Source organism: Oncorhynchus nerka, linkage group LG13, assembly GCF_034236695.1.
Source record: "Oncorhynchus nerka isolate Pitt River linkage group LG13, Oner_Uvic_2.0, whole genome shotgun sequence".
In the NCBI taxonomy this organism is placed as follows: Eukaryota; Metazoa; Chordata; class Actinopteri; order Salmoniformes; family Salmonidae; genus Oncorhynchus; species Oncorhynchus nerka.
The window spans coordinates 21,523,951-21,595,493 of record NC_088408.1 but is presented as its reverse complement, the minus strand read 5'-3'; the positions used below and the strand labels follow the sequence as shown (position 1 = coordinate 21,595,493).

Sequence of the window (71,543 nt, the reverse complement as noted above, 5' to 3'; positions counted from 1 at the left end):
AGTAACCAAAAAAGTGTTAAACAAATCAAAATATATTTTAGATTCTTCAAAGTAGCCAACCTTTGCCTTGATGACAGCTTTGCACTCTTGGCATTCTCTCAACCAGCTTCACGAGGAATGCTTTTCCAACAGTCTTGAAGGAGTTCCCACATATGCTGAGCACTTGTTTGCTGCTTTTCCTTCACTGCGGTTCAACTCATCCCAAACCATCTCAATTGGGTTGAGGTTGGGTGATTGTGGAGGCCAGGTCATCTGATGCAGCACTCCATAACTCACCTTCTTGGTCAAATAGCCCTTACACAGCCTGGAGGTGTGTTGAGTCATTGTCCTGTTGAAAATCAAATCCCACTAAGCTCAAACCAGATGGGATGGCGTATCGCTGCAACATTCTGTGGTAGCCATGCTGGTTGAGTGTGCCTTGAATTCTAAATAAATCAAGTGTCACCAGCAAAGCACCCCCACACCTCCTCCTCCATGCTTCACGGTGGAAACCACACATGCAGAAATAATCTGGTCACCTATCTGGGTCTCACAAAGGCACGGCGGTAGGAAACAAAAAGCTCAAATTTGGACTCATCCAACCAAAGGACAGATTTCTACCGGTCTAATGACCATTGCTCGTGTTTCTTGGCCCAAGCAAGTCTCTTATTATTATTGGTGTCCTTTAGTAGTGGTTTCTTTGCAGCAATTCGACCATGAAGGCCCGAGTCACGCAGTCTCCTCTGAACAGTTGATGTTGAGATGTGTCTGTTACTTGAACTCTGTGAAGCATTTATTTAGGCTGCAATTTCTGAGATTGGTAACTCTAATGAGCTCTCTTTGCTTACCATAATATGGACTTGGTCTTTTACCAAATATCTTCTGTATACCACCCATACCATGTCACAAAACGAACTGATTGGCTCGAACACATTAAGAAGGAAAGAAATTCCACAAATTAACTTTTAACAAGGCACACCTGTTCATATAAATTCATTCCAGGTGACTACCTCATGAAGCTGCTTGAGAGAATGCCAAGACTGTGCAAAGCTGTTATCAAGGCAATGTGTGGCTACTTTAACAAATCTCAAATATAAAATATTTTTGTTGTTTAACACTTTTTTGGTTACTACATGATTGAATGTGTTATTTCATAGTTGTAATATCTTCACTATTATTCCACAATGTAGAAAATAGTCAAATAAAGAAAAACCCTTGAATGAGTAGGTGTGTCCAAACTTTTGACTGGTATTGTATAATTTATAGTTATTGTATAATTTATGGTATTGTATAATTTATAGTAATAGAAAAACATTGGTACATGATTATCTGTTAGGGCTATGGACCATTTGTCATCAATCACAAGCTATTACCAATGTGCTACTGAAACATTGAGAAATACAATCACAATTAATTGATGTCTTTGCGATAAGAAGGCAGAGTAAAATGATACAAAAAAAGCTGCCAACATTTAAATTCAAGACTCCCAATTTGAGTCAAGTTTCAAAATATGTATCCAATCAACATTAGCAAACATTTACACTTTTCACCTATTCAAAACTGTGGTAACAAGCAAATACATGTCTTATTCAGTTCTTAAAGATGACAAATTCAGGAAGCTCACATTTTAAAATGGCTGACCCGAGGCCTATTACTAGTATTTACACAATATAACATCTAGCAAATGAGCAAATGATATCACATTCGTTGTATTTGTAACAACTCTGAGGCACACAAACCATTAAAGATGCTTTGCAGGACAAAATGTCAAGATGCGGCACTAAGGTATGTCTGAGAGTCTGTCATCGTATAGAGAACTAATTTGTTTTTGTCCTTGACACCACATAATCAATTGTCTAAATAAGGCCATGAATGACCAAACATTGGAGAGAGATACTGTATGTTGGTGTATCTATTACAAAACACAAAAGAATAACAGATGTAAAAAAATAACTTCATCTTATGATAAGTAGTGCCAACTTAGTCTTAATTGGGAGTAAATTCCCACACCATTTTTTATTTATTTCAAGGCATTCATTTTATGAAGAGAAGTATATGTTATAAGCACTTGGTTCAGCACAGTAAACACGCTTTTATTTATACTTAAATGAACATCGACTAAAAGGACAGCGATTGAAACTATCAATAAAAAACATCCCTTTTGCAAAAAAAACAAGCTATGCAGGTTCGATGTTCTCAAATTAATCTTAATTTCTGCCTTGGAGAAAAGAAGCAACGCTCCATAGCAATTCCTTTGGAACTACCTGCTAATTATTTGAATGCAAATACAATAAAATGTTTTAAATAAAATTCTGCTTTTGGATAAAGCCTTGACAATTCTCTTACAAAAAATGTTATGACAAAAAGATTTCAGCCCATCTTCCATTTGAGGGACTTTCATTAGTCTTTGATGTATAAAAAAAATGCTTTGATGAACAGTATCCTCACTAGAGTCCTAAAGGAGTCTATGTAAATCACTGTCTTTAGTCCATGAATTCACGAGGGGAAAAAATAATTCTGTGCTGCTTTGCTTTCCATTCCCCTCACACGTGCTCCAGTGGAAACCTACTGTATAAGTGGCTACACACTGGGCACAGACGTCAATTCAACGTCTACTCCACATTGGTTCCACGTAATTTAAACAACCTCGATTCAACCAGTGTGTGCCCAGTGGGTATTGTAAAACATATCACTAAACATATTTGTTTGAGCCTAAATTAACACCATATATTTTCATGAAAAATGTGTGGTTTTGTTGGGTTTAATTCAGGTACCCAGCACTCTTACTAACTATACCATGCAAGCCTTCTTCAATATAGGCCTATTTTACTCATCACGATGACGGCTATAAGTGTCAAGTGGTGGGCACTTTCAGCTTCCAGTAAAAAAGTCCCTTAGGGCTTATCTCAGAGATACTCAGAGCACAACAAGACTTCTTCTAAGAAGCAGGAAGGTGGTTTGACAGGAAGAAGGCAAGCCAGGCTGGGTACAACAGAAAAGAGAGAATGCAATGTCCACCACCCTATTCCCCATACGCTATACATAGAATCAAAGTAGTGCACTATAGAGTCATGGTAGTGCACTATATAGGGAATAGAGCGATTTCATATCATACAGAAGCCTCCCATCCATCCTGGCCTGATTTGGGGGGTAAGGCAGGCAGGCTACAGTGTTTACCAGGAATATGCCTGGCCTGGTTTAGGGTAAAGCAGGCAGGCTAGTGTGTAGAGGGAGTTTGCCTGGCCTTGTTTAGGGTAGCTGAACCAGGCAGCAGTGCAGGGAGACAGGGTCAGAGTAACTGTCTGTTTGTGTGATCATTGTGGGCACATTACTGTCAGTCCAGCTTCCTCAGTCAGCCCAAGTCCCAGCCTCCCCCACCTCAACTCAGTCCCAATCTAACAGATGAACCCCTGCTTTTACTTAGTCCAGGTCTAATCTGTATCTGCCTTTAAGATGCTCTGCTGCCCACTGCCCTTCCCTTTCTCTTCGGTCTCTTTCTCTTCTTCCTGGAGGCTGGTTTGCAGCTTGCGCCAGATGCTGGTGTCTCCGGTCTGCAGGGCCTGCAGGAAGAGGTTGGTGTGCTCCTTGAGCCGGTCCAGGTCTCCCTGGGTCCTGCGGTTCTGACGGAGCAGGTCCTTGGTTCTTAGGGTGATGTCCAGCAGGCCAGACTTGGACAGGATGTTGTACGTGTTGCAGAAGCGCTTACGCTTGATGTCGTGGTCATCTCCATCGCCGTTGTCGGTTGTGGTGGCGTGATTTGGGAGGGAAAGAGGCTGGGACTTGAGTTTCTCAGGGTGGCCAAAGTTGAGGGTGTGAGAAGGAGTTACGGTCAAGGACGGGGCGGGGGTGTACTCTGATCTACTGACGGCGGGGGAGGGTCTAGCAGGGCTGCTACAGGCACTGGAGTCTGTGAGGGAGAGGGTGAGGGCGAGCCTGCGCTGGGGAGAGGGGGACAGAGAGATAGTTGGAGGAGGGAAACTGAGGGTGCTGGAACCAGAAGAACCAGAGCTAGAACTACCAGACTGCTGCTTCTGCTGTTTGTCTCTGTGGCTGTGATGGCGCTCCCGGTGGCTGGAGGACAAACCGCTTCTCTCTGACCCCGACGAGGAAGAACAAGAGCTTCCTCTCCCAGAGGAACTCGAGCTGTCCCCAGGGTGAGGGGCAATCTTGGGGTAGGACCTGAGGATGGGAAGAAACTTTTTTGGGCGCCGGTGTTTAGAGGAGGCCTCCTTGGGGTTGGAGGTGGTGCTATGGGAGACCACAGGTTGTAGGAAGACCACCTGAGGCTGCTGGATGATCATGGGGGGCATGTTGGAGTAGGACCCCCCCACCACAGCTAGCTGTGAGGACTGTGCCCCCAACACTGATCCAGGGCGCTGAACCTCTCTCTTGGACACCGAGTGCGATGAGCCTTCAGAATCTGTCGGGTCTATGGTGCTGGCATCTGTAGGGGGAAGAAGGAGAAGATTGATTTGGTGTTTTCGGGACCAGAAAATAAAGACAACTTCAATGATATGGTGGGGGAAGACATTTGGGAATCAATAAATGGAAGTGTAATAGAAAGAAGATGATAAGGGTGGGAGTTAAGACATCAGAGTGAAAGAACCATGTGAAGGACAAACCTGAGAAGCCAGAGTCTCTCTCTGAGTCTGTTCTGGAGCTTCCAGACTTCATGGCTCGTAGTTTGCCCATGTTCCTAGAGTGCCCTTCTGCTTTCCTTTTGGTACTACTCATATTGTCTGTTTCTTTTCAATGGTCTTGTCACTCACCCAGACTACTACACCCACATCAGTGTAGTTAGTAGATGGATAGGAAACCTGGGATGCACCAAAATACATTTTAGCATTATGACATGGTTACTTCATGCCTATTACTACTCCTTCGTTCTGTTCTAGGGGGTGCAATACTTTTGGACATCTAGCCGGTTGTAGCCAACTTGCTAGCAAACATTTACCAGTCTTGCAGCCAATCATAGCATTTCCTTCCCACCCATATAGGACACTGAACACGTCGGACATGGGCTGGGTAGACTACTCTTTCTACTCTTATTCTGCTAGAACCTAGCTGTTTCTGTGTCCTTGCTGCTAGGATCATATTTCATATATTGTTATTGTCCTTGCTGCTAGGATCATATTTCAGTAGCTAGCTGCAGTTTTAGCATAACAGCTAGCTAGCTAGTTAACGTTACTCCAATGTCTAGCTATTGAAATTAGCTAGCTGGCTTACGTTACTTGGTTATTACGGAATACTATACCACCTAGTAAGTCTGAAAATAACGTAGCAAGCTACAGTTTTCTCAAACGTATTAGTTAGCAACGATTACATTACAGAACAATGCCTAGACATGATTGAAACAGTACAAATGTACTTCGTGCCCTTGCCCAACCGACCCTACCTTGTGATCGAACGTTCCCAGTCGCCGCGGCCACAGCCTGTCTGTCTGGTGTGACCGTGTAGTGTCCGCAAGTAGAAATATAAACGGTGCTGTACACGGGACTAGATTTATGGTACACCCCTGTCAGCTAGCGCACATGCAGGGGATGAATGCCACAAGAACCCGCTGTTACAATGTCTTGCTCGAGACCGTGCAATATTCAGAATGACCAACAATGTTCTCCCCGCGGTGAAAAGCAGGAGCGGACACAAGATAGTCTTATAATACCAATGTTTTATACCTCACATGTCCATATTTGGAAGTCTGTGGGCGTCTCGTCGTGTTCCAAGCGCGGAGAGTTGTGGATACGTCACATTCCTTTGTCTATGTTGTCCGCCCACTACTTAGATTTTGCGGCCTCTCATTGGTCGATGAGTTGGCACTAAACTAAGAAACGTGACCGTATGCCAAGAGTGTGGCACGTTGATCACATTGTGTCGAACAGTAAACCATGTGAGTTGTACAGTACAAGCATTTCAAATGTATGGGGAATCCGTGACGTGAGACCTAGTCTTCTGTTACATTACATAATAAATAGTTCTCAGCCACTGTGTCCCAAACCTAACCTTTGGCTGTCAAGGCTCCTCTTGCAAAGTAAACACATAACTGTACAAATTATTCTGTAATCACCTGCCACACCTGCAGTTATTTTACTTGATGAACACTATTTATAGGCTACACGTTTTCCCTGGTCATGCCATTATGTTATTAGCATAACATAATTATAACATAATCATAACATATAATGCAAAAGTCATAAAATCCCTATACTGCCCTACCAAGCAAAAAGGCAGTAAGTGCTCAGTTGGTAATAAATGAGTTAATGTCATTTTTGCTACATTAAATACATGCTTAATCATGTGGACAAGTATCCTGCCTTTGTTGTATTGTGTTTTGGAGAAAATGGGTGTTAGCAGTAACTGCATAAAGTTACCATGAAACAATAATGTTTGTACCATGTTTTGTGCTGCTACCATGTTGTTGTCATGTTGTGTTGCTTCCATGCTGTGTAGTCATGTGTTGCTGCCTTGCTATGTTGTTGTCTTAGGTCTCTCTTTATATAGTGCTGTGTTGTCTCTCTTGTCGTGATGTGTGTTTGTCCTATATATATATATATATATATATATATTTATTTATTTTAATTCCCAGCCCCCGTCCCCGCAAGAGGCCTTTTGGTAGGCTGTCATTGTTAATAATAATTTGTTCTTAACTGACTTGCCTAGTTAAATAAAGATTAAATAAATACATAAATAAACCAAGGTAAATAAAAGCCATTTTTCCCAATTCCACGCTATGAGCAGTTACTGCCTTTTTGCTTGGTAGGGCCGAATAGTAGGCCTACATTATATTAACTATAAAACAAACTGATGGGATGGAGGGGAAGTTCTCAGGACACACACACAAACACACACACAAACACACACAAAATCGAAACAACCCACATGAGGATAATCAGATCATTTTTCCTCTCCAAGAGTCAGTCAGACAACACATCATGACCCCAATACAATGAACCCAGCACATTCCCAAGACAAGGACACTTTTGTGTTAACAACTCAAAATGTCATTCACACATGCCATGTCTGATACAGATAAATAATGTGATACACAAGCCCATTGTTATAAACACATTTACATTTGAATACATTTCATTTTCAAATTTCATACAGAGGAATCCATATGATTAGTTATTCTTTACTGTCTGATGAAAGTTACAACTTAGAACCCAAAGGAGTTACTTCATGTTTCTAACCCTGTCAAGAGCATAATCCTACATATGAAGACCCTTGCAGAGTGTAAATGTGTGTGTGTGTACAGCAGATGATATCCTCTTATAGGGACTCTCAGGTTCCCTTGTTAACCCCGACATCATTATAAGTCTTTATATAACCTACAGGTAACTGCAAAAATAAAGGAAACACTTGAGTAAATGAGGGATACAAAGTATATTGAAAGCAGGTGTCTCCACACAGGTGTAGCCTCCTGAGTTAATTAAGCAATTAACATCCCATCATGTATAAAAATGCCCAGTTGACCATTATTTTGGCTACCATGGCTAGAAGAGATCTTTGAAAGAGGGGTCTCCAATGAGCATGGGGGGGTTTAAAGTGTGTGTGTGTGTGTGTGTGTGTGTGTGTGTGTGTGTGTGTGTGTGTGTGTGTGTGTGTGTGTGTGTGTGTGTGTGTGTGTGTGTGTGTGTGTGTGTGTGTGTGTGTGTCACCAGATCTCAAACCCAATTGATCACTTATGAGAAATTTTGGAGCGGCGCCTGAGACAGTGTTTTCCACCACCGTCAACATTTCTCATGGAAGAATGATGTTGCATCCCTCCAATAGAGTTCCAGACACTTGTAGAATCTATGCCAAGGCGCTTTGAAGCTGTTCTGGCGGCTCGTGGTGGCCCAACGCCCTATTAAGAAAGGTAATGCTGGTGTTTCCTTTATTTAAGCAGTTGGTAAAAAAAAAAAGTTACAATATTTTTATTTAAAAAATACACTGAATGTACAAAACATTAACACCTTCCTAATGAGTTGCACCTACCCCCTCAGAGACTGCCAGCAGGTTCATGGGCACATAGGCCATGTGAAAATAGCTTGGATTGTTTTGCCAGCTACAGTTGAAGTTGGAAGTTTACATACACCTTAGCCAAATACATTTAAACTCCGTTTTTCACAATGCCTGACATTTAATCCTAGTAAAAAATTCCCTGTCTTAGGTCAGTTAGGATCACCACTTTATTTTTTGAATGTGAAATGTCAGAATAATAGTAGAGAGAATGATTTATTTCAGCTTTTATTTCTTTCATCACATTCCCAGTGGGTCAGAAGTTTACATACACTCAATTAGTTTTTGGTAGCATTTCCTTTAAATTGTTTAACTTGGGTCAAACGTTTCAGGTAGCCTTCCAAAAGCTTCCCACAATAAGTTGGGTGAATTTTGGCCCATTCCTCCTGACAGAGCTGGTGTAAATGAGTCAGGTTTGTAGGCCTCCTACTTGCACACGCTTTTTCAGTTCTGCCCACAAATGATGATGTGATGGCCACTCCAATACCTTCACTTTGTTGTCCTTAAGCCGTTTTGCCACAACTTTGGAAGTATGTTTGGGGTCATTGTCCATTTGGAAGACCCATTTGCGACCAAGCTTTAACTTCCTGACTGATGTCTTAAGATGTTGCTTCAATATATCAACATCATTTTCCACCCTCATGATGCCATCTATTTTGTGAAGTGCACCAGTCCCTCCTGCAGCAAAGCACCCCCACAAAATGATACTGCCACCCCTGTGCTTCACGGTTGGGATGGTGTTCTTCGGCTTGCAAGCCTCCCCCTTTTACCTCCAAACATAATGATGGTCATTATGGCCAAACAGTTCTATTTTTGTTTCATCAGACCAGAGGACATTTCTCCAAAAAGTACGATCTTTGTCACCATGTGCAGTTGCAAACCTTAGTCTGGCTTTTTCTATGGCGGTTTTGGAGCAGTGGCTTCTTCCTTGCTGAGTGGCCTTTCAGGTTATGTTGATATAGGACTCGTTTTACCGTGGATAGATATACTTTTGGTGTTTATACTTGCGTACTATTGTTTGTACAGATGAACGTGGTACCGGCAGGGAGTTGGAAATTGCTCCCAAGGATGAACCAGACTTTTGGAGGTCTTGGCTGATTTCTTTTGATTTTCCCAGTGCAAAGAGGCACTGAGTTTGAAGGTAGGCCTTGAAATGCATCCACAGGTACACCTCCAATTGACTCAGATGATGTCAATTAGCCCATCAGAAGCTTCTAAATCATTTTCTGGAATTTTCTGACCCACTGGAATTGTGATACAGTGAATTATAAGTGAAATAATCTGTCTTTAAACAATTGTTGGAAAAATTACTAGTGTCATGCACAAAGTAGATGTCCTAACCAACTTGCCCCCCCAAATATTTGTGGAGTGGTTGAAAAACTAGTTTTAATAACTCCAACCTAAGTGTATGTAAACTTCCGACTTCAACTGTATTTGCTATGAGGGGGGAACTGCCCCAATAAAATCACTGGATTTTATAGCATACATTTTAACAGCACAAAGTAAATGTACTGTCACGGGTCACTCAAATGTGCGCTCAGTCAGAACTTCTAGGTCTGTTATCTCTCACAATGAGTCTCTTGTGCCAGGTGGCTTACACGGAACCCAAACCGGCTGCGCACATGCGCCATTGTGCATACATTTATTTTGTCCCCCTACACCAAACGCGATCACTACACGCAGTTTAATGACATTAATTTGGGGACAGGTCAAAAAGCATGAAACATTTATGGCAATTTAGCTCATTAGCTTGCACTTGCTAGCTAATTTGTCCTATTTAGCTAGCTTGCTGTTGCTAGCTAATTTGTCCTGGGATATAAACATTAGGTTGTTATTTCACCTCAAACGTACAAGGTCCTCTACTCCGACAATTAATCCACACATAAAAACAGTCAACCGAATCGTTTCTAGTCATCTCTCCTCCTTCCAGGCTTTTTCATCGTTTAACTTATATGGTGATTGACATCTAAACTTTAATAGCATTACCACGACAACCGGTAACAGTTTGTCTTTCAATCACCTACGTGGGTATAACCAATGAGGAGATGGCACGAGGGTACCTGCTTCTATAGACCAATGAGGAGATGGGAGAGGCAGGACTTGCAGTGCGATCTGCGTCAGAAATAGAAATGACTTCTATTTTAGCCCTTGGCAACGCAGGCGCTCGTTGGCGCCCGCGAGCGTTGTGTTCAGCCTATTATTACATCCCTTTACTTAGATTTGTGTGTATTAGGTAGTTGATGTGGAATTGTTCGATTACTTGTTAGATATTGCTGCACTGTCAGAACTAGAAGCACAAGCAATTCGCTACACTCGCAATAACATCTATTAACCATGTGTATGTGACCAAAAACATTTGATGTGATTTTGATTTGAAGTCATTTAGGGTCTCAACTTACTATTCAGAGTAAGAATAGTAGAAGACACCAGGTGCAACTTCAACATCCCTGTATAAAATATTAAACCTGTAAATGTAAACTACATTTCCCAGAAAACCTAAAGAACTCCATGCAGGTGGTGACACCTCAGTTCCTGTTCAATTTGTAGTTATACTGGAATAAGCTTTTATTTAAAAAGCTCAGGGATTTGATCTAGCAACCTTTTTGTTACTAGTCCAATGCTCTAACTACTACTATGCTAGCTTGCGTTACGAACCTGAAAAGTTGGTTTATCCCTGATTTCTCTGAAGTCAGTTAAGGACAAATTCTTATTTTCAATGACTTGGAACAGTGGGTTTAACTGCCTTGTTCAGGGGCAGAATGACAGATTTTTACCTTGTCAGCTCAGGGATTTGATCTTGCAACCTTTTGGTTACTAGTCCAACGCTCTAACTACTATGCTAGCTTGCGTTACGAACCTGAAAAATTGGTTTATCCCTGATTTCTCTTGGAGCTCTTCAGTGTGCGCTATAGGAGAGGATTAACTCTATTTCCCTAATGGTGAATTTACTGTGACGACAAAAAGTGAGTTACAATATAAGAGAAAATAAATAAATGTGACTCTCAGTGGTAATGGGAGGCATATCTTGGAGCCAGAGAATAAATTGGAGATACAGAAATATGACACTTTTATGCAGAGCTTCACCCTTTACAGATAGCACAGTATTTGGAACAAATTACATACAATAAAGACCCAATTATTTGATGTGCTAGTTTTGCTGTATTAAAAGTTATGGAATGATTGATAGCATATCATTCTTTCTGGGTAGCTGTTTTCAAGGAGTAGGCTATTAAACGATGATTTATGAAAACCAGAATCATTTTTGTAGTCAAATTGTTTAAAAGAAAAATAGCCTGGCTAAATTTCACAAAACTGAGCGGCAGTGACAGTCGTGTGTCACGGTGAAGAGATGTGACCATTATCACGCGTTGTAGAAACGAGGACAGATTGAGCGCTCCTCCGATGACCATCGCTGACTGTGAAGCTCTGTCAGAGGAGAACTGACTTTTTGTTGGTTCGGCTACCTACTATATTGCGGCGCTTGGACATAATCCAAAAATGATAAGTGAAATTCAATTAGGTTACTTTAACTAAAGTGTTAATCAAAGCATTCAAATGTCCCATAATGTAATTCGCGTTCTCTTGCTCTCTCTCTCTCTTCTCAGTTATGTGCAGCTAAATGGTTGTCAGTCCACCGTGATGTTAACCAAAACGAATTGAGATTTTGTATTTACATTTTAACATGTGTTTTAGACCTACTTTTAAATGAGTATTTTGTCTCCTGTTTATTTTTTTAAAATTATTACTACCATGCACTCTGAATCATTTTATGTGCAGTTTAATACAACTAATGTGGTGTAATTGTAGGTGATAGAGGATGATATTTGATGAGGGAAGGAACATGACCGTTCATTATTGTGACCTGTGCAGGAGGAGATACATTATTTCTCCATATACCAGTCCCTCCCTCACACTAAAGCCAGATTGATGACCTTCAGCATCTAAAGATTATCATAATTATTTATCTTAACAGATAATGAATTCATTATGATAATGAACTGGATTTGGTTATTTTCCAAGTGCTCAAAGCACTTCATAAGGGAGGAAAGCACCCCTTACATCCACTACCAATACAGTATTCTCCCACCGGGCAAAAACTGTCTGAATCCATGTTTTTCTGTCATTTTAACCCCCAAAATCTATGTGATGACATTTAATCAACATGGAAACTGATTGAATTTGAAAAAAGTCATCAACGTAAAGGCTTTTTTTTTACCCAACTTTTAACCTAAATCCAATGACATGGGGACTTTTAACCTAAATCCAATGACATGGGGACTTTTAACCTAAATCAATGACATGGAGACTTTTAACCTAAATCAGTGACATGGGGACTTTTAACCTAAATCCAATGACATGGGGACTTTTAACCTAAATCAATGACATGGGGACTTTTAACCTAAATCAATGACATGGGGACTTTTAACCTAAATCCAATGACATGGGGACTTATAACCTAAATTCAATGACATGGGGACTTTTAACCTAAATCAATGACATGGGGACTTTTAACCTAAATCAATGACATGGGGACTTTTAACCTAAATCAATGACATGGGGACTTTTAACCTAAATCCAATGACATGGGGACTTTTAACCTAAATCAATGACATGGAGACTTTTAACCTAAATCAATGACATGGGGACTTTTAACCTAAATCCAATGACATGGGGACTTTTAACCTAAATCAATGACATGGGGACTTTTAACCTAAATCAGTGACATGGGGACTTTTAACCTAAATCCAATGACATGGAGACTTTTAACCTAAATCCAATGACATGGTGACTTTTTTGTGCATGAATACACATTAGTTGACAACTCAACCAAATTTAATTCACAACTAGATGTTAAACTCACGTCTGCGCTCAGTGGGCTCAGAACAAATGTTTTTACCACCCAAGTTAAAGTGAGCTGATGCTCCTGACCCTGCGGCAGCAGCTAGTCTTTAAAGTGGATGAAGATGAGTAGAACCCTGCAATAGACACAAGCACTATCTGTCTGGACAACACTCTGCGGGCCAGTGTGCATAAAACATCGACTTGGGGTGTGCAACTCATAGGCCATGCTACTCACACCTTAGGAGAGATGACCTTCCATCTCCATTCAGGATAATGGTACAGCCCTGTTATTAGTTGAAAAAACAACTCTCACACTGATGATGGTGAATACAGTTACTGGTAGTAATTCTGTGGAATCATCATTTCTGTTATTAAAACCAGAGTGATTGACAACGAGTTAATTTGGGAGGTTTGTTTTGAATGTGAGTGTCTGGAAGAGAGACGAGCAGCGTATAAGATTCCCTCCCTCCCTCTCTCTATCCCTCCCTCCTTCCCGCATCTCTATCCCTCCCTCCTTCCCGCATCTCTATCCCTCTCTCCTTATCTCTATCCCTCCCTCTATCCTTATCTCTATCCCTCCCTTTATCCCTCTCCTTCCCTCCCTCCTTATCTCTCGCTCTCTCTTGCTCTCTATCTCCATTATTTTCTCCCTTCCTCCCCCTCGCATCTCACTCTTCTCACATAACACTTACTCTGGGGAGTTGAATCACTTACACTGGGGGTTAGTACCGTTTGGTTAGTATGCAGGATTGGTAGACTAGACACTGTTATCCTTCAGTCTATACCCATCTCCATATGTAGGTGATCCTGTGGGGCTGCAGGGGAGACCCCAACAGAGATAGCTCCGAGGAAGCCTAAAGAGAGTGAGGGAGACAGTGACGGTGGGTGTTTTTCGTGTGTCTGCAATTGGTGTGTGCGTGTACAGGAAGAGATTAAGTCAAACTGGGGATTGGACTCTGAGCTATATCAGATTTCCCAGTCTCTGGGCCCAGCTGCATTTTGGGTAATGACGCCACACCAGTTCCCAGACAGACACACAGTAACAACCGCCTAAACAGTATATGATTTGTGACCTGAGGCACACTTTGGTTTCACTATGGCGCCTCCTTGTGGGCGATACATGTTGTACTCAAAACCTACCTGCCCGGCCAGCCAGAATTACCTACCAATGTCCATATTGGATCCATAATCCACTAGACTGGGACCAGGCCAGATCATACAGGTTCAGTCAGGGTTGATTTAAGGATACAGTCAATCACAGGTATATGGTGATCTCAGCTGTATGATTACAGGTCATTGTGGGATTGGGGAATGTGTGTGTGAAAGTTGATATGGACCCAGGAATATAGAAGACCTTGAATCAAATACAGCCACATTTAATTTATTCCAGTTCTGACTGCAGTCTTTTATTCATGCCAGAAATGGATGATAATTCATGTTTTAAACATAGTGTACACACATTAAATGATTTGCAGGTACTGGTTTAAAAAAATGAAATAGAGGATACCCGCACACTTCTCAAAGCTCATGTTACAACCCAAAATGACACAGACCTTTGTCAATGTTGCACAATAAAACAACTTGAGCATTCATTAGTGTGCAGGCATATTTTCTTTATTTCATGTGTTAGACTCATGGCACTCCATACCAGAGCAGCCAGTGACTGTTGGAAAAGAGATTACTTCAGAGATCTGTGTGTGCTGCTCAGCCTGTTATTGATGATACAACTGGTGATTCTTTGGCCTGGTGTTCATTACTTTGAAAGTGACAGTGCTGGGAAATACCCATAAACCATATTCAAACAATCCTCCTGACTGCTGTCTCTTGGAGTGAACATTATTCAGCCAGTGTACTCTATAGTATGCTTTCTAGTAGTGGGCATATCTGTGTGAAACATCACTTAAAGGCTCTGGAGAGTGAGAAATAAGCCTCATGAGAGACGGGGCAGAACAACAAACAGACAAGACAGGAACGACAACATGCAACAGCAGGAATGTTTATTTAGCGCTGTTTGAGTTGATGCATTACAGGATAAGAGCTCTGGGGAGATTGAAACTGATATTAATGTTTTACATGGCAAATAAAAAATAAATAAAACACTACATATTAGCTGAAAAGGAATGCCTGGGGGTAGCATTCACAAGGACTACATAAAGAGAAACTTCACAGCCAAATATCAAAACTGAACTGCAATTTAAATTGGTTGAACTACAATTTATCTGGTTGAAATGCAGTACACTTTCTTACTGACAGTTTCTATATACAGCTCAAGAGTGTTAACATGACAAGCCTCAGTTCAGCTGGAAAACAGAGTCAAAAATCAACACTTCTGCCTCAAGGGGATAGTCAACACATGGCCACAACTCTGTTCAAGACCACCTTGTGTACAAAGATCTGGACCCAGAACTTGCTCTCCCTGACCCCAGCACAGTACTCTCAATGCAAATGCTGACTACTGTACCAGTGCAATCCTTAGACAAAACATCTAGTTAGCAATAGAGTGAGCAGAATCTGGAACACAGTGTGGCAGGAGTCTTACACAACAGGCACATAAAGACTGATAGAACTAAAAACCCCACAATCCACAGCCATCTGGGGGTTGAGATGCTGGGTGCATCTCTAGTCTAAAGTGGCTCCCTCGCCTTACAGATGAGGGGAAGGGCATGAGTAGAGGAAACCGTAAGAGACTATTGAGACACACCCATAATGTCTGATATGTTCAAGTTACGCCTGGGGTGAGTTTGGGGTGAGTTTTAGTGGTGCCACTAAAATGGCACCACTTTCCATATATAGTGCACTATTTTTGGTTTAGGGTGGCACTGCAGACGCAGCCCAGGGGTAGACAATAGTGTCTGGTGGTTTATTTCTCTGTGGAGAAGGCTCTCTTCATGAGTGGTGGGGGGGTTTTCCCTGCATCATAGACTGATTCTGGCAGCGGGGAGCTGAGACAGCACCAGTCGGGGATACGGCCTGTCTGGTTGTAATAGTCGCGCGACACAGAACGACTACCCAGGATGTCTTGCAGTGCTCCAAAGATCGCTCCTACACAGGGAGAGGAAAGCAGGAGACACAGGGTTATTCAAAGCTGGTTTATACCTACCTGCATTACCACCCCCAACTGTTCCATACAGAGTCCAAGGACAAGGTTGGTTATCAGACTACTCTGTCTCTCACCTCCGAGCCATGCGGTGCAGTTGGGTTTGGCTGGAGGACTGTGCAGCCTGAAGCTCTTGGTGGCCAGGGCGTCGCGATACTTGGGTTTGTCCACCAGGAGGCGTATCTCAGCCAGGAGCCGGTGCAGGAAGCCAGGCAGCATGGCCGTGCCCCCGATAATGACCAGGTTTTCAGATAGCGCCTTACGAGTGTCAATGGGACACTGAGGGGGATCATCAGATAGAAACACATCAGTGTGTAACAATCTTTCGTATTTTCTCAAATGTACTTTTCACAAGATTAACAGTAAACTGGGTTTAAACTCCCAAGCTGCTTAAGACTGGTCTATGGGACAGAAATAAGGATTTAATAAGACCAAAAACAAAACAAAAATGTTATCAGAAGAAATCTATCAGTCATTCAGATTTGTTTCATTTACTAAATCAGTTGTACTTGTTAAGTGGTTCACAGCAACCGGTGCCAAGCAGAGGCGACAGAGGCAAGAAAAAACTCCTTAAGGACTGGGTGGGACAACCTGCTCATCCACAGAAACCTATTCATCCACAGTGCTGGTCTCTCAGGAGAGAAATCTCATTGACTGACCCTACACGGTAGAGAAGTGGACTGTTTACAAGCTTACTACACTGCCTGTCACACTTGTCCACAAAATACCAATGAGTGCTTATGGTACTGTGCTTACAGAGTGTAGCACAAGCACAAAGCATGCAAGAAGAGTCATGGAAGCTGCTCTGCCTATTAAGATGAATGGTCTGTCATTGGTCTGATCCGACTCGTTGAGAAGTTGCCAAAACATCAAGACTGTTCCCATGGATATCAGTCTGAAAAGAAATCTGGCAAAAATATGCAATAGCGTCTACAAGGCAGAATGTTGAATAAAATGATATTTACACTTACTTTACCAGCTGTACATGCTGTTGGTCATTTTGGCGGTAGGAGGTGGAGATGGGGTATCCACAGGGAATTGTTTACCCGACTTTCTACGGAACCAGTAGGTTCTTTCACTTGTATATCCATTATGCTGACGCATTGCACATGATGCACAACAGCCGAATGTAGTCAACCGAAGCACTTTTTTGTTGTTGCAATCAGCTGGAAGTGTTTGCCATTCAGTTAGGCTCAATCATATTGTGCACATGTTTGTCACGTGCGAATTGCATCAGTATTGAAAATAAAAACAGAAATACAAACGATATACAGACCAGCATACTGAAGGTCGGGTTGATAATACTACTCTGTGGACATTTTGTCTCACATTCCTACCTGCAAAAGGACCAACTACACAGATAACCAGTAAAGTATAATTTTATTCAGCATTCTGGCTTGTAGAGGTCGTGAGAGGAAACTTTCCTGATACAAATGCTAGTTTCTGCCCAAAGTAGAATTCTATGCAATTCAACATCGGGTCTTCAGGCAAATTGAGAAGGAACCGAGACGATTTCACCTCAGTGAACTGGAGAGTCCCGGGAGGCTGGGACTGTTGCTATGGTAACAGGGTTAAAGTCTCTCCCCGTACGTGTTGGTGAAATGCGTTCGTCATTACAAAATGGAAAAAGGAATTATGAAATAGCTGACGATTTTAATTAGAAGATGCAGATGTCTGATGAAAGGTCGTTGCGAACAAAACATCGTCCAGTAATTACTGACGAAGTAACATGAATTCCGTGCCCATTTTGGCAGCATCTCATCTCTTGCGGTTTGAGCAGAAAGAAACCCCAGATTAATACATGGTATTTTTCAATTATGAAAACGAATGTTACCTTGACCAGAGTGTCAAGCACTAGAGTGGCCACACTCTTCTCCTCATTGTCCTGCTCAAACAGCATCTCCATCACAGAGTCCCTTCAAAACACAACAACCCACACGTCACTCAGAGTCCCTACAATACAGAACCAACACATCAATCAAGAGTCCCTGCAATAAGTTGGCAAAAAGACAGTCTTGATTTCAATTCAATTTGATAAACGTTTTTGTGGCCCCAAGGAGCAATTGTAGGTTCATTAGCCGCCCCTGAGAAGAGCATACAGACAGGCATGATGAAAACCTTGCAGAGACAACCCAGATTCAATAATAGAAGAAGGTGACCCAGATATTAAAGAGGAGACACAGAACCAAATATCTAGGTTTGAAATGTTCTGGACATGAATGAAATGGACACAGATTACATCAGTAAACACAGCCCTTTGGCTGTGTTTTGTAATTGTATCACATTTCAGCTGAGAAGATATATATAAAAAACAGCTACCTGATTGTTCCCTTGATATGCAGAATCTTCTCCCCATCCAATGGGTAATCAACATCAGGGGGTGGTGTTGGTCGCTATAAGGTGGAAGAACATGGATGCAAGGGTCTCAAATGCACTGGACTATAATACTCAACAAACTACCTTTAACAAATGGCATTTACTGGAAGAACACAGCAATAGCTACTGCTTGAATATACCAGACAATGCAAATATAGAAATGACTGACTGCCCAGTTGGGGGTTAAAGGTCACTGACCTCAGCCGTGCCCTCTAGGTTAAACTTGGCCTCCTGGATCTTCAGGCCTCTCTTTAGGTCACTGACAAAACAGGTCCTGACTGGACAAGAAACACAAACAAGAGGGTCTATGAGAGTATGCTACCGCCAACATATATGAATGGGGCGAAGATATCTTTTTAAAAATGAATTAGCTTTAGCTGCCTTTTGTAGCAAAATCTATTTACTTTAGCTGCTAAACTGGAATCCCAGCATTGTCTGTAATAAAGGCAATAAAAACAAGTGGTTTCAGTTTCTTTTGAACATACCCTTGATATCTTCCACAACTTCCTCTGGGATGGAGCCTAGGAACAAAATACAGGATGAAAAGTGAGATCTATTTACCAATGACCCACTTATCCTCCCTCACATAGAGCCCTTCCTTTCACGTCAATGGTTCTATTACTGTAATAAATGATTGTGTCTCATTGTAGTCAAATGGTGTGTGTCCGAGACAAGGAGAGGACACCAGAGGTGCACTCATTGGTTGAGGAAGTATGGAGAAAGTGAAGAAAGTAGATTATATCAAGTCTTGATAAGTTTAGAGCAGTTTACTTGTCCCAATTTTAATACATACTTTTTTTTGCTTCCCTTGGATACGTTTGCTACAGTTTAGTGTTTGCATTCACAACAGTCTCATGCCATTAATTACATAGGCTACATCAGTCATTGGACTGTAATAGTGCATTTAGTTGTGCAGTGGTACTGTAGTGGTGTGGTTCAGTAGTGCAGAGAGAGAGATGGTCTATAATATGCCTGTTTAAATGATTTATGCCCATCAGGACTGCCTAGCCCTGCATCAGCTAGCTAGTGAGCTACTGCTGCTCTACATAGGAATTCACTCTCGGATCAGAAAAGAACAGTACTTCCAGGATACAGTACACAAGGAGAAAAATAACTAAAATAGGCCATGTGTGTGTGTGTATATATACAGTGCCTTGCGAAAGTATTCGGCCCCCTTGAACTTTGCGACCTTTTGCCACATTTCAGGCTTCAAACATAAAGATATAAAACTGTATGTTTTTGTGAAGAATCAACAACTAGTGGGACACAATCATGAAGTGGAACGACATTTATTGGATATTTCAAACTTTTTTAACAAATCAAAAACTGAAAAATTGGGCGTGCAAAATTATTCAGCCCCCTTAAGTTAATACTTTGTAGCGCCACCTTTTGCTGCGATTACAGCTGTAAGTCGCTTGGGGTATGTCTATCAGTTTTGCACATCGAGAGACTGAAATGTTTTCCCATTCCTCCTTGCAAAACAGCTCGAGCTCAGTGAGGTTGGATGGAGAGCATTTGTGAACAGCAGTTTTCAGTTCTTTCCACAGATTCTCGATTGGATTCAGGTCTGGACTTTGACTTGGCCATTCTAACACCTGGATATGTTTATTTTTGAACCATTCCATTGTAGATTTTGCTTTATGTTTTGGATCATTGTCTTGTTGGAAGACAAATCTCCGTCCCTGTCTCAGGTCTTTTGCAGACTCCATCAGGTTTTCTTCCAGAATGGTCCTGTATTTGGCTCCATCCATCTTCCCATCAATTTTAACCATCTTCCCTGTCCCTGCTGAAGAAAAGCAGGCCCAAACCATGATGCTGCCACCATCATGTTTGACAGTGGGGATGGTGTGTTCAGGGCGATGAGCTGTGTTGCTTTTACGCCAAACATAACGTTTTGCATTGTTGCATGGACAGAGTCTCCCACCTCAGCTGTAGATCTCTGCAGTTCATCCAGAGTGATCATGGGCCTCTTGGCTGCATCTCTGATCAGTCTTCTCCTTGTATGAGCTGAAAGTTTAGAGGGACGGCCAGGTCTTGGTAGATTTGCAGTGATCTGATACTCCTTCCATTTCAATATTATCGCTTGCACAGTGCTCCTTGGGATGTTTAAAGCTTGGGAAATCTTTTTGTATCCAAATCCGGCTTTAAACTTCTTCACAACAGTATCTCGGACCTGCCTGGTGTGTTCCTTGTTCTTCATGATGCTCTCTGCGCTTTTAACGGACCTCTGAGACTATCACAGTGCAGGTGCATTTATACGGAGACTTGATTACACACAGGTGGATTGTATTTATCATCATTAGTCATTTAGGTCAACATTGGATCATTCAGAGATCCTCACTGAACTTCTGGAGAGAGTTTGCTGCACTGAAAGTAAAGGGGCTGAATAATTTTGCACGCTCAATTTTTCCGTTTTTGATTTGTTAAAAATGTTTGAAATATCCAATAAATGTCGTTCCACTTCATGATTGTGTCCCACTTGTTGATTCTTCACAAAAAAATAAAGTTTTATATCTTTATGTTTGAAGCCTGAAATGTGGCAAAAGGTCTCAAAGTTCAAGGGGGCCGAATATTTTCGCAAGGCACTGTATATATACATATATATAATTCAAAAAAGACGGAGCAGGTCCTTCCTTTCTTTCACATCAGGCTATAGCAACGAATTCTGAATACAAAATGTTGCATGATTGATTCACCCAGAGAGAGCAATTATAAATTCCTTCCTTCCTCTACATATAACAATAGAACACCAGCATCATTATGAAGCTAATTAGGAAAATCAATTCACAAGATTGCCAACAACAGCTATTCACAAAGCATGAAGCAAGAAAACAAGAGGATCCATGGGACGGCTGAGACAGTTTATACAATGAGAAAGCACTGCTTGAGTTGTACGGTAAGTTACTTATGTTTTGACAAGTAGGTTTCTGATGTCGTGGGTCTTACCAATGACTGTAGGTAGACTCTGTCCAGTACTGGAGTCTGAGTCTACTGTACACTGTTCCACCAGGAGCCCATCCAACTCCCTGAGGGTTAGAACACACACAGCCACTTAGAACAAAGGGGGCAAGTACCCCTGAAAGCACACACATTGATACACTTGATTCTCAGTAGTCAAGAAACTGGGGCTTGAAACACACAGCTTTCAAGAGGTGAACAAAAGGTTGTTTCCCTGATGTTCAGTACGTGAGACAAGCAAAGTAGCACACACGGCAACATCTTTACACCATCTCAAACACATGCACACAACTTACTTATGAATGGCCTTGCCACCCAAAGGCAGGGCTTCCCAGGCTGACAGGATGGGGATGCACTCATACACAGGCAGCACCAGTGTCTCAGTGTAGCCACAGTCCATCACCAGGCCTGAGTTGATGCCCAGAGACATGATGGACATGAGGTGACTGGGAGCAAACAGCACTGAGGGCACCTGGGAAACACAGAGGCGTCCTCCTAAACATCCATTGCCTGATCTGAAAATCCATGCCCCTTTGTGTTCCAACTACTGTCAGGTGTGAGCACTATGGAGATGGCTCCATCAAGCCTCCCTATTGGCTTAGGGGAGCATTGCATTCACCATTTAGCTTACACCCATCTAGTTTGGGTTAGGAGAAGGGGATAGCATTTTTGTACCAGGTAAAGTGGTTCTACACATAATAGGCTGAGTTTACAAAGGCAGCCCATTTCTGATATTTTTTCCAATAATTGGTTTTGACCAATCACATTAGATCTTTTTCAGAACTGATCTAATTGGTCAAAATAACAATGCGTGAAAAAAAGAGATCAGAATTGGGCTGCATGTGTAAATGCACCCATAGACATAGATCATTGGTCCAGCTGGTCTCAGTACCTCAAACTGTTTGAAGAAGACTTTGGTGAGGGTTTCTCTGAAGTGGGAGGGACAGAGGATGGACTCGATGATCAGCACTCTCCTGTCACGGGGGTTCACCAGCAGATGCCTGGGCAGGACAGAAAGGTAGTAGACAGACATTCAATCATTCATTTTATTATGGCCTGGGGTGCATCTCCAAAATGGCTGACTCCCATGGTTACTTTAATGTTATTGCCACTGATGTGTCAGTCATTACACACACTACTAGCTTTGTCAAAAGCTCCTTACCTGAAGTAGAGCGTGTGGATGAACTCCTTGAGGTTGGAGTAGAGTTCCTCTGTGTTGATGTTGTACTGAACCACTTTGATAGACTGTGAGAAAAGACACACCGACAGAAATGGTTATAGATGAGGCTGTCCATTTCAATACTTTGAGTCGGTATTCATGTCATATGAAGGAATTCCCCTCAACCACAAATTGGGGAAAGAAATATTATTCTTTCCCATTGACCCCCATTGTAAAAGAGCCAACTTTATAAATTATTTTATTATAGAGAAATAACAAAACATGCCGAAAAGCTGCTGTGTTGTTCAGTGCCTTCGGAAAGCATTCAGACTTTTCCCACATTTGGTTACGTTTCAGCCTTATTATAAAATGGATCAAATCAAATGAATTCATCAATCTACACACAATACACCAGAATGACAAATCGAAGAACAGGTTTTTAGAAATGTTTGCAAATGTATAAAAAAACTGAAATACCTTATCTACATAAGTATTCACACCCTTTGCTATGAGACTCGAAATTGAGCTCAGGTGCATCCTGTTTCCATTGATTATCCTTGAGATGTTTCTACAACATGGTGTCCACCTGTGGTAAATTCAATTGATTGGACATGATTTGAAAAGGCACACACACCTGTCTGTATTAGGTCCCACAGTTGACAGTGCATGTCAGAGCAGAAACCAAGCCATAAGGTTGAAGGAATTGTCCGTAGAGCCTCGAGACAGGATTGTGTTGAGGCACAGACCTGGGGAAGGGTACCAAAAAATGTCTGCAGCATTGAAGGTCCTCAAGAACACAGTGGCCTCCATCATTCTTATATGAAAGAAGATAGGAACCACTAAGACTCTTCTTAGAGCCAAACTGAGCAATCGGGCGAGAAGGGCCTTAGGGAGGTGACCAAGAACCCTGACAGCGTTCTAGAGTTCCTCTGTGGAGATGGGAGAACCTTCCTGAAGGACAACCATCTCTGCAGCACTCCACCAATCAGGACTTTATGGTTGAGTGGCCAGACGGAAGCCACTAGTCAGTAAAAGGCACATGACAGCCTGCTTGGAGTTTGCCAAAAGGCACCTAAAGACTCTGACCATGAGAAACCAGATTCAGACTGGAGGCGACGGTTCCAACAGGACAACGATCCTAAGCACACAGCCGAGACAACACAGGAGTGGCTTCGGGACAAGTCTCCGAATGTCCTTAAGTGGCCCAGCCAGAGCCCGGACTTGAACCAAATTAGCAATCATTTCTAAAAACGTTTTGCTTTGTCATTATGGATGATTGATTGAGGAAAATAAACAATTTAATACATTTTAGAATAAGGCTGTAACGTAACAAAATGTGGAAAAAGTAAAGTGGTCTGAATACTTCCCAAAGGCACTGTATATGTAACCTGGTCAAAAATCCCAACCTACGGTTCACAATGCTCCCATGTAGGGAAATGGAGCCTGCGAGAAGCGCCCTGTGGCTTCAGGCTATTCAGTGTGTAAGAGTGCGAAATTATGGGGACCCGGTGTCCAAGTAGGCTACACACAGCTATGTGTGTGCAAACATTTAATCACAGGTAAGACATTCAACTTGTGTAGTAAGGTCTAACTCCACCCACTACTTGTAGCATTATAGTCGGTTTGTTTGGGTTGTTGGCCTTGGCTATCTTAATGATGTTCTGATTGGTAGCTAGCTAACATTCAAGTGGCTAATCTACATGAAAAGTGGCATGAGGGAAGCCCTACAATATTAGGTTTTTCTAAGTAGTGAGAATACTTTTCAACATTGCCTGCCACCAAGAAATCTTTAGACATGTTGTACTTTTCTTTAATGTAGTTTTGTAATGGACTTAAACAAGCAGACAATAAGAAAATGTTGCTGGAAAATGTAAAGTTTTTGCTATGAGCCAATGGGGTAATCAAGGTAACCATGGGTTGTTTTACCCACAGGCAGCACTGATGCGCGTAACGATGGTGACAGGAGGTGTGCGTAATGATTAGCAGCCTGGCGACCTCAAGCGCAAGAAAGGGGGAGCGCGAGCAGACAGAGTTTGTCCAGTCTGTGGCTTCAGGTTCATGCAATGGTGCTTGGAGAGCAGGCCAGCAGCGGAGAATATCCTCTCTACACTGGCAAAGCCACTGGGGATGCTAAACACCCCTTTGGCCACTCTTGCCAGGTAGAGATGCAGACTTATTTTTATTTGTCTATAGGCAGGCCTAAAGGTTTTTAGGCAAAATAATCCAATCAAAACGGAGAGCTCCTTGAACGTGGGAATATTATTGGGATCAAAATCAATGATGGCCTATTGTATACAGATAACAGAACAAAAATGAACCCAACGTTTAAGAGATCAGATTTTTTGTTTATTAATAATTTGCTATCATGACAGTTATCTACAGCAGCACAGAAGTAGACTAAAAATGCATGCTGGGCTGGGCATGGCATGAGCTAGTGAAGTGAGCGCTACTGGGCAAAATTGGAGCGGGTGAGAAGGCCGACGCTCAGCTTTTGGGAATCTTGCGCCGCGCTCCAATCAAATTGGGATCGCTCTGGTCCGCTCACATATTCTGGACCATACTGCCTGTCCAAAGTTAAAATGGAACTAACAGCATTTTAGCAACATTAAATCTTATTAAAATCTGTCATTCAAGGCAGCATGACACCTTTAAAAAAAAAAGAAGAAATAAAAATAAAAAAGATTCTGACAAGCGACCGCTTAGATATGCTCGTTTTGGGAATGTTTAGGAATGATGTATAAGGCATTTGTGAAAGCAGCCATGCGTTTGGACAATTAATAGACCCTGCACTAAATTAAACATCCGTCTCATCCAGGACCAGACTCTACGCAGACTGGTGCACCATAGGCAATCAAAGCTACAGTAGGCCTTTACGCAAAAGTAATTTGCCACACAAGCCTGCCATCATTCACTTTGAACTGAATGTTTGCAGGCAGTTCTAACAGCGCGACTTCAGATCAGTAGAATGCATTCGCCAAAAGCCACAATGCACCCGAATGTAACGGCTTTCTAGGTGTGGTGAAGGAGAGTTGGACCAAACTGCAGCGTGTAGATTGCGATCCATGTTTAATAGAAAAAAACACACTTAAACACGAATCAATGCAAACACTACAAAAAAACAATAAATGTAACGAAAACAGCCTATACTTGTGTCAACTAACATCTAACACGGACATCAGGACACTAAGGACAATCACCCACAATACAACCAAAGAATATGGCTGCCTAAATATGGTTCCCAATCAGAGACAACGGTAAACACCTGCCTCTGATTGAGAACCACTTCAGACAGCCATAGACTCTCCCAGAACACCCCACTAAGCTACAATCCCACTAAGCTACACACCACATACAAAAACCCATGTCACACCCTGGCCTGACCAAAACATAAAGAAAAACACAAAATACTTCGACCAGGGCGTGACACCGAATGGTTTTCTGCAAGTATGTAAATACCACAGGAGTTCTATTACATTTGGAACTTTACAGTCCTATTGATCAAACAACCATGAAAAAGGTAGGCTCTCTCTCCCTCAGTTATGCACACCAACAACTAATGCTAGCCAGAGCAAGATGAGCTAAAATCTAACGATGGCACATTAAATAAACCCTCTGAACTTTTACTTCTAGTTGGCCGTGAAAATTGCACTGATAAACGATGGGGAATTGCAGCCTACTCGTCCTTCTGCAGCTGCCTTGTCCCAACCAAGCACACAAGTTAATTGGCTAAAGTTGGCTAGCTAGCTACTTCCAGACACCAACGAGAGAACGCCACACTGACCATTTTACTCGCCCTAGCAGAGCTGATGAGAGTGTTTTCATGTTAGGCTGAGAGAGGATCTCATGTCAGATGATGTGGAAACAATATGGCAACAGGTTCATGTGCCTCACCTAAAGCCTATTCTCGTAGGAAGTTGCTATAGACCACCAAGTGCTACAAGTCAGTATTTGGACTTGGTGTGTGAAATGTTGGATAATGTTTGTGATATCATAAGAGAGGTATATTTTCTGGGTGTCCTAAATATTGACTGGTTGTCATCAAGCTGTCCACTCAAAAATAATCTACAATCGCTAACCAGACTGCAATCTGGTTCAAGTCATCAGTCAACCTACCTAAATCATCCATGTGCATTGATCAGGTCTTTACTAATGTTGCAGAAATCTGCTCTAAAGTTGTATCCATAGCCATCGGATGTAGTGATCATAATATAATAGCCATATCTACAAAAAACAAAGTTCCAAATTCGAGACCTAAAATTGTGTATAAACAATCCTACAAGAGGATTTTCAATGATTCCTATGTGGAAGATTTGTTGGTCTGATTTGTGTATTGAGGAACATCTGGACACTGCACTTGAAGAATTTATGAAACTGCTTCTTCTGGTTACTGATAGGCTCCCATCAACAAACTGACTGTTAGAACTGCCAAATCCCCATGGATAGATGATGAATTGAAAAACTGTATGGCTGAGAGGGATGAGGCAAAGGGAATAGCAGATAAGTCTGACAACACAGCAGACTTGAAAACATACAGTAAATTGAGAAATCACGTAACTAAATTAAACAAAAATAAACTATACTATGGAACACAGATAAATGATATAAAGTATGATAAGAAGAAGCTCTGGAGTACTGTAAATGAAATTCTAGGCAAAAAAAGCAAACAACTGCATCCTGCATTGAAGCAGATCAAATCAAATGTATTTATATAGCCCTTCATACATCAGCTGATATCTCAAAGTGCTGTACAGAAACCCAGCCTAAAACCCCAAACAGCAAGCAATGCAGGTGTTGAAGCACAAGCAGATGGCTTGTTCATAACAGAACCCTTTAATCACTTTAATAACTTTTTTGTTGACAATATTAGTGGACTTAGGTATGACATTCAAACAACAAATGCTGAGCCTTCATTTCATGCATAATGGACCAAATAATGAAAGACAAGCACTGTAGTTTGGAGTTCCACAATGTGGAAGAGGTGAAAAATTGTTGCTATATATAAATAAGGACAAACCACCTGGTACCGACAACCTGGATGGTAAATTGCTGAGGTTGGTAGCGGAATACATTGGGACTCCTGTTTGCCACATCTTCAATTTAAGCCTAAAAGAAGTGTGTGCCCTTGAGTAGCAGAGCACCCTTTAATGGTTAATGGAACTGACACAAATGACTGATTTCTTGAAAGAAATTGATAGTAAGAATGTTGTGGGAGCTGTTTTGTTAGACTACAGTGCAGCTTTTGATGTCATTGATAATAACCGATTGCTGACTTTTTTTGTTGCTGTTATGGATTTGGATCCTCTACCTTATTATGGATTGAGAGTTACCTATCTAATAGAATACAGAGGGGTTTTCGTGAACGGAAGCCTCTCTCATGCAAATTCAGTTGAATGTGTGTACCACAGGGCAGCCGGCTAGGGCCACTATTGTTTTCTGTTTTTACAAATGACCTTCCACTGACCTTGAATAAAGCCTCTATGTCTATGTACGCTGACGACTCAACAGTATACGCATTGGCTGCAAAAGTAAAATGAATAACTGAGATAATTAACATAGAGCTTCAGTCAGTTTTAGAATGGGTAACTAGCAATAGGCTGGTGCTAAATATTTGAACTAAAAGCATAATTTTTATGACAAATCACTCGCTCAACGCTAAACCTTGTTTAGATCTATTATTGAAAAATGTGGCTATTGAGCAAGTTGAGGAGACTAAACTACTGGGTGTAACCCTAGATAGCACGCTGTCATGGTAAAAACATATAGACTCAAATGGTTGCTAAAACGGGAAGAGGTCTGTCCATGATAGGGCGTTGCTCAGTCGACCAGACAGGTCCTACAGGATCTAGCTTTGTCGTAACTGGACTACTGCCCAGCTGTGAGGTCATGTGAGGCAAAGTAGGACATAGGTCAATTGCAGTTGGTCTAGAACAGTGGTTCCCAAACCTTCTATAGTCCCGTACCCCTTCAAATATTCAACCTCCAGCTGCGTACCCCCTCTAGCACCAGGGTCACCGCACTCTCAAATGTTGTTTTTTGCCATCATTGTAAGCCTGCCACACACACACTATACGATACATTTATTAAACATAAGAATGAGTGTGAGTTTGTCATTTCCCACGAGCCGGGTTGTGACAAAGAGCTCTTATAGGACCAGGGCACAAATAATAATAATCAATAATTTTGCTCTATATTTATCCAGCCTACATATAAAACCTTATTTGTTCATCAAAAATTGTGAATAATTCACCACAGATTAATGAGAAGGGTGTGCTTGAAAGGATGCACATAACTCTGCAATGTTGGGTTGTATTGGAGAGAGTCTCTGTCTTAAATCATTTTCCACACACAGTCTGTGCCTGTATTTAGTTTTCATGCTTATGAGGGCTGAGAATCCACTCTCATATAGGTACATGGTTGCAAAGGGCATCAGTATCTTAACAGCCGACTTGCCAAGGCAGGATACTCTAATCGCAGCCCAATCCAGAAATCTGGCAGTGGCTTCTGATTAAACTCAATTTTCACAGAACCACTTGTTGCAATTTTGATGAGGCTCTCTTGTTCAGATATCAATAAGTGGACTGGAGGCAGGGCATGATAGGGATAACGAATCCAGTTGCTTGTGTCATCCGTTTCGGGAAAGTACCTGGCTCATTCCAAGATGGCGTAGCAGTCAGACGTCTTTGTCTTTGTCCTGTCGTGTCCCTTGTGTATACCTTTTTCTTCGCATATCTTTTAAAAATATTTTCCTAAACCTCAACTTCTAAATACTCTCCTGCAACCCGCCTCACCCAATGTGGCATGGATCTGTTTTTTTTCTGAAGTATTTCTATTTACTTCGGATCTGGAATCCCTCAACTGAAGCTAGCCAGCTAACTAGCTACCAGCTATCAGTCAGCAAACCACTGCTAGCGGTCATCAGCTAACCTTTAGCTCAGAAAGCTCTCGCCAGTTCATACAACGTGACTCAAACCAGAGCACAACGGACCTATTTTTTTCTTTCCATATCCCTGGATTCCTACTTCAAACTCTGAACATTTTCATCTGGATCTTTGCAACTAGCTAACCTCAATCCCGGGTGACTACTCCTGGCTAGCGTTTCCTTCCCGGAGCAAGCACCAATTAGCCTGAAGCTAGCCCGGCTAGGCCTCCTGGGCTACCACCGAAGCCAACTCCTGGTCTACAATATCCGGACCCCTTCTACTGCCGGTACGGGGCATGGAACCCCGCCGATCCTCTACGACTGGAATACCGACATAATCTGCCCGAGGATTCCAACAGGCCTCTCAGGCGCGATGTCCACTGAAGGCCCATTCTGCTATCTACGGCCAGCTAGCTACCTAGATCAACTTGGAACCCTACTAATCCACGACTGGTCTATCAACGTCACCGCACGAAGAGGCAAAAACAGACTTAACTCCATCGCAACGTCCCCCAAAGGCCATTCTGCTAGCTTGCTAGCCCTGGCCTGCTAACTGCTAGCTTGCTAGCCCCGGTCTGGCAACTGCTAGCTTGTTAGTCCCGGACTACTAACTGATAGCATGTTAGCCCCGGCCTGCTAACTGTCTGAATCACTGTGTCCCCAGCCAGCCCAACCAGTCACTGGACCCATATGATCACTTGGCTACGCATGCCTCTCTCTAATATCAATATGCATCGTCCATTACTGTCCTGGTTAGTGATTACTGTCTTATTTCACTGTAGAGCCTCTAGCCCTGCTCAATATGCCTTAACCAACCATGTTGTTCCTCCTCCTACATATGCGATGACATCACCTGGTTTAAACGTCTCTAGAGACTATATCTCTCTCATCATTACTCAATGCCTAGGTTCACCTCCAATGTGCTCACATCCTACCTTACCTTTGTCTGTACACTATGCCTTGAATCTATGCTATCGTGCCCAGACACCTGCTCCTTTTACTCTCTGTTCTGATTGTGCTAGACGGCCAGTTCGTATAGCCTTTAGCCGTACCCTTATCCTACTTCTCCTCTGGTGATGTAGAGGTTAATCCAGGTCCTGCAGTGCCTAGCTCCACTCCCACTCCCCAGGTGCTCTCATTTGTTGACTTCTGTAACGGCAAGAGCCTTGGTTTCATGCATGTTAATATTAGAAGCCTACTCCCTAAGTTTGTTTTACTCACTGCTTTAGCACACTCTGCCAAGCCGGATATCTTAGCCGTGTCTGAATCCTGGCATAGGAAAACCACCAAAAACCCTGAAATTTCCATCCCTAACTATAACATTTTCCGCCATGATAGAGCTGCCAAAGGAGGCGGTGTTGCAATCTACTGCAAAGACAGCCTGCAGAGTTCTGTCTTACTATCCAGGTCTGTATCCAAACAATTTGAGCTTCTACTTCTAAAAATTCACCTTTCCATAAGCAAGTCTCTCACCATTGCCACTTGCTATGGACAACCCTCTGCACCTCGACACCATATGTGAATTGATTGCCCCCTATCTGTCTTCTGTGCTCGTGCTACTAGGTGACCTAAACTGGGACATGCTTAACACCCCGGACATCCTACAATCAAAGCTTGATGCCCTCAATCTCACACAAATGATCAATGAACCTACCAGGTACAACCCCAAATCCGTACACAGGCACCCACATAGAGATCATCCTAACTAACACGCCCTCCAAATACACCTCTGCTGTTTTCAATCAAGATCTCAGCGATCACTGCCTCATTGCCTGCATCCGTAATGGGTGTACGATCAAACGACCACCCCTCATCACTGTCAAACGCTCCCTAAAACACTTCTGCGAGCAGGCCTTTCTAAATCGACCTGGCTGGGGTATCCTGGAATGACATTGACCTCATCTCGTCAGTAGAGGATGCCTGGTTATTCTTTAAAAGTGCCTTCATCACCATCTGAAATAAGCATGCCCCATTCCCAAAAAATTGAACTTGGAATAGATATAGTCCTTGGTTCCCTCCAGACCTGTCTGCCCTGGAACAACACAAAAACATCCTGTGGCGTTCTGCATTAGCATCGAATAGCCCCCGTGATATGCAACTTTTCAGGGAAGTTAGGAACAAATATACACAGGCAGTTAGGAAAAGTAAGGCTAGCTTTTTCAAACTCAAAAAAGTTCTGGGACACTGTAAAGTCCATGGAGAATAAGAGCACCTACTCCCAGCTGCCCACTGCTCTGAGGCTAGGAAACACTGTTACCACTGATAAATCCACTATAATTGAGAATTTCAATAAGCATTTCTCTACGGCTGGCCATTTCTCTACCTGGCTGGCCACCTTGCTACCCCTACCCCTATCCCGGTCAACTGATGTTCTGAAAGAGCTGCAAAATCTGGACCCCTACAAATCAGCCGGGCTAGACAATCTGGATCCTCTCTTTCTAAAATTATCTGCCGAAATTGTTGCAACCCCTATTACTAGCCTGTTCAACCTCTCTTTCGTATCGTCTGAGATTCCCAAAGATTGGAAAGCTGCAGCGGTCATCCCCCTCTTCAAAGGGGGTGACACTCTAGACCCAAACTGCTACAGACCTATATCTATCCTACCCTGTCTTTCTAAGGTCTTCGAAAGCCAAGTCAACAAACAGATTACCGACCATTTTGAATCCCACCGTACCTTCTCCGCTATGCAATCTGGTTTCAGAGCTGGTCATGGGTGCACCTCAGCCACGCTCAAGGTCCTAAACGATATCATAACCGCCATCGATAAGAGACACTACTGTGCAGCCATATTCATCAACCTGGTCAAGGCTTTCGTCAATCACCACATTCTTATTGGCAGACACGACAGCCTTGGTTTCTCAAATGATTGCCTTGCGTGGTTTACCAACTACTTCTCTGATAGAGTTCAGTGTGTCAAATCGGAGGGCATGTTGTCCGGACCTCTGGCAGTCTCTATGGGGGTGCCACAGGGTTCAATTCTCAGGCCGACTCGCTTCTCTGTATACATCAATGATGTCGCTCTTGCTGCGGGTGATTCTCTGATCCACCTCTATGCAGACGACACCATTCTGTATACTTCTGGCCCCTCTTTGGACACTGTGTTAACTAACCTCTAGACAAGCTTCAATGCCATACAACTCTCCTTCCGTGGCCTCCAACTGCTCTTAAATGCAAGTAAAACTAAATTCATGCTATTCAATCGATCACGGTTTGCACCTGCCCGTCCGTCCAGCATCACTATTCTGTTCTAGAATCGGCTTCCTATATCGCAACAAAGCATCCTTCACTCATGCTGCCAAACATACCCTCGTAAAACTGACCATCCTACAGAGCCTCGATATAAAATATGTCATCTATAAAATAGCCTCCAACACTCTACTCAACAAATTGGATGCAGTGCCATCCATTTTGTCACCAAAGCCCCATACACTACCCACCACTGCGACCTGTACGCTCTCGTTGGTTGGCCCTCGCGTCATACTCGTCGCCAAACCCACTGGCTCCAGGTTATCTACAAGTCTCTGCTAGGTAAAGCCCCGCCTTATCTCAGCTCACTGGTCACCATAGCAGCACCCACTCGTAGCACGTGCTCCAGCAGGTATAGCTCACTGGTCACCCCCAAAGCCAATTCCTCCTTTGGTCGCCTTTCCTTACAGTTCTCTGCTGTCATTGACTGAAACGAACTGCAAAAATCACTGAAGATGGAGACTCATATCTCCCTCACTAGCTTTAAGCACGAGCTGTCAGAGCAGCTCACAGATCACTGCACCTGTACATAGCCCCATCTGAAAACAGCCCATCTATCTACCTCATCCCCATACAGTATTTATTTATCTTGCTCCTTTGCACCCCAGTATCTCTACTTGCACATGCATCTTCTGCACATCTACCATTCCAATGTTTAATTGCTATATTGTAATTACTTTGCCACCATGGCCTATTCATTGCCTTAGCTCCCTTATCTTACCTCATTTGCACTCACTGTATATAGACTTTTTGTTTTATTTTTTTCTACTGTATTATGTATGTATTATGTATTTGTTTATTCCATGTGTAACTCTGTGTTGTTGTATGTGTCGAATTGCTATGCTTTATCTTGGCCAGGTCGCAGTTGCAAATGAGAACTTGTTCTCAACTAGCCTACCTGATAAATAAAGGTGAAATAAAAAATAGTAATTGGGCACCCAACTCACTCAGATGCTTCGCTATATCACATTTGACATTGTCTGTAAGCTTGATTTCATTTGCACACAAAAAAAATATACAATGATGGAAAGTCCTGTGTGTTGTCCTTCTTAATGCATACAGAAGAGCTCCAACTTCTCAATCATAGCCTCAATTTTGTCCCACACATTGAATATAGTTTGGGAGAGTCGCTGTAATCCTAGATTCAGATCATTCAGGCGAGAAAAAACATCACCCAGATAGGCCAGTCGTGTGAGAAACTCGTCATCATGCAAGCGGTCAGACAAGTGAAAATTATGGTCAGTAAAGATAACTCTAAGCTCGTCTCTCAATTTAAAAAAAAAATGTGTCAATACTTTGCCCCTTGATAACCAGTGTACTTCTGTATGTTGTAAAAGGGTTACATGGTCGCTGTCCACATCATTGCATAGTGCAGAAAATACACAAGTTCAGGGGCCTTGCTTTAACAAAGTTAACCATTTTCACTGTAGTGACCAAAACGTCTTTCAAGCTGTCAGGCATTCCCATGGCAGAAAGAGCTTCTCGGTGGATGCTGCAGTGTACCCAAGTGGCGTCGGGAGCAACTGCTTGCATGCACGTTACCACTCCACTATGTCTCCCTGTCATGGCTTTTGCGCCATCAGTACAGATACCAACACATCTTTACCACCAAAGTCCATCTGGTTTCACAAAGCTGTCCAGTACTTTTAAAATATCCTCTCCTGTTGTCCTGACTTCCAGTGGTTTGCAGAAGCGGATATCTTCCTTAATTGACCCCCCATAAACGTAACAGACATATACCAGCTGTGCCAGGCCTGCTACGTCTGTTGACTCATCCAGCTGTAACGCATAGAATTCACTGGCTTGTATGCAAAGCAGTAATTGTTTCAAAACATCTCCTGCCATGTCACTGATGCATCATGAAACAGTGTTGTTTAATGAAGGCATTCGTTTTTTGGGCCTTTTCCCCCAGCCATATCCGCAGCAGCAGGGATAATTAAGTCCTCCACAATAGTATGAGACCTGACTGTCCTAGCCACTCGGTAGCTCACCATATAAGACGCTTCTAGCCCCTTCTTATTAATGGTATCGGTTGCTTTTATACATGTCTTAGTACTCGAAAGTCGTCTTAATTCTTGCTCAAAAAATCCTGTGGCCAATTTTCCAAATTGGCATGTTTTGTTTCTAAATGTCTGCACAAGTGTGAAGGTTTCATCAAGTTGTGAGATAGTACTTTTGCACATATAACACACTGTGGCTGAGGAAAGGCACTACTCCCAATATAAGTGAACCCCAAATCAATATAGTTCTCATCATATTTGCGCCTCTTCGATGGTCCAATGTCCCTGTCTTTTATTTTGCTTCTTTCCCGGGCAAGGGGGCAGTAGCTCTTCGGCTGCATCAGATTCACAACTATCAGTGTCCATGCTAGCTGGGCTAACAACAAATATAGAATTACTAATGCTAGCATTGGATGTGCTCGTGGAAGCAGAACAATTTGTGTCGTCAACAGGTGCAGTACTGCTGGTAAGTACTTAAAAAAAAACATTTATCAATTTTCGAGCAAACGGAATGAGCAGCAGCTACTTTTGGCTACATACGTTAGTGGAATTACCGCGAGAGAGTAACGGTTGAGGTGATTGGATGTTAATTATTTGACTAGGCTACCTGTATTTGACATTGTGTTGTTATTTCGCTGAACACTAGATGGTTTCATTTTCTTTTTGGCAGTGAAATGAGGCTACTCAGGTGAGAAAAAAAACTCCCAAATGTATAGCCCCATTGGAAAATATAAATGTACTGTATGAAAATGTGGGGGGAAAATGTAATATATATATATATAGCAATAAAACCAGTTTAAAAAACAGATAAAATAGCACCTTAATGCACAAAGGGGACTGTGAAGAGATACATTTTATATATAATGTATTATAATTTGCACTGTACTATGCATTAGACCTAGATATTGTGTGTATGTACTGATATGTAGGCTGTGTAACATTTTAAATGTATTTCAGTTGTTGACTAATAATGTTCCCTACTATGTATTATGTCATGTTTCATGTGGACCCCAGGAAGAGTAGCTGTTGCAAAAGCATCAGCTATGGGGACCCAAAAAGACTAAATCTAGAGCGTTCGTGACTCAGCAGATGTTGCATGTTTGTAAATTAAGCAGTTATTCTGTGCTCTGGCACACAGGTGAGAGTGCTCTGAAATTGGAGTAGCTAGCCAGAGTGAATTTGTGAACGCAAGAGATATGATAACTGTATAATACAGTGGTTCAGGTTCTTGCTAGCTAACAAAATGACACCTGCATCTCTAGCTGTGTATAGCCACCGAAAAACAATGAGTGTGAGAAGTCACTCACCCACCCCTCCAATGACATGATATCCTCCTAGCAGCAAGCTAGCTAGCTAACGGTATGCTCCATGTTTTTATCTTGCTACATAAATAGATACCCTAGCCTATTAGCACATTATGACTGACTTTGCCATTATACTGATCATTGCCATTGCTAGTTTGATTATATTGACATTCCCAATCTTAGTTACATTCGCCCATTTTTGTCAAAAATATTGAGTAATTGAAACAGAATCAGTGCACCCCGGGTGGAGGCAGCAAACAATGTACAAGGCCAGCTGGGATTTACAACCTGATAACCTTTGGACCACCAAGTAATGTATTGGTGAATTATATTAATCATGCACTGAACTGCATCCATCTAATCTATTCTGCCAACAATGCCTTAGTGTTCGTCATGGAAAAACCTTTTATAAAGTTGGTTTTGTAGCATAATCTGGGAATTTGATATATTTTACTGATATTATGATTGTCTGTTTGTTTCATATCTGAAAAGTAGTTATAACGCTGTCAGTTCCACTTTAAAGAGCACTAGACATTATTTCTCTCACACACACACACACACACACACACACACACACACACACAGGATCGATTTCAATAATGCTTGTCCATAAGTTAAAGAGCACTTGTCATTCATTAATTCGCTCACTAACCTGCTGTTGTCCCGGCTTCTGTATCTCACTAGGAATGATGAACCTGGGCCCCGTTTCTCCAGCAAAGCCACACCTGCATCATCATACAAAACCATTTAGTTTGTGATGAGTGAAATCATTGATACTTGTCAGAGAGTACTCAATGCCAATGAATGTATATTTAATGAGTAAAGGGCCTTAGTGTGTCCGATTCTCATATGATCTTCCCCAGCCCAGGCACTACTGCTGCTGTTCCATACATCGCTAGCTAGCTAACATTAGCCAGCTAGCTTTCGTTAATATCGCTAGCCCTTTTTCAGAAAAACACATATTTAACACATTGTGACCAACTATGACGTGCTTTAAACATTGGATAGTCGGTTTATATTTGCTTACATCTCTGATGTTCAGTACTTAACATGTGTGACTGGTAGTGGCCAATTTTGTTAGCATGTAAATGTTAGCTCTGCTAGCTAACGACATATCTAGTTAGTTAAAATACTTACTTTGTGTAGGCTGCTCCTAAATCAATGACGACTGCAGTTTTTTCCCCTCCACTCCCCAACCCTTCAAACAAGGGCATTTTATATTTTATATTTACTTAATCGTTTCCAATATACAACATGCAAACGCAAATAAATGATTTCCTGCTGGGTTTGGCAGGGTCCTTTCTTTCAGTTTGAGGAATAACGTCTGGGGAACTCGCCTGATTAAAAATAGTTTGTCCCTGCTGTAATTATACTTGTATGTTATAAATCAAACGCAAAATAAAAATACATCACGGTCTATACTAGTCATATCCAAACATTTATAGAAGTCATTTTTTACACACCAGATATGGACTGAGAATTTGAACGATCTATAAAGAAAATGAAATTGTTTGGGCAATATTTTATGCAGTCAATTTCATGTTCTTATAGATCGTTGAAGAGTAGACATGAAAGGATGAAAGGAGAGAAATTCGGCGTTTGGAGCTGTCCACTCAGCACCGCCTCGGGAAAAACAAAATCTGAGGTTCAAACAGAATTTGAAAACATTTCCCCACACTAAAACAATGGCCTGTTATGCAACGCATTGGACATAAAATATTACTGAATGTTCTTCATAAATCATATCTCTACACGCGCTCAATCACAGAGCAGATCGAGGCACTCTGCCAGTTGAGGCGCGCGCATGCACACGCACTCCGAAGCGTAGCCTACATTGTGTGATCAGCACATTAATAAAGACTAGGCTATTCCTTAAGCTTGCTTCCGGATCGATATTGGCAGCTTATTGATATGATATTGGTACAGTTGTAATATACACCCGTTATTTAAAGGAAAGGCTGGGGAGAAATATATACCGCCCTGTGCAATGAGGTGAACATCATTCCCGTCTACGACTCCGGCAGGTAAGGACAATGCATTATACAGTGCATATTTTTTGAATGACTTTTCATCTAACATAACCCATTTGTTTAAAATGTCAAACATTATATATTGATAGACCATAGAATATGGTTCATGACAGGCTTCTAAGATGAGAAGCGCCGTCTCTACTGTAGCCTATGTGGCATAGTCACACACGCATATATGAATACACGGATTTGAATGCACTAGAAGACTAGGCTACTTAGATCTCTTGGCATTGAATCTGTACACTAAAGCGGTTTATGCCTGCGCCACAGCGGCATGGCGTGGTGTGGGTCTGGATGATGATGTTTGTTTACTGGATGGAGGTCTATTTTAATCCTCATAATTGGTTCATAACTGGTATTGTGGGTGTCAAGCAGCAGGCGGCTCTCTTGGCTCATGTGTACATTGATTAGCGATGGTCAGCTGGGGTCGGTAGTGTTTGTTAGAGTAAGAAGGTGCGTGTGTGTGTGTGTGTGTGTGTGTGTACAATGCACTAACTGGAAGTCGCTCTGGATAAGCACACATGTTACTAAAATGTCAAATGTGTGTGTGTGTGTGTGTGTGTGTGTGTGTGTGTGTGTGTGTGTGTGTGTGTGTCAGTGTTAATTTCGTCAACAAAAATAGTGACAAATATTTGTCAAACACTTGTTTTTCAGTGGCAATTGCCGAGACTATAACTGACTAAATAGACCCAGAAAAAACTATAACTAAACATAAATTATTTTTAATTTCAGTAGACTAAAACGAGACGAGACAAAATTATCTCTGTGACCTGACTACTAAGTGGACTGGACAAGAGTTTTTGGAGAAATTGAGAGCTTTTCAGTGATAACATATTTAATATTAGCAGCACAGATGCACAGCGCAGTTCTGTTCAGCAGTGGGAAGGATGCACCATACCCGGCACACACAGCCCACATCAGCTGGTGAGCTGCGGGGGAGCAAGCAATGAGTGTGGGCAGACAGACAGACAGGCTCCGCCTTCGTTTATACACATCGCGCAAATTACCCTCTTGCTTCCACATAGCTAACCAGTCACCCACCAGCCTTCTCGTTAGCTACCTTTTGCCTGGTTAAGAAACACAAGCTGCCTTACAAAATTAAAATCAATAGCAGCATTGAGTTTAATAGTAAAACAACAGTGTAGCTATGCTTTTCTCTCCATTGAGTATAGAAAAGAAGGCTGTCTTTCAATTTGTAATCTCGTTCAACCCTCTCACTTTCTCCACTGCATTTCATTGCCAGGCGCTACGTTTTTTTCTTTCTATCGTGTATTGGTGGGCATATTGCAGGCCAATTCTAAAACTAGGCTACTTGCGGACCTGACCATTAACCATTTGTTTAGGCTACATCTTGTTCAGTCATTTTACCTCATAAGCTAGCTATAGCTAACAACCTAGGGTTCATTCAGCAGGACTTAATGTTTTGGAACATTCAGATAGAATATGTTTTGTAGAACTAACCAAAATGTATTTTGCGTTAATGGGGACCAAGTGACTCAGACTTGAGCACTTGGATCAGGACTACTGTACACATAGGAACTCGGACTTTAGCTATAGGGACTCGTGACCCGACTCGTGACTCGACCATTGGTGACTCGACCATTGGTGACTCGGACTTGGACTCGCGCACGGGGGACTTGGGACTCGATTCGGACTCAAAAATTTGTGACTCGACCACATCACTGGGCGAAACAGTCATTAGCTCCCATTTAAAGTCATTAGCCCCCGTTCTAGTGTTGGACACCAATGTGGCTGCGGTGTCAGTGAAACGTGGATGACAATGGCAATGACATGACCGAGTGACGGATGTGCAACCAATAATTGCCAATACTTTCTCTCTCTCTCTCTTTCTGTCCCTCTCTTTGTCCCTCTCTCTCTCTCTCTCTCCGTGCTTGAGAATTTACATGGACAGATAATTCTTATATATTCTTATATACTGTATGTTTGTCATTTTTCTGCTGTTAGGAAGAGAATAGGATGTTATTCAAAAAGTACAAGGCTATGTATTTTTGTGCAAATTTTGTTACTTTATCCCTCAAACTCAACTTTTTTCATTATTCCCATCTAATCAGGGAATAATTTAGACCTGGGACACTAGGTGGGCGCAATGAATTATCCGGCAGGCTCTGGACCTTGTAGGGTAAGAGTTGAATACTCCTGCAGGGTTAATGACGCAAAACAAATGTGATGTGACTACAATGAAAGGGCATTTAGTTGACTGAAATGGCCCACTGTTGTCGTCATTTTGACAATAACTAAGTCATTATTCAAATGACAAAATGTGATTAAGACTTAATTATATTTTAGTCAAAATGACTAGACTAAATGTAATACTGTATAAAAAAAATAGTCACAAAATTAACACTGGTGTGTGTGTGTGTGTGTGTGTGTGTGTGTGGAGAGGAATGGAGTAGAAGTACAACAACCGGAGAGAGGGCTCAAAAGTCCACATTTTCCACAAAACTGCCAGACTGCAACATCAAAGGAAAGGCTTACACAAAAGCTAATATAATCCTCAGTTATCTTAGGTTAGAGTTCAGCAATAAATAAGTGGTGAAATTCTTTCCTCAGCTGAATCGCCATACCATCTCCATACCTGCCCCCGTCATCTGACCACCCCATTCTAGCCACTGCGACCCTTCTCTACGTCTCCATGTTTACTTTGTGGTGAGAAATGGGAAAGATGCTCTTCCCTGCAACTCTCCATCACCTCCTATTGGTAGGGGTCTGTCTCTGCGTCTACAGCACCCCAGTCCCGCCCCTCCACGACTACGCACCCGCCTCACAGGACAGTGGCTGTGATGGACAAGCTGGGGAGCCAATGGAAGGAGAGGCATGTGTAACACCAGCAACACCTGCCAGTGTGACATCAACAAGTGTCCAATCTGGGCCCTCTGATCCTGGCAGACTGTCCTATGGGATGGCAGAACACATGACTGGCAGCTGGACTGACCTATCAGAGAATGTTGGAGCAGGGGGAGGCACTGGCCCTGATGTGATGGGACGCAAACCAGGGGGGATAGAGCCGGTGATGCAGGCACGAAACGTGGACAGTCATGAGGGTATATCTGGACCGGGATGGGCTAAGAGCCACGGGAGGGAGGCAGAGACAGGGGTTGCCTCTGAGAGCTTCTCTGAGGGGAAGGAGACTCACAGACTGCCTGTAGAAGCTCCAGAACTCTACACAGACAAAGAGATGAAAGTTGGGCCCGAAGAGGATCCTATGGAGGATGTACCTACTGTCACCACTGGTGCCATGATAGCTTCCCTAGGAGAGAGGCAAGGGATGACAGTGGCCATGAAAACACCCAGAGCTGCTCTACATGGTGCTTCCACAGCAGCCAGAGCCCCAGAACCAGATAGCCAGACAGGGACGCACCTTGCTGGGGATAGGAGAGACCTCATCCTGGAAGAGAGGCCAGATCTCCAAGGAGGAAAGGAAGGGGAACTCAGAGAGAGCTTGCCCGACCTCGGAGCTCCTCTTCTGGGGCAGGAGACAGACTCCCCATTGACCTCGATCCCTCCGTCAGTATGGAGATCCAGCAGAGACGCTTCATCGCTGCCCCCTAGTGGTCTGGAGGCCGCTGGCCCTGCATCTCCACACCCCCAAGATGGAGCGACAGCGTTTGCTCTCCCAGACCCCCTCCTGCCCGACCTTGGACCAGCCCTGACAGGATCCTCCAGACAGGATGACCCTGACAGCCTCTGGACTGAACCACTACAGCAAAATGGGGGTGAGTATGCAGTATGCTATGGTCCAATGAGTACATACTGGATATGTTAGAGACAGCCACTGGGATCTCAGCCACCTGGAGTGAGTCTACTCTACAGATGCACTTGAGGGCCACATTCTATGTTGAGTTTTTGCACATGCACACACCAACACACTTGCTCTGCCTCACAACAAGGTAAGGTGCTGCTCTAGCTGTTGTTGTGTCACACCATAGAATTCCATTACACGGGTTGCCTGTTTGCCTTTCGCTGGGTTTCAATAGGTTTCATTAAAAAGGGAAGGGAAATGAAAGTGACATGTCTAGCTGCAGAGATCTCCTTTGATGATCGGGGGGGGATGGTGAATGCTTGGTTTTCCACGCTTCACTTTGAACCTTAGCAGGCAGGGTTCCAGGGAAGCAGTCTAATTACTTTCTATTTCTGACGGTGGAAATAAACCTCACATGACTGCCAGGAGACAGCAATGACAGGGACTGTTATACAAGTCTGGGGAATTCACTCATCCTTTATCTCTATCTCCCTCCCTCCATCAGAGAGGAAAAGTAAAGACCTAGGCACTGGCAGGGCCAGCCAGGCAGTTTATTACTGTGTGATGCAGTAGAATAGAGGAGTCTGTCTGAGCCAATATGTGTTCCTGACTGTTCCTGCCTGTCTGGCGTCCCTCTAAGGATTGTCTGTTAGCGCTACAGGCAGCCTGTTAGCATCCATCAGGGACGTGTGCGTGTATGTACATATACGTATGTGCGTATATTTGTGTGTGTGTGTTCCAGCTTCTCTTTGGGGACCTGAAGCTTCCCTACAAGGGAAACCAGGCTACCTTGATGAGTAGTATGTAGAAGGAAGGATTTTCTTTTTGGAACACCCTTTTCAAGATGAAAAAAAAAAAAAAAAACTTCAGCAAATAAAATCAAATGTATTTATATAGCCCTTCTCACATCAGCTGATCACCCAGCCAGAACTCCAAACAGCAAGAAATGCAGGTGTAGAAGCACGGTGGCTAGGAAAAACTCCCTAGAAACGCCAAAACCTAGGAAGAAACCTCGAGAGGAACCAGGCTATGAGGGGTGGCCAGTCCTCTTCTGGCTGTGCCGGGTGGAGACTATAACAGAACATGGCCAAGATGTTCAAATGTTCATAAATGACCAGCATGGTCAAATAATAATAATCACAGTAGTTGTCAAGGGTTCAGCAAGTCAGCACCTCAGGAGTAAATGTCAGTTGGCTTTTCATAGCCGATCATTAAGAGTATCTCTACCGCTCCTGCTGTCTCTAGAGAGTTGAAAATAGCAGGTCTGGGACAGGTAGCACGTCCGGTGAACAGGTCAGGGTTCCATAGCCGCAGGCAGAACAGTTGAAACTGGTGCAGCAGCACGGCCAGGTGGACTGGGGACAGGAAGGAGTCATCATGCCAGGTAGTCCTGAGGTATGGTCCTAGGGCTCTGGTCCTCCGAGAGAGAAAGAAAGAGAAAGAAAGAATTCGAATTAGAAAGAGCATACTTAAATTCACACAGGACACCGGATAAGACAGGAGAAGTACTCCAGATATAACAGACTGACCCTAGTCCCCCGACACATAAACTACTGCAGCATAAATACTGGAGGCTGAGACAGGAGGGGTCAGGAGACACTGTGGCCCCATCCGATGATACCCCCGGACAGGGCCAAACAGGAAAACAAACATGACTGAAAGAGATGCAGAAATAAACATTTTGATTGAATCTTCATCAACAATTACAAGAATAACCTGTCCCAGAAAGCTGCACCATATGGTGGATCCCTTCCATGGTTATGTTATATTAGATTTATACCTTTTTTTGTGTGTGAGCAGAGCAGTTAGAATGTAGTTGAGAACTGGAAGCAGAGCTGTGGGTCTAAAACTCCTCTCTCTTCACCAGTAATACCATCATGTTTCTAGTCACAGGCTGATATCTAGCAGTCACTGAGCCTATACGAATTGCCTATGGACCATCAGTGAGTCCTGAACCAACATCTGTCAGTGTGTGTGTATTTTACTAACAGCCGTGGATGCCAGTGCCCCTCCCTTGCAGGACGCGTCCACAGAGGGCACAATGTCATCGGAGGACCTCCCTCTCATCTTCGAGCCCTTTGATGATGTCACACCTGAAGGGGCGGGGGTAGCGACAGCCGTTCTCGTGCCCGGCAACTCACAGCTGTCTGTCTCCATGTCTACCACGGGGATGCTACTGTCAGAGGTGGAGTTCGACCAGGTGGACACAGGTGACACGGGGCCATCCCGTGTCCCACCACTGGTGCTACCAGATTGGACGTCACCATGGCAGACATCCGGGGCTGATATCTCTGAGCCTATCTGTCCTTCTGGTCCACCCATAGACCCCCGCCCTTCAGAGACAGAACAGCCAGGTGAGACATCTTTCTTATTAATCTTCCTCTTCATTATTCCATTCGTCCTCTTCATCTTTTCACCATGTTGCTTACACTCACCCGTTTAGATCTAGAAGTTTCTACAGTAGTATCTAAGGACTAGATGTTGATGTTAATACTTCACTATATCCACTATAATGATCCAGCCGTGATGATTATATTTAGGTGGTAGTGAGACCATACAGAACCCAGAGGAAACCCCGCCCACCTCCGAACCCAACCCTACAAGCATCGCCTCCCAGCAGATCAACATGACAACGGTCACCAAGACAACCAATCTGCCTGTGGTCAAATCAGGTCTGCAGGAACTGGAGTCTGAAGGTAGGAATCACACTAACACATAATGCACACACATTTTTTACACAATGTAAAGATGAAAGTTCACAATTCAAATTGAAAGGAAGTTGAATCAGCTGTTTTCCTTCTTTTCTTCCTGTAGAGGAGCCAGAGGTGGATGAGGAGGATGAGAACACAGAGGAGTCAGAGGACAGCGAAGAGGAACAGAAGGAGACCCCTATCCCAGCCCCCACTCGACCTCCCTACAGCCTCATCCCCCGCCTCCTGTCTGGGTGCAGCGCAATCAGGGCCTGAGTGAGAGACACATACACGAATGCATGCGCACATAAAACTAACTTTGGCTCTTTGTGGCCATCAAATATGAGATATTTTCAATTAGGAAAGAAGTGTAATTGAAATAGTGGGTGACAATCTTGTGTGGGTTCAATGTGCTTCAAAGCCACTATTCCTCCCTTTTTTTCAGTGCGTAGCTGGGTGGAACTGATCAGAGAAAAGGTAAGATCGCCATTAATGGTCATGACAGAACCATACTATCCTCATTATACTTTTAGAAAGTGTGGTCCTTTAGGCTGTTTGGTTATGTAGCAGAGATAATATTGACCCCTATTACCCTTAAATTTGTCAAAAAACATAAACTGGAAGAGTTGTCTCTAAGACACTCTGGTCTACGAGTGGTCTGTATTTCCTGTGTGGCTAGTTTCTTCTCCCTGCTCGTCCCTCACACACCCCTATCGTTCACCTCTGTCCCCTCTCCCTACAGGCAGGGTATGTGTCTGGGATGTTGGCCCCGGTGGGCATTGGCATCATGGGGGCCCTGCTCATCGTTGGGGCCCTCTACAGCATCAGGATGATCCACCGTAAGAGGAGGAACAGCTTCAAACACCAGCGCAGGAGGAAGGCCAGGCACACGGAGGTTAATAAGAATATGCTCACTAGCGCTACACTATTCCTAAAGGATGCATATATCAGCTTGTGGTAGAAATTGCCATTAACTAAGAATTTGTCATTAACCAGTAGTTTAAAGTGGCTTCCTCATCTCTACACCTTCATCTGTACTGATTTAAAGACATTGGACACTTTCTTTCACATCAGTGCAGATGAAAGGAGATGGAAGAGATTTTGGACTTATTGAGCTTTATACAACCTTTAACTCCATGTAATGAATGTCCTGACTTTTGGTATTTGCCGTCTTGTCTCCAGCAACCCAGGGAGCCAAGCAGCAACGGCCAGGACCAAGCCATGCTATTGGCTGACAGCTCTGAGGACGAGTTCTGATCCTGCCCACAGCGCTGTGCCTGTAACTGATGAGACTTGGCCCGCGTCGTCATCATATCTCCATGACTACCACATCTCCAATCACTGTGGGCCGATTGGCTATAATTCATCAGAGAGTATTTGACTGTCTAACCAACAAGACGGGTGGGTATTTGACATGTAAAACAGGGTTGAACATTTTAACACCTATGTAGTTACAGGTGCAGAGGGAAAACAATACAATATTTGAAAAATAAACTCTAGGCTATTGACATTCTTGTATGATCCAAAATGTGTTTGAGATCCTTTAAACCAACAGTGTGTAGAGCATACAAGAATGACCGTGTGCTGAAGCCTCTTTTTCAATGACTTTCTATGTAATAAAAAGGCTAGAGCAGAATCCATTTAATAGGATCTCTGTTTATGTAGCTGACGAGGAGTGCATTTCAATAGTCTGAAGTGGCTTCCTCTTCTTGTCTCCTTTCCTACATTTAGGAAGCCACTTCAGAAATGAAGCCACTACAGGCTATAGAGATGCACTCACGGTTACTGGAGTAAGATTGTCACACACTATTGAGTTCATAACACATCACAGACACGGAAAAAAACGTAAGCTGTGTCAACACCAGTGTGCATTTATGCACTTTAGATACTTTCATAGACAGCCATTGCTTGATTCAGCCTTGTCGACTGTTTAAGGCCAAATGAATATCATCCTCCTTTAAAAGCATTCAGCAGGAAACCAGCTCTCTCTGCGTGTAGTTACAGGAAACTGATAATTCTATTGTTTCTCCTCCTAACAATGTTTTTCCTCCAGTGCGTGGCAGGCAACCTCTTTTATGAATGTATATACCAGGCTAATACTTATTTAATCATCTCCATATCATTTACTATTGAATAGCCTACTCTACAGAAAAGTCCAAGTCATTCAGAATCATTACATCCCATAGCCATGCTGAGGGATTTTTTAAAGGGAGACTACTTGTATTTTAACTCAACCTCTCTCTTCTGTACAGTTGTTTCTCCTAATTGCCTAACAATCCACTTTTCTTATTTTGCACTTGGACCTGAAAGAACTGAAGTGAAAGCCAAAACTCTAAGGAGAAACAGGACCCTTGCTGCTAGTGTACGCACTTAATGTTGACAAAGGTTTCCATTCCCCCTGGGTGATGCCGTTGTGATCCAAATGTATATATATTTATTCATTTCTGTGGTTGATGCATCTGGTGTCTGCATTTTAGCACTAAATATTAAAGGTGTTTTGAGAAGTCTAATTCAATGTAATTGAGTAATCTTGCATTGTACTGTAGTCATTCAAGTTTGAAATGTGTCACATTTTGCGTGACCATCCCCTGGTAGGTTGCTTGAGATACATTGCCTGTGAATATGCAATAATAATGTAATGTACGGGTTCTTCTGTAAAATGATGGCCACATTTCGGGCTTTCTTTCTATAGATACCAAATGTGCAGTGTTACCAATAAAGCTCTCTCTTACCCAGAAGGATCTCTGTTTGTGGGAAGGGTTCACTATTTTTGTTTCTATTGCTAAACACAGTTGGAAGACAAAATGCCTAATCATGAATGAATCACATGATACAATGTAAAATACTGCACTCTTTCAGATGAATGAATCACATGATACAATGTAAAATACTGCACTCTTTCAGATGAATGAATCACATGATACAATGTAAAATACTGCACTCTTTCAGATGAATGAATCACATGATACAATGTAAAATACTGCACTCTTTCAGATGAATGAATCACATGATACAATGTAAAATACTGCACTCTTTCATATGTGCCGTTTGCTTGCTTTGGAACCAAGATAACCATCAGACAACCAAGAGTCAACCAATCCACTTTACAGCATTAAAAAAATAACTAATAATTTATTTCTGTGTACTATTCCCACATTAAATAAAAGATATCGTTGGACAGATTGAAATCAAAGAGACAGAGGAAGAGGGGCAGGGGAACAAAACTCTGACATGCAAAAATACCATTCTCTCTTCCCTTACAGATCACAGGGGTCCAGGGCTAGTCACTACAAAAAACAGAGTTAGCTGGTCCTGGGGGGGGCACAGTGTGTGGGGTCCCCAAGTGGAGTGGTAAGAAGAGAGTAGATGCCCACTGAGCTAAGGTCCGTTTGCATCCCCCATCCGTAATGGTGAAGGTTAGGATTTGGACAGGGTAAACTGATCCTAGATCGGTGTACCAAACTAGAAAATTCTAGCCAGAGCAAGAAACCAACTGGAATATCTAATAAAAAAGCTTGACAACTCTTCCTCTCGTACAAGGAGATGGGAGAAGAGTGGTTGGTCTCTGGGGTGAAGGCAACCAGTGGGATGGTGGCCCTCCAAGAACAGTTTAAGTAGCCTTGTCATGTTCTTAGACCCTAAACTCTGAAATGGCAAGACAACTTTTGATTTCTCTGTAGTGAAGACCATTCATTGACTTACTTTGAAGCCACAAGGGATGGGAAGGTATCAGCTAACCTGGATGCCAGTCTGTTTCTTCTTTAGCTCACTCCTTTGTCAAAACAGACCAGAGCCATAGATATACATTACATAGATGTTAATGTCTTTTGAAATCACACCAGACTCTGGCCACAAACAGACTGACGAGGAAGCCCTTCAACTGGGGTGCATTCAATGAGGTGCAAAGTTAAGAACAATGCAGCTAGAACGATTTATATCTAACAGGGCACCCTCATGAACAGACCTCTGGTGTAGATGGTCAAATGGAGCTGTCTAGCCTAACATGGCAGGCAATAATGTCCATGGTCCCTACTGGCACTGCCAGGGGTTCACACTTTTAAAAACTAGGGGAGAAATAAAGACGTTCTATGAGAATGAGGAAAGCGGGTTGGACCAAAACAAAGACCAATTTAATTTGAAATGGGACAGGAGCCCCCTCACACCTCTAGACTGAAGCAGGATCAGAGTGATGTCAGAAAGAGTCAAGATTCAACAGGAAGTGTATCTGCACAGAGAGCCAAATGGAAGTCTTCCCAGTGAATGGAACAGAGTGCCATTGGAACAGTTCAAAGCAGTATGGCTTTGGAACAGCTAGCCTAGCTCCCATCTGTGCTTCTGGATCTCTGATGACATCGTTGCTGTCCAATCCTTCATTCTTATTCTAGTCCTAATAGTCTGGATGGGTGAAAATAAATAAGCAGAGAAAAGAAACAAAAAACCTAACTAATCAACACAATACACAAAAAAAGATGCCCTCAGATGTCAAATGAATAGAGCGCAAACACTCTGTATACAAATCGTCAATAAAAAAACAAAAGGTCATCTGATCGGTGTTTTCAAACGCACTCACACACATACTATAACCACCCACACAGCAGCCTGTGTGTAAAGTATCTGTCGACATCCCTTCTCACTTCCTATTCTGCAATGTTAGCCGGTTGAATTGAAGAGACGTTGAGTAACAGCTCCTAACTGTTTGCATCTGTTTTATTAAAGCTGCAAACTCTGAAATAACAGCTGCTAAAACTTTACAGAGATGCAGACACTGAGTAAACCTGGCCCATAATGTGCTGTGTATGCTAGTGTACACCTCTTATAGCTGCTCTCTCAGCCTATGGGACTTCATCACAGCTCAGCAGTACAGTACATTAGTGTCTCTGCTAGACAAGGAGCAGATCTTTAGTAACTACTACCACCACCGCCATTATTACTACTACTACCACCACCGCCATTACTACTACCACCATTACTACCACCACCGCCATTATTACTACTACTACCACCACCATCATTACTACTACCACCACCACCGTCATTACTACTACCACCATTACTACCACCACCACCACCATTACTAGCATCATTACTACTACTACTACTACCACCACCACCATTACTACTACTACCACCACTACTATTACTACTACCACCACTGTCATTACTACCACCACCACCACTACTACCACCACTGCCATAACTACTACTACCACCACCGCCATAACTACTACCATCACCATTACTACTACTACCACCGCTGCCATTACTACTACTACCACCGCTGCCATTACTACTACTACCACCACTACTACTACTACCACCACCGCCATTACTACTACCACCACCGCCATTACTACTACCACCACCGCCATTACTACTACTACCACCACCACCGCCATCATTACTACTACTACCACCACCACCATTACTACTACTACCACCATTACTACTACCACCGCCACCATTACTACTACTACCACCGCCACCATTACTACTACTACCACCATCATCATCATTACTACTACTACCACCGCCACCATTACTACTACTACCACCATCATCATCATTACTACTACTACCACCACCACCGCCATCATTACTACTACTACCACCGCCATCATTACTACTACTACCACCGCCACCATTACTACTACTACCACCACCGCCATTACTACTACTACCACCACCACCATTACTACTACAACCACCGCCGCTATTACTACTACTACAACCACCGCCGCCATTACTACTAATACCACCACCACCGCCATTACTACTACTACCACCACCACCGCCATTACTACTACCACCATTACTACTACTACCACCACCACCATTACTACTACAACCACCGCCGCCATTACTACTAATACCACCACCACCGCCATTACTACTACTACCGCCATTACTACTACTACCACCACCACCGCCATTACTACTACCACCACCATTACTACTACTACCACCCACCATTACTACTACCACCACCACTTCAACCACCATCACCACTTCAACCACCATTATTACTACTACTACCACCACCACCATTACTACTACAACCACCACTATTACCACCACCACCTTCTATACCTAGCTCCTGGTGTCCCTGTGTCTTTACTATACTTCAGGGTTATCTAGAGCCTGAAATAACCGATTTTACACCATCAGTCAAAACACACACAGCCGACCTATGTTAATTTACTCTGAAAAAGAAAATTATATTTTTTAATTAATTTTTTAGACAAAAAGCAGCCACAAACACATATTTTCTTTGCATTGATTGGAGTAGATAGGAACTGCCTGGTGTGTCTGTCTTTCCCAGACAGAGGAGCTCTCAAATGTTACCGGAGTGTACGAGTGTATAATACACAATCTAAATAAACTCAAGAGAGCAAACAGGAAATAAGTAAACTGCAAACAATACCTTTGCCCTCCTTTAACCAGAGGTCAACCAAAGATCAACACACTGCATCAAAAACACACACAGAGCGAAGCCAACAGGAATCCAACATATTTAATAACACTATTACTCCAGCCTGACACTTTGCCATACTGAAACAGGACTCCAGTGCTCTGCATGTTGTTAATTCATAGACAACTGTGATGATTGAAAGACAGAGGGGTGCATGGAAAAAATAGTCTCCAAGTTAGGAGGAATTTGAATGAACAACCTGCAATAGAGAAATAGTTTCCGAGCCCAAACAAACTTCTCCTTTGTCAATAATTATTTATCTTTCTCAGGAGATTTTTGAGCAATGTTCCAGTGGCTGGCAGTGCATTTTGGGAAAATTAGCTTTGATCTGCAAAAAGGGCCAACACAAGTGCCCAATCTCAAATAGGCCCCTCATTCTTACCCCTCTAAGCACTTACCAAGTGTATCTGAAATTATTGAATAGGTATTACTAAAATGGAAATAGCTCCACCTTTCCCTCTGACAGGCAGGAAGAATTTGCACCATATTGCTTACACCTATCCAAACCTTTCAGATCTACACAAGTGCCTAGGAGTTAGGACTATGGGTCTGTTTGGAACTGGGCAATGTTCCGAGTGTTAATCAACACACACTCATCACTCATACCACCACTCTTGTTAAAATAAATGCATGCATATCTTTACAGGCTCCAGCTCTTGGTCTGGGGCACGGGGTGAAAACTGAGCAGCAAGCAGCTGGCGTGTTCGTCTCACAACGTAGGGTTAATGAAAACACAGACAGGGGGAGAAAAGCACACTAACACTCACAACTCATGATTCCCACCAAGCATGCGTGCGCACACACCCATCCACTACATTACTTCACATCCCTTACTTCACGTCCCTTACACATGTACACAATAACCTAAACATTTCCTTTTCCAAACCCCTAGGGAAAACACACACTCTCACGAACACACACACAATAGCTTTTCCAACCCCCTGTTGAATCATGAGATTAAAAAATATACACAAAAAATAAACTCCACAAATATTTCCTTCGAATCTGTCGTTTTCCCACCTTCTTCCTTATTTTCACCCTGTGTTTTTATTCTTCTTCTGTTTTCCTGTGTTCAGTGGGTGATTTTGCGTGATGCATCGCCCTCCGGGGGTTTGTGGGTTCACCCTCAACATCATGCCTTAGATACTGCTCCGTTGGAAGGGGGAGGGCAATGTTCTGAGGTTAAAGGTCACCAGACCACATCACACACTCCTCTTCCTTCCCCCTCTCACAGGATCCTACAGCTAACAGGGCAAGGGCCTCTTCATTAAAACATTGTGGGATTTCTGTCTGTCTGTCCAGTTTAGCCTTGAGCTGTTTTCCAAGATGTCAAGGATCAAAAAGGGAGGGCTGTATGTACTGTGTGTGTACTGTGTATGAGTAGTGTGCATGTGTCTATGTATATGCAAATGTAGGTGAATCTATGCTTGTGGGTGTATGACGATGTGTGTGTGCATATGGGTGTATGACTGTGCGTGGGTGTGTAACTGTATATATATGGGTGGGTGGGTGCGTGTGTGTATGTGTGTGTATGTATGTGTATGCACACACACACACACGAGACAAGGGCAGGGTTGAGAGTGAGACTGGAGCTGCTTCAGTAAGAGGGCAGCACCTGTCATGCTCCTTCTCCTCTCTCTAGCGGAGCCACAGTTTGAGCCTCAGTGCGTCCACACCGTTCAGGTAATATCTGAAGAGCCGCTTGTCTCGGACAAAACCAAGGTTCTCATACAACTTTAGAGCTGACTTGTTAGTGATCTCAGTCTCCAGAACCACCTAGGAGTGAGCGAGAGAAAGAGAGAAAGGAGAGAGGGAGGGAAGGAGAGAGGGAGGGTGGGGAGAGATACTGCTTGTCAGTGCTGAAGCAATACAAGTAGTCTTTGTATCATTTTGTGGGGGTTTGTCATAAGATCATATTGTTATATTATATCCCCATGTTATTCACTAGAGCACTTAATTTTCTATACTAGAGTCCACCTAGTGTGGATATATAATATGTGGTTAATACCTCAGGCCAAGTACAGTCAGGGCCACTAGCTGAGTGAAGGCCCCAGAGGGACAACAGGGCCTTCGGACGTCACCATCAGACAGACAGTACCAGTCCGCTTACCTCATCACAATCCCCCTCCACCATGGCATAGATGGCCTTCTTCACCAGGTTAGTACCTGCAACATACAGGCAACAGAAAATAAATTCAGCGGGATGGTACGCATAGAAGTTTGTGGAGGTAAAGAAAATGGAAGTACTTTGAGATCAAATATTTTTTTGCAAAAAGGGCTATTAATAAAACGTGATTGGTCGTCATGAGAAAATGTTCTCACCAATGCTTTTCCTCCGGTGTTTTGAGTCTACAGCCAGCATGGCGATGTAGCCACGACGAAACATCTTCTTGTGCATGTCCAGCTTACAGACAATGGCCCCCACACACTCCTGCTCCACCATGGCCTGGAAATGAATAAACAGTGAGTCATGTTAGTGCTGTGTCCAACCTAAAGCTTTTGAATCCTTCTTAAGACCAGACATAACCAAGGGGTAAACAAAATCCAATGCTTCTAGCCAATGAGCATCAAGAACACAGCTACCTTGACCTCTAGTTTGATTACACTGCACATAGCACTTCCTCCTTCCTATAGGTCACTGAGGGCAGTAGACTGAGAAATCATATTGAATAGTAAGTATCATGGTTACAATGATGAATGGCTCATTCCGTTATGGAAAGGGAGACAGATCAACAGCAAGGACCTCATTGAATTTGTGGACACAACTTGTTTCGTATTAGCCCAGTTCACCTCAAAATACCAAATTAATTATCAAGACTAGAAATGTAAAAAAACTTGACACTTGCAAGTGTTTCACAGTCAGCAAGCCTCAGAGGTTGCAACACTATGCTAGGGTTAGGCTGTCAAAGGGGGTTTATTTGTGTGTGTGTGTGCAAGCGCATGTACATGCCAATTCATGTTCAACTGTATCTGTGTGACACCTCCAGATGATTAAATATAGACATAGTGAACAAGTCTACACTAGCAGTTACACAAAGACTAACCAACCCTTTTAGCCCAACTTAAAAACTAGTTTCACTGTCAGACAAGACAACAGGGAGGAATAAGGGTGTGTTATTGTCTGGATCTACCTAAAGAGAAGCCTACCCTTTACCTAGAACTTTAGGAACATCAAATGAGCAGGTCTGCTATACAGAAAGATAGGAAAAAAACACAATTGAAGCAGACACTAACAGTATCTAGGCCTAAATCAAAACGGTGGTAAGAGACAATACTGGCCTCTTAGGGTGAGCGGCAACACCCCCAACACTCCCAACAAACTCACGTTGTTGCCCCAGAAGCTACTGCCCTCTTTTTATTTTGCTAATGTTCACCAACCAAAACCAAGTCAAGAAGGTGTTTTACTAGATAGTGCTATGTCATACTCACCAGAAAGCAGAGCTGAGGCCAGTTGTGGATGAAGTACCTATAGGTATAAATGGAATACGGCTCAGACAAGTCCTTGGTGATCAACCTCATGATTCCTGGCATCTGTAACTCGGACTCGTAGCGGACATAATGAATACCCTGGCTCTCTTCCGCTTCTCGGTCAGGCGAACAGTTCAGATCCAGCCTCGCTAATTCTGACACCGGCGGCTGGTGTATGACGTCGGGTTCACCCTCTACTCCAGCCCGGTGCTCGCCAAGGCCTTCGCAGTCTGGGGGCTGCTGGCTCGGTGGTCGAGGGGCTTCTGTGGGGTCACATTCCCTTTTCCTAACGTTACCACCGGGGCTGTGTCCGGTTACAGTGTGGCTTTGGAAAGCCTCAGTTCTTGTGATAGTCAACATACCGTTCATGCCATTGTTGTTCAAGTGAGGGTGGCGGCTGCCTTTCGAACACGGACTGTGGTCCTCATGTTGCCAGCAATGGTCGCTATTATTTTTGTCACTCGGGTCGTCTCCAAAACTGCTGCTGTCACAGAGCTCCATGGACGGTCTCGGATTGTCGGATCGGTTTTCCGTTGTGTGGTTGTAGATCTCACCGTCTTCAGACGGACTGACCAACCCGTTCAACTGCTGTTCCTGTGGGGCCTGCGTTTTGAGGTGTAGCGCAGCCGGGTTAGCATGCGATAGCATGTTTTTCTGTTTTTTCTTACTTGGCCGTTTGTCCTCGCTGACCCGCTGCTCCTGTCGTGTTACAGAGCCCTCCCAACCGCAGCCGGGCTGCTCCCCTTCCCCGGGGAAGGGAGAAATTTCAGCCGGGGATGCTGGCAATGCGCTGCTAGGCCCAGTCGGCACTGCAGCCATCCCACCTCATCAAGGGGGCAATGCACGTTAGAAAAAAAACCTCTAAATATAGTTTCGTCAACGGGTTTATAAACAAAGCTCACTTCACTTAGGCGATAATTGTATAAATCCGAGGGTTTCCGAAACAATTTCGTCTTTACTTCCAAAGCCTGTCGTTGCTTTCTCCTCCGTTTCCCCGCTGCCGGAAAGTGCTGTCGCAGCAAACGCCATTGCAGCCGAAAGATGGTTGTCATTACTTACTACAGCCACAAAGCCAGAATTGGATTTAACATAAAAATTAATGAAAACAACATTTTGCTTTTTGGTATTCATTTAAGGTTAGGGTTAGGAATGCGGTTAGCAGTATGGTTAAGGTTTCAAATTATATTTTAAGAAGTTAAATTGTAGAAATAGGCGGGGTTTAGACAAAAATATGAATTTGTGGCTGTGATAAGTAGTGACTACCCTGAAAGCGGGTGCCGCTTTACGACAGTGATGAGAAGCATAATCTATGCGCGGTTTGCACAACTTTTTTTGTGTCTCTCCCTCCTCGAGCAAATCAGCGAAACTCACAAATTAATTTGAGTTAATCGACGGTGCATTATTTGGTGTATCTAGAGACCGCAGTTTTAGGCATAAATAGACAATTCAAACCTCTGTAAATCTATCAAAATTATGAATGGGCTGGCTATTACCAATGTAAATAGTGACCAAATAAAAAATCTATAATTTTGACGTTTTACAAATGTATTCCCTTTCACACCTTTAAGTCAAATTCATAAATTACGCAGGCCTTCTCCGGATCCAATACTCTCTTGCCAGCAGAGGGTGCTACATTTACATTTAAGTCATTTAGCAGACGCTCTTATCCAGAGCGACTTACAAATTGGTGCATTCACCTTATGACATCCAGTGGAACAGTAGTGCATCTAAATCTTTTAAGGGGGGGGTGAGAGGGATTACTTTATCCTATCCTAGGTATTCCTTAAAGAGGTGGGGTTTCAGGTGTCTCCGGAAGGTGGTGATTGACTCCGCTGTCCTGGCGTCGTGAGGGAGTTTGTTCCACCATTGGGGGGCCAGAGCAGCGAACAGTTTTGACTGGGCTGAGCGGCTGTTATGCACATTGCAATATGGTGCAAATGTCCAGTTTTCCCCAAGTATTATGCATTATGCTCTAATGGTGAAGTAATGTCAAGTGTAGTGCTTGACTTGGACTGAAATAGGTTCCGGTGCTAATTTTGGGTGCCTGTACCATTTATATAGTATTTAGGTGCAGGAGCTGCTCCACAATATCTTTGAGCTAATATTCAATAAGAAGAACAGGAGCTCAAGCAGTAGAACATTTGAGGTGCCGGTACTCAGCTCCAGTGAGCTCCTGCCAAAGTCAAGCACTGATCAAGTGTGTAACGGAGAGAGAACTATAATATACAGGTGAAAAATAATAAACAAAAGTAATATCTCTGCAAATGCGTTAACCCTAATCACAACTGCTTGTAATATTATTTTCATTGACAGACAGTGACTCTATGTGCATACACACACTGCTGGACTCCTAACACCGGGGAAGACCTTGGCAATGCTAGGCAGCAGACGGGGCACAGAGTGGATGTAGTAAAAGGGAAGGGGGTACACACTCCAGCTGGAGCACGGTTAGGGGGTGGCAGAGCCCAACTGGGCATCAGAGGGGGATGGAGCACTCCCAGCCGAGGGCAATAAGGGGGAAGCTGGGAGGCGTATGTGTGTTTAGGGGTGGGGGTGTGGCCTGGACTGTTTGGGTGTTTGAGCAGGTGGAGGGATTAGATGAACTGGAGAGGCTAGATAAGGGTTCACCAGATTATGATGTAAACACACACAACCAGAGTTCCACCCCATTCAGCTGAATTCCTGTCAGATGAATTGGACATGGAATTCTCTCCAGGAAAATAATTCAACTCTAGAATTGACTGGAAATTAGATTGTGTTGACATCAACTCTGGTACAGGCACACACGCATGCACTTACTAACTGGTTTGTGTAGTGCTCTTTTAAAATAGACAGGTGGCAGTGTTGCCCTATAACTTTGTCAAGTCCTATCTCTCCAGCAGCCACGTACTGGGGCTATGGATATGTACATACAGTTGAAGTTGGAAGTTTACATACACAGTAGCCAAATACATTTAAACTCAGTTTTTCACAATTCCTGACATTTAATCCAAGTAAAAATTCCCTGTCTTAGTTCAGTTAGGATCACCACTTTATTTTAAGAATGTGAAATGTCAGAATAATAGTGGAGAGAATGATTTATTTCAGCTTTAATTTCTTTCATCACATTCCCAGGGGGTCAGAAGTTTACATACACTCAATTAGTATTTGATCGCATTGCCTGTAAATTGTTTAACTTGGGTCAAACGTTTCAGGTTGCCTTCCACAAGCTTCCCACAATAAGTTGGGTGAATTTTGTCCCATTCCTCCTGACAGAGCTGGTGTAACGGAGTCAGGTTTGTAGGACTCCTTGCTCGCACACACTTTTTCAGTTTTGCCCACAAATTCTCTATAGGATTGAGGTCAGGGTTTGTGATAGCTACTCCAACGCCTTGACTTTGTTGACTTTAAGCCATTTTGCCACAACTTTGGAAGTATGCTTGGGGTCATTGTCCATTTAGAAGACCCATTTGCGACCAAGCTTTAACTTCCTGACTGATGTCTTGAGATGTTGCTTCAATATATCCACGTAATTTTCCTCCCTGATGATGTCATCTATTTTGTGAAGTTCACCAGTCCCTCCTGCAGCAAAGCACCCCCACAACAAGATGCTGCCACCCCCGTGCTTCATGGTTGGGATGGTGTTCTTCGGCTTGCAAGCCTCCCCTTTTTCCTCCAAACAAAACGATGGTCATTATGGTCAAACAGTTCTATTTTTGTTTCATCAGACCAGAGGACATTTCTCCAAAAAGTACGATCTTTGTCCCCATGTGCAGTTGCAAAACGTAGTCTGGCCATTTTATGGCAGTTTTGGAGCACTGGCTTCTTCCTTGCTGAGCGGCCTTTCAGGTTATGTCGATATAGGACTCAATTTACTGTGGATATAGATACCTTTGTACCTGTTTCCTCAAGCATCTTCACAAGGTCCTTTGCTGTTGTTCTGGGATTAATTTGCACTTTTCACACCAAAGTACGTTCATCTCTAGGAGACAGAACGAGTCTCCTTCTTGAGCGGTATGACGACTGCATGATCCCATGGTGTTTATTCTTGCATACTATTGATTGTACAGATTAACATGCATTTGGAAATTGCTCCCAAGGATGAACCAGACTTGTGGAGGGCTACAATGTTTTTTCTGAGGTATTGGCTAATTTATTTTGATTTTCCCATGATGTCAAGCAAAGTGGCATTGAGTTTGAAGGTAGGCCTTGAAATACATCCACAGGTACACCTCCAATTGACTCAAATTATGTCAATTAGCCTATCAAAAGATTCTAAAGGCATGACAACATTTTCTGGAATTTTCCAAGCTGTTTAAAGGCACAGTCAACTTAGAGTTTGTGAACTTCTGACCCACTGGAATTGTGATACAATGAATTGTAAGTGAAATAATCTGTCTGTAAACAATTGTTGGAAAAATGACTTGTGTCATGCACAAAGTACATGTCCTAACCGACTTGCCAAAACTATAGTTTGTTAGCAAGAAATTTGTGGAGTGGTTGAAAAACTACTTTTAATGACGACAATCTAAGTGTATGTAAACTTCCGACTTCAACTGTATAACTAGGAATAAAGTGACTGATAATAAACAGGAGCAGCAGTATATGTGATGAGTCAAAATAGTTAGTGCAAATAGCCTCAATTTAGATATTCCGGGTAGCTATTTGGTTAACTATTTAAACACCCATTTAGCAGTCTTATGGCTTGGGAGTAGAAGCTGTTCAGGGTCCTGTTGGTTCCAGACTTGGTGCATCCGTACTGCTTGTTGTGCGGTAGCAGAGAGAACAGTCTTGGGTGGCTGGAGTGTTTTACCATTTTTAGGGTCTTTCCTGACACTGCCTGTTATAGAAGTCCTGGATGGCATGGAGTTCGGCCCCAGTGATGCCTTGCGGTTGGATGCGAAGAAGTTGACATATTATGAGGTGATGCAGCCAGTCAAGATGCTCTCAATGGTACAGTTGTAGAATTTTAAAGGATCTGAGGGACTATCCCAAATCTTTTCAGCCTCCTGAGGGGAAGAGGCATTGTCGTTCCCTCTTCAGCTTAAGTTTGGTACTTTTCCTTGTTCAAAAAGTCAAATTACGGTCATTGCATGCAAGGTCAGGATTTTATGAAAAGCTATTAGCAAACAGCAGCTAATTCACTTGAAAGTGCCTACGAGAGTGTGAATTAAAATCTAATCAAATGTTATTGGTCACATACACAGTACACATTGGGTGTAGCGAAATGCGTGTGTTCCTAGCTCCAACAGTGCAGTAGTATCTAACTAAATGCTTGTGCTCCTAGCTCCAGCAGTGCAGTAGTATCTTACTACATGCTTGTGTTCCTAGCTCCAGCAGTGCAGTAGTATCTAACTAAATGCTTGTGTTCCTAGCTCCAGCAGTGCAGTAGTATCTAACTAAATGCTTGTGTTCCTAGCTCCAGCAGTGCAGTAGTATCTAACTAAATGCTTGTGTTTCTAGCTCCAGCAGTGCAGTAGTATCTAGCCAAATGCGTGTGTTCCTAGCTCCAGCAGTGCAGTAGTATATAGCTAAATATTTGTGTTCCTGGCTCCAGCAGTGCAGTAGTATCTTACTACATGCTTGTGTTCCTAGCTCCGGCAGTGCAGTAGTATCTTACTACATGCTTGTGTTCCTAGCTCCGGCAGTGCAGTAGTATCTTACTGCATGCTTGTGTTCCTAGCTCCAGCAATGCAGTAGTATCTTACTGCATGCTTGTGTTCCTAGCTCCAGCAATGCAGTAGTATCTAACTAAATGCTTGTGTTCCTGGCTCCAGCAGTGCAGTAGTATCTAACTAAATGCTTGTGTTCCTAGCTCCAGCTGTGCAGTAGTATCTAGCTAAATGCGTGTGTTCCTAGCTCCATCAGGGAAGTAGTATCTAACTAAATGCTTGTGTTCCTAGCTCCTGCAATGCTGTAGTATCTAACTAAATGCTTGTGTTCCTAGCTCCATCAGGGAAGTAGTATCTAACTAAATGCTTGTGTTCCTAGCTCCGGTAGTGCACTAGTATCTAACTAAATGCTTGTGTTCCTGGCTCCAGCAGTGCAGTAGTATCTAACTAAATATCTAACTAAATCCTTGTGCTCCTAGCTCCAGCAGTGCAGTAGTATCTTACTACATGCTTGTGTTCCTAGCTCCAGCAGTGCAGTAGTATCTTACTACATGCTTGTGTTCCTAGCTCCAGCAGTGCAGTAGTATCTAACTAAATGCTTGTGCTCCTAGCTCCAGCAGTGCAGTAGTATCTTACTACATGCTTGTGTTTCTAGCTCCAGCAGTGCAGTAGTATCTAGCCAAATGCGTGTGTTCCTAGCTCCAGCGGTGCAGTAGTATCTAACTAAATATTTGTGTTCCTAGCTCCAGCAGTGCAGTAGTATCTAACTAAATGCTTGTGTTCCTAGCTCCAGCAGTGCAGTAGTATCTAACTAAATGCTTGTGTTCCTAGCTCCAGCAGTGCAGTAGTATTAACTAAATGCTTGTGTTCCTGGCTCCAGCAGTGCAGTAGTATCTAACTAAATGATTGTGTTCCTGGCTCCGGCAGTGCACTAGTATCTAACTAAATGCTTGTGTTCCTAGCTCCGGTAGTGCACTAGTATCTAACTAAATGCTTGTGTTCCTGGCTCCGGCAGTGCAGTAGTATCTAACTAAATGATTGTGTTCCTGGCTCCGGCAGTGCAGTTCCTGGCTCCGGCAGTGCACTAGTATCTAACTAAATGCTTGTGTTCCTAGCTCCGGTAGTGCACTAGTATCTAACTAAATGCTTGTGTTCCTGGCTCCGGCAGGGCAGTAGTATCTAACTAAATGCGTGTGTTCCTAGCTCCAGCAGTGCAGTAGTATCTAACTAAATGCTTGTGTTCCTAGCTCCAGCAGTGCAGTAGTATCTAACTAAATGCTTGTGTTCCTAGCTCCAACAGTGCAGTAGTATCTAACTAAATGCTTGTGTTCCTGGCTCCAGCAGTGCAGTAGTATTAACTAAATGCTTGTGTTCCTAGCTCCAGCAGTGCAGTAGTATTAACTAAATGCTTGTGTTTCTAGCTCCAGCTGTGCAGTAGTATCTAGCCAAATGTGTGTGTTCCTGGCTCCAGCAGGGCAGTAGTATCTAACTAAATGCTTGTGTTCCTGGCTCCAGCAGTGCAGTAGTATATAGCTACATGCTTGTGTTCCTAGCTACAGCAGTGCACTAGTATCTAAGTAAATGCTTGTGTTCCTAGCTCCAACAGTGCAGTAGTATATAGCTAAATGCTTGTGTTCCTAGCTCCAGCAGTGCAGTAGTATCTTACTGCATGCTTGTGTTCCTGGCTCCAGCAGTGCAGTAGTATCTAACTAAATGCTTGTGTTCCTAGCTCCAGCAGTGCAGTAGTATCTAGCTAAATGCTTGTGTTCTGAGCTCCAACAGTGCAGTAGTATCTTACTACATGCTTGTGTTCCTAGCTCCAGCAGTGCAGTAGTATATAGCTACATGCTTGTGTTCCTAGCTACAGCAGTGCAGTAGTATATAGCTACATGCTTGTGTTCCTAGCTCCAACAGTGCAGTAGTATATAGCTACATGCTTGTGTTCTGAGCTCCAGCAGTGCGGTAGTATCTTACTAAATGCTTGTGTTCCTAGCTCCAGCAGTACAGTAGTATATAGCTACATGCTTGTGTTCCTAGCTCCAGCAGTGCAGTAGTATCTTACTACATGCTTGTGTTCCTAGCTCCAGCAGTGCAGTAGTATCTTACTGCAGTAGTATCTTACTTGTTGTGTTCTGAGCTCCAGCAGTCCAGTAGTATCTTACTACATGCTTGTGTTCCTAGCTCCAGCAGTGCAGTAGTATCTAGCTAAATGCTTGTGTTCCTGGCTCCAGCTGTGCAGTAGTATCTAGCTAAATGCGTGTGTTCCTAGCTCCATCAGGGAAGTAGTATCTAACTAAATGCTTGTGTTCCTAGCTCCTGCAATGCTGCTTGTGTTCCTATCTAACTAAATGCTTGTGTTCCTAGCTCCAGCAGTGCAGTAGTATCTAACTAAATATCTAACTAAATCCTTGTGCTCCTAGCTCCAGCAGTGCAGTAGTATCTTACTACATGCTTGTGTTTCTAGCTCCAGCAGTGCAGTAGTATCTAGCCAAATGTGTGTGTTCCTAGCTCCAGCAGTGCAGTAGTATCTTACTGCATGCTTGTGTTCTGAGCTCCAGCAGTCCAGTAGTATCTTACTACATGCTTGTGTTCCTAGCTCCAGCAGTGCAGTAGTATCTAGCTAAATGCTTGTGTTCCTGGCTCCAGCTGTGCAGTAGTATCTAGCTAAATGCGTGTGTTCCTAGCTCCATCAGGGAAGTAGTATCTAACTAAATGCTTGTGTTCCTAGCTCCTGCAATGCTGTAGTATCTAACTAAATGCTTGTGTTCCTAGCTCCAGCAGTGCAGTAGTATCTAACTAAATATCTAACTAAATCCTTGTGCTCCTAGCTCCAGCAGTGCAGTAGTATCTTACTACATGCTTGTGTTTCTAGCTCCAGCAGTGCAGTAGTATCTAGCCAAATGTGTGTGTTCCTAGCTCCAGCAGTGCAGTAGTATCTAACTAAATGCTTGTGTTCCTAGCTCCAGCAGTGCAGTAGTATTAACTAAATGCTTGTGTTCCTGGCTCCAGTGCAGTATATCTAACTAAATGATTGTGTTCCTGGCTCCGCTTGTGTTCCTAGTGCAGTAGTATCTAACTAAATGCTTGTGTTCCTAGCTCCAGTAGTGCACTAGTATCTAACTAAATGCTTGTGTTCCTGGCTCCAGCAGTGTATCTAACTAAATGCTTGTGTTCCTAGTATCTAACTAAATGATTGTGTTCCTGGCTCCGGCAGTGCACTAGTATCTAACTAAATGCTTGTGTTCCTAGCTCCGGTAGTGCACTAGTATCTAACTAAATGCTTGTGTTCTGAGCTCCAGCAGTGCAGTAGTATCTAACTAAATGCTTGTGTTCCTAGCTCCAGCAGTGCAGTAGTATCTTACTATATGCTTGTGTTCCTAGCTCCAGCAGTGCAGTAGTATCTAACTAAATGCTTGTGTTCCTAGCTCCAGCAGTGCAGTAGTATCTAACTAAATGCTTGTGTTCCTAGCTACAGCAGTGCAGTAGTATATAGCTACATGCTTGTGTTCCTAGCTCCTACAGTGCAGTAGTATATAGCTACATGCTTGTGTTCTGAGCTCCAGCAGTGCGGTAGTATCTTACTAAATGCTTGTGTTCCTAGCTCCAGCAGTACAGTAGTATATAGCTACATGCTTGTGTTCCTAGCTCCAGCAGTGCAGTAGTGTCTTACTACATGCTTGTGTTCCTAGCTCCAGCAGTGCAGTAGTATCTTACTGCATGCTTGTGTTCTGAGCTCCAGCAGTCCAGTAGTATCTTACTACATGCTTGTGTTCCTAGCTCCAGCAGTGCAGTAGTATCTAGCTAAATGCTTGTGTTCCTGGCTCCAGCTGTGCAGTAGTATCTAGCTAAATGCGTGTGTTCCTAGCTCCATCAGGGAAGTAGTATCTAACTAAATGCTTGTGTTCCTAGCTCCTGCAATGCTGTAGTATCTAACTAAATGCTTGTGTTCCTAGCTCCAGCAGTGCAGTAGTATCTTACTGCATGCTTGTGTTCCTGGCTCCAGCAGTGCAGTAGTATCTAACTAAATGCTTGTGTTCCTAGCTCCAGCAGTGCAGTAGTATCTAGCTAAATGCTTGTGTTCCTAGCTCCTGCAATGCTGTAGTATCTAACTAAATCCTTGTGCTCCTAGCTCCAGCAGTGCAGTAGTATCTTACTACATGCTTGTGTTTCTAGCTCCAGCAGTGCAGTAGTATCTAGCCAAATGCGTGTGTTCCTAGCTCCAGCAGTGCAGTAGTATCTAACTAAATGCTTGTGTTCCTAGCTCCGGTAGTGCACTAGTATCTAACTAAATGCTTGTGTTCTGAGCTCCAGCAGTGCAGTAGTATCTAACTAAATGCTTGTGTTCCTAGCTCCAGCAGTGCAGTAGTATCTTACTAAATGCTTGTGTTCCTAGCTCCAGCAGTGCAGTAGTATTAACTAAATGCTTGTGTTTCTAGCTCCAGCTGTGCAGTAGTATCTAGCCAAATGTGTGTGTTCCTGGCTCCAGCAGGGCAGTAGTATCTAACTAAATATTTGTGTTCCTAGCTCCAGCAGTGCAGTAGTATCTAACTAAATGCTTGTGTTCCTGGCTCCAGCAGTGCAGTAGTATCTTACTATATGCTTGTGTTCCTAGCTCCAGCAGTGCAGTAGTATCTAACTAAATGCTTGTGTTCCTAGCTCCAGCAGTGCAGTAGTATCTAACTAAATGCTTGTGTTCCTGGCTCCAGCAGTGCAGTAGTATATAGCTACATGCTTGTGTTCCTAGCTCCAGCAGTGCAGTAGTATCTAAGTAAATGCTTGTGTTCCTAGCTCCAGCAGTGCAGTAGTATCTTACTAAATGCTTGTGTTCCTAGCTCCAGCAGTGCAGTAGTATCTTACTGCATGCTTGTGTTCCTGGCTCCAGCAGTGCAGTAGTATCTAACTAAATGCTTGTGTTCCTAGCTCCAGCAGTGCAGTAGTATCTAGCTAAATGCTTGTGTTCTGAGCTCCAACAGTGCAGTAGTATCTTACTACATGCTTGTGTTCCTAGCTCCAGCAGTGCAGTAGTATATAGCTACATGCTTGTGTTCCTAGCTCCAGCAGTGCAGTAGTATCTTACTACATGCTTGTGTTCCTAGCTCCAGCAGTGCAGTAGTATCTTACTGCATGCTTGTGTTCTGAGCTCCAGCAGTCCAGTAGTATCTTACTACATGCTTGTGTTCCTAGCTCCAGCAGTGCAGTAGTATCTAGCTAAATGCTTGTGTTCCTGGCTCCAGCTGTGCAGTAGTATCTAGCTAAATGCGTGTGTTCCTAGCTCCATCAGGGAAGTAGTATCTAACTAAATGCTTGTGTTCCTAGCTCCTGCAATGCTGTAGTATCTAACTAAATGCTTGTGTTCCTAGCTCCAGCAGTGCAGTAGTATCTAACTAAATATCTAACTAAATCCTTGTGCTCCTAGCTCCAGCAGTGCAGTAGTATCTTACTACATGCTTGTGTTTCTAGCTCCAGCAGTGCAGTAGTATCTAGCCAAATGCGTGTGTTCCTAGCTCCAGCAGTGCAGTAGTATCTAACTAAATGCTTGTGTTCCTAGCTCCAGCAGTGCAGTAGTATTAACTAAATGCTTGTGTTCCTGGCTCCAGCAGTATCTAACTAAATGATTGTGTTCCTGGCTCCGGCAGTGCACTAGTATCTAACTAAATGCTTGTGTTCCTAGCTCCGGTAGTGCACTAGTATCTAACTAAATGCTTGTGTTCCTGGCTCCAGCAGTGCAGTAGTATCCAACTAAATGATTGTGTTCCTGGCTCCGGCAGTGCACTAGTATCTAACTAAATGCTTGTGTTCCTAGCTCCGGTAGTGCACTAGTATCTAACTAAATGCTTGTGTTCTGAGCTCCAGCAGTGCAGTAGTATCTAACTAAATGCTTGTGTTCCTAGCTCCAGCAGTGCAGTAGTATCTTACTATATGCTTGTGTTCCTAGCTCCAGCAGTGCAGTAGTATCTAACTAAATGCTTGTGTTCCTAGCTCCAGCAGTGCAGTAGTATCTAACTAAATGCTTGTGTTCCTAGCTCCAGCAGTGCAGTACTATTAACTAAATGCTTGTGTTTCTAGCTCCAGCTGTGCAGTAGTATCTAGCCAAATGCTTGTGTTCCTGGCTCCAGCAGTGCAGTAGTATCTAACTAAATATTTGTGTTCCTAGCTCCAGCAGTGCAGTAGTATCTAACTAAATGCTTGTGTTCCTGGCTCCAGCAGTGCAGTAGTATCTAACTAAATGCTTGTGTTCCTAGCTCCAGCAGTGCAGTAGTATCTAACTAAATGCTTGTGTTCCTAGCTCCAGCAGTGCAGTAGTATCTAACTAAATGCTTGTGTTCCTGGCTCCAGCAGTGCAGTAGTATATAGCTACATGCTTGTGTTCCTAGCTCCAGCAGTGCACTAGTATCTAAGTAAATGCTTGTGTTCCTAGCTCCAACAGTGCAGTAGTATATAGCTAAATGCTTGTGTTCCTAGCTCCAGCAGTGCAGTAGTATCTTACTGCATGCTTGTGTTCCTAGCTCCAGCAGTGCAGTAGTATATAGCTAAATGCTTGTGTTCCTGGCTCCAGCAGTGCAGTAGTATCTAGCTAAATGCTTGTGTTCCTAGCTCCAGCAGTGCAGTAGTATATAGTTAAATGCTTGTGTTCCTAGCTCCAGCAGTGCAGTAGTATCTAACTAAATGCTTGTGTTCCTAGCTCCAGCAGTGCAGTAGTATCTAACTAAATGCTTGTGTTCCTAGCTCCAGCAGTGCAGTAGTATCTTACTACATGCTTGTGTTCCTAGCTCCAACAGTGCAGTAGTATATAGCTAAATGCTTGTGTTCTGAGCTCCAACAGTGCAGTAGTATCTTACTACATGCTTGTGTTCCTAGCTCCAGCAGTGCAGTAGTATATAGCTACATGCTTGTGTTCCTAGCTACAGCAGTGCAGTAGTATATAGCTACATGCTTGTGTTCCTAGCTCCAACAGTGCAGTAGTATATAGCTACATGCTTGTGTTCCTAGCTCCAGCAGTACAGTAGTATATAGCTAAATGTGTGTGTTCCTGGCTCCAGCAGTGCAGTAGTATCTTACTGCATGCTTGTGTTCTGAGCTCCAGCAGTCCAGTAGTATCTTACTACATGCTTGTGTTCCTAGCTCCAGCAGTGCAGTAGTATATAGCTACATGCTTGTGTTCCTAGCTCCAGCAGTACAGTAGTATATAGCTAAATGCTTGTGTTCCTAGCTCCAGCAGTGCAGTAGTATCTAACTAAATGCTTGTGTTCCTGGCTCCAGCAGTGCAGTAGTATATAGCTAAATGCTTGTGTTCTGAGCTCCAGCAGTGCAGTAGTATCTAACTAAATGCTTGTGTTCCTAGCTCCAGCAGTGCAGTAGTATCTAGCTAAATGCTTGTGTTCCTGGCTCCAGCAGTGCAGTAGTATCTAGCTAAATGCTTGTGTTCCTAGCTCCAGCAGTGCAGTAGTATCTAGCTAAATGCTTGTGTTCCTAGCTCCAGCAGTGCAGTAGTATCTTACTACATGCTTGTGTTCCTGGCTCCAGCAGTGCAGTAGTATCTAACTAAATGCTTGTGTTCCTAGCTCCTGCAGTGCAGTAGTATCTAACTAAATGCTTGTGTTCCTAGCTCCAGCAGGGCAGTGAACACCATCCACATGACCAGATGTCCTTACTGGATGCCATGAATTTGAGGTGTGGAGACACTTCTCCTGAAGACTACCCGGGTTGGATATGATATTCCAGAAGGTACTTCCCCAGAGAAAACATAAGATGTGATGTTGATGAGAACTTGTGGTCAAATGCAGGAGAGAGGGAGAACTAGAACACTCACAGTACTGTGCAGTATGAGGGATTCTACTATACATGTTGTTGATGTTTTTTTTTCAATTATTGCAGCCCTGGAATTTGTTTTGTTTCAGCTTTTTGTTTTTCACAAGTAAATTATTATATGCAAAGATATAGAAAAAATAAAGGCTATTGAAGCAAATTTCTGCATTTCTGATGAATTATTGTTACATACAGTTGAAGTTGGAAGTTCACATCCACTTAGGTTGGAGTCATTAAAGCTCGTTTTTCAACCACTCCACACATTTCTTGTTAACAAACTATAGTTTTGGCAAGTCGGTTAGGACATCTACTTTGTGCATGACACAAGTCATTTTTCCAACAATTGTTTGCAGACAGATTATATCACTTACAATGAATTATATCACAATTCCGTTGGGTCAGAAGTTAACTTACACTAAGTTGACTGTGCCTTTTAAACAGCTTGGAAAATTCCAGAAAATGTTGTCATGGCTTTAGAAGCTTCTGATAGGCTAATTGACATCATTTGAGTGCCTCTTTGCTTGATATCATGGAAAAATCAAAAGAAATCAGTCAAGACCTCAAAGAAAATTATGGACCTCCACAAGTCTGGTTCATCCTTGGGAGCAATTTCCAAACGCCTGAAGGTACCATGTTCATCTGTACAAACAATAGTATGCAAGTATAAACACCATGGGACCACGCAACTGTCATACCGCTCAGAAAGGAGACGTGTTCTGTCTCCTAGAGATGAACGTCCTTTGGTGCGAAAAGTGCAAATCAATCCCAGTACAACAGCAAAGGACCTTGTGAAGATGCTGGAGGATCAGGTACAAAATGATCTATATCCACAGTAAAATGAGTCCTATAACGCCATAACCTGAAAGGCCGCTCAGCAAGGAAGAAGCCACTGCTCCGAAACTGCCATAAAAAAGCCAGACTACGGTTTGCAAATGGGGACAAAGGTCATACTTTTTGGAGAAATGTCCTCTGGTCTGATGAAACAAACAGAACTGTTTGGCCATAATGCCCATTGTTAAGATTGGAGGAAAAAGGGGGATGCTTGCAAGCCGAAGAACACCATCCCAACCATGAAGCATGGGGGTGGCAGCATCATGTTGTGGGGGTGCTTTGCTGCAGGGGGGACTGGTGCACTTCCAAAGTTGTGGCAAAATGGCTTAAGGACAACAAAGTCAAGGTATTGGAGTGGCCATCACAAAGCCCTGACCTCAATCCCGTAGAAAATTAGTGGGCAGAACTGAAAAAGCGTGTGCAAGCAAGGAGGCCTACAAACCTGACTCGGTTACACCAGCTCTGTCCGGAGGAATGGGTCAAAATTCACTCAACTTATTGTGGGAAGCTTGTGGAAGGCTACCCAAAATGTTTGACCCAAGTTAAACTATTTACAGGCAATGTGACCAAATACTAATTGAGTGTATGTAAACTTCTGACTCACTGGGAATGTGATGAAAGAAATTATAGCTGAAATAAATAATTCTCTCTACTATTCTGACATTTGACATTCTTAAAATAAAATGGTGATCCTAACTGACCTAAGACAGGGAGTTTTTACTTGGATTAAATGTCAGGAATTGTGAAAAACTGTGTTTAAATGTAGTTGGCTAAGGTGTATGTAAACCTCCGTAAACTTCAACTTTATATCGTAGCAGTCTCTTAAGGTGCAGGGGTTGAGTGGTAGTCGTCTGGGGATGGTTATTGAACAGTCTGATGGCCTTGAGATAGACTGAAAAACAGCTTCTATCGGTCCCAGCTTTGATGCACCTGTTCTGACCTCACCTTCTGGATGATAGTGTGGTGGTCAGGCCGTGGCTCAGGTGGTGGATGTCCTTGATGATCTTTTTGCCTTCCTGTGACATCGGGTGCTGTAGGTGTCCAGGAGAGCAGGCAGTGTGCCCCCGGTGATGCATTGGGCAGACCGCACCACCCTCTGGAGAGCCCTGCAGTTGGGGGCATTGCAGTTACCTTACCAGGCGGTGATACAGCCCCACAGGATAAACAGGGAGTACAAGAGGAGGCTGAGCATGAGGCCCCTGTGTTGAGGATTAGCGAAGTGAAGGTGTTGTTTCCTACCTTCACCCCCTTGGGGCGGCCAGTCAGGAAGTCCAGGACCCAGTTGCACAGGGCGGGGTTCAGACCCAGGGCCCCGAGCTTAATGATGAGCTTGGAGGGTACTATGGTGTTGAAGGCTGAGCTATAGTCAATGAACAGCATTCTGACATATGTATTCCTCTTGTACAGATGGAATAGGGCGGTGTGCAGTGTGATTGCGATCATCTGTGGATCTATTGGGGCGGTAAACAGATTGAAGTGGGTCTAGGGTGTCAGAGAAGGTAGAGTTGATATGATCCTTAACTAGCCTTTCAAAGCACTTCATGATGTCATTCGGGGACCTCCCTATGTGTGAAATGTTTTATAGTAAAGACATGTAATTTAACTGTAAAAATGTATGACCTTTTAATGTGTCATGAACACAACCAGTCATGATGTTGTCATCTGGTTGTCAAACAATTCACTTAAAAAAGTAGGTTAAGTAGGTTACCTGCATAAGTTCTTCTACTCCAAAATAAGTCCAGCATCCGATTAGTGCCCCCCATTTGAATGGAATGGGACATATATTACAAACACCATACGTGTAGTGACATTCAACCTACAAAGTGGTGTGTATTCCTGCATGGCAAGGGAAGCCAGACTTACCAAAAAATGTTTACATTAAAAAAAGAATCAAACATATACAAGTTATTTCTCATTCGTGTCTATCGTTTCATACCTTTAGTTCAACTCGCAAGAGGCTGAACCTATTTCACCAGAGAAAGCATCTGAGCGAGGCAAACAGTGACCCTCTTTCTTAGTATCTGTAACAAGTATGAATAAAGTGGTTTGGATTTAGAAAAGAAAACAGAGAGAGAGAGAGAGCGAGAGAGAGGGAGCGAGAGAGAGAAAGAGAAAGAGAGAGAACCAGTCCTTTGAAAGCTATAAGCCTTGGGACTGAGAACTCTCTGAAGAGCTGGAATCAGACATGCACAATCAGTTCCCCTCTTAAATCTCCTTTCCAGACCCATCTACTTCAACATTCTGCTCTTAATTACCTTCTATATCTTCTATAGCAGGGTCACAGCCAGTACTACCATCCGCCATCTCTATCTATCTGTCTGTCTCACTGTTTCTCCATCTTTCCACTCTCTCTCACTTATTCTGTCTCTCCTGCCTTGCAAAAGCTGCATCATATTCTGACTGTATAGGTAAGGGGTTAGATTGGTGGCGTAAATGCAGTGTCTCCCCCTCCCAAACAAAGCAATCATCTGCTCTTAAGAGGCCAATCGTGCATGGCTGCATGCTGAATGGGCTGCAGAAAATTAGCCTCTCCACACACCACTCTGTAAGCAACTGTGTGTTCAGAACACAGTAATTAAAAAACAATGAGTTTCACACAAAGCCTCCAGAGAAAGCCTGCCTCCTCTGCCTAGAGACGCCAGCCACTGCCAAATGCATTTACTCCGCTCCTCCCATCCCTTTGCTACACCTTAGCTCTCCCAAAGGAAAAAAATGCATCTCCTTTCAAACCCTGAGCACCTCTCTCTGTCAAACCCTCTCTCCCGCTCTCCTTCTCTCTCTTTTCCTAACCCTCTCTCCCACCCTCCTTCTCTCTCTTTTCTTCGCCTCTCTATCCCTCTTTCCAGTCTAGGCCAACTGTGTAACATCCTGCACCTTTCCTCAGAAAACAATAACCTACAGCTCTCTCTCACCCTCCCTTTCTCCAGTCTTTTTTAGGGGCCAGGGCCTCAGTGGGAACACTGTTTCCGTTTCTCCACTCCTGTCTGTTACTTTGGCTTGCTCCCTGCTTTCTCTCTACC

General features: G+C 43.2%; 4 protein-coding genes across 4 annotated transcripts in view; 1 reads left to right on the top strand and 3 right to left on the bottom strand.

The window, feature by feature from the left end:
• Positions 1-5,701, bottom strand: part of LOC115139203 (CLOCK-interacting pacemaker-like) — a 6,004-nt gene extending 303 nt beyond the window's left edge. The window contains exons 1-3 of the mRNA XM_029676343.2: positions 5,375-5,701; positions 4,602-4,796; positions 1-4,423 (exon numbers count right to left, since the gene is read on the bottom strand). The exon at positions 1-4,423 is cut by the window's left edge and continues 303 nt beyond it. Coding sequence (XP_029532203.1) covers positions 3,411-4,423; positions 4,602-4,713 — 1,125 coding nt within the window. The 5' untranslated portion in view covers positions 4,714-4,796; positions 5,375-5,701 and the 3' untranslated portion in view covers positions 1-3,410. The remainder of the gene's footprint in view (positions 4,424-4,601; positions 4,797-5,374) is intronic.
• Positions 5,702-14,799: 9,098 nt separating this feature from the next.
• Positions 14,800-37,192, bottom strand: LOC115139202 (actin-related protein 10-like). The gene is made up of 12 exons (XM_029676342.2): positions 37,016-37,192; positions 36,531-36,603; positions 22,413-22,495; positions 22,143-22,251; positions 21,547-21,722; positions 21,239-21,318; positions 18,778-18,813; positions 18,491-18,570; positions 18,236-18,309; positions 17,751-17,832; positions 15,994-16,195; positions 14,800-15,861 (listed from the first exon to the last, which is right to left on the bottom strand). Exons 1-12 carry the CDS (start codon positions 37,090-37,092, stop codon positions 15,680-15,682), a joined length of 1,254 nt encoding a protein of 417 aa, XP_029532202.1. The 5' UTR covers positions 37,093-37,192; the 3' UTR covers positions 14,800-15,679.
• Positions 37,193-37,652: 460 nt separating this feature from the next.
• On the top strand, positions 37,653-47,316 carry LOC115139201 (armadillo-like helical domain-containing protein 4). Its single transcript, XM_029676341.2, is given in 9 exon segments — positions 37,653-37,902; positions 40,480-41,642; positions 43,660-44,022; positions 44,209-44,364; positions 44,483-44,590; positions 44,593-44,634; positions 44,804-44,835; positions 45,101-45,253; positions 45,541-47,316. Coding segments are annotated over 8 exon segments (1,989 nt in total). The 5' UTR covers positions 37,653-37,902; positions 40,480-40,582; the 3' UTR covers positions 45,616-47,316.
• A 3,534-nt stretch (positions 47,317-50,850) lies between these two features.
• Positions 50,851-55,341, bottom strand: LOC115139200 (N-alpha-acetyltransferase 30-like). Its single transcript, XM_029676340.2, has 4 exons — positions 54,257-55,341; positions 53,150-53,273; positions 52,938-52,993; positions 50,851-52,603 (listed from the first exon to the last, which is right to left on the bottom strand). Exons 1-4 carry the CDS (start codon positions 55,112-55,114, stop codon positions 52,466-52,468), a joined length of 1,176 nt encoding a protein of 391 aa, XP_029532200.2. The 5' UTR covers positions 55,115-55,341; the 3' UTR covers positions 50,851-52,465.
• Between the last annotated feature and the right edge of the window lie 16,202 nt (positions 55,342-71,543).

What these genes read in the sequence shown, in the direction of transcription:
- LOC115139202 (XM_029676342.2), bottom strand. Translation starts at nt 37,092, where the DNA reads ATGCCCTTGTTTGAAGGGTTGGGGAGTGGAGGGGAAAAAACTGCAGTC. An exon ending in TTAGGAGCAGCCTACACAAA is followed by an intron (nt 36,604 to 37,015) that starts GTAAGTATTTTA and finishes ATGATGATGCAG; the next exon opens with GTGTGGCTTTGCTGGAGAAA. An exon ending in ATCCACACGCTCTACTTCAG is followed by an intron (nt 22,252 to 22,412) that starts GTAAGGAGCTTT and finishes TGTCCTGCCCAG; the next exon opens with GCATCTGCTGGTGAACCCCC.
- LOC115139200 (XM_029676340.2), bottom strand. Translation starts at nt 55,114, where the DNA reads ATGGCTGCAGTGCCGACTGGGCCTAGCAGCGCATTGCCAGCATCCCCG. An exon ending in GGCCTCAGCTCTGCTTTCTG is followed by an intron (nt 53,274 to 54,256) that starts GTGAGTATGACA and finishes ATTCATTTCCAG; the next exon opens with GCCATGGTGGAGCAGGAGTG. An exon ending in TGGAGGGGGATTGTGATGAG is followed by an intron (nt 52,604 to 52,937) that starts GTAAGCGGACTG and finishes GCTCACTCCTAG; the next exon opens with GTGGTTCTGGAGACTGAGAT.